The following is a 72,089-nucleotide window of genomic DNA, read 5'->3' on the forward strand; positions in this document are numbered from 1 at the left end:
GATACAGGAGCCCTGTACTCTTTTGCATATGGCCTCCCTAGCCACATGAAAAGGAAAACAGGGCTCCTGCATTTTTAACAGTTGCCTAGAAAAGGGGATTTCAGGAGGTGTCATTTGTATATATGGAGAACCTGGTGAAATTCCCTCTTTGTCACAACAGTTAAAGCTGCAGGAACCCTGCCGTCTTCACCAGATACAAAAGAGGCAAGGCTCCTGCAGCTTTAACTGTTGTGACGAAGAGGGAATTTCACCAGGTTCTCCATATATACAAATGACACCTGCTGAAATTCCCTTTTCTATGCAACTATTAAAAATACAGGAGCCCTGTACTCTTTTGCATATGGCCTCCCTAGCCACATGGAAAGGAAAACAGGGCTCCTGCATTTTTAACAGTTGCCTAGAAAAGGGAATTTCAGCAGGTGTCATTTGTATATATGGAGAACCTGGTGAAATTCCCTCTTTGTCACAACAGTTAAAGCTGCAGGAACCGTGCCGTCTTCACCAGATACAAAAGAGGCAAGGCTCCTGCAGCTTTAACTGTTGTGACAAAGAGGGAATTTCACCAGGTTCTCCATATATACAAATGACACCTGCTGAAATTCCCTTTTCTATGCAACTATTAAAAATACAGGAGCCCTGTACTCTTTTGCATATGGCCTCCCTAGCCACATGGAAAGGAAAACAGGGCTCCTGCATTTTTAACAGTTGCCTAGAAAAGGGAATTTCAGCAGGTGTCATTTGTATATATGGAGAACCTGGTGAAATTCCCTCTTTGTCACAACAGTTAAAGCTGCAGGAACCCTGCCGTCTTCACCAGATACAAAAGAGGCAAGGCTCCTGCAGCTTTAACTGTTGTGACGAAGAGGGAATTTCACCAGGTGCTACATGCATACAAATGACACCTGCTGAAATTCCCTTTTCTATGCAACTATTAAAGATACAGGAGCCCTGTACTCTTTTGCATATGGCCTCCCTAGCCACATGAAAAGGAAAACAGGGCTCCTGCATTTTTAACAGTTGCCTAGAAAAGGGGATTTCAGGAGGTGTCATTTGTATATATGGAGAACCTGGTGAAATTCCCTCTTTGTCACAACAGTTAAAGCTGCAGGAACCCTGCCGTCTTCACCAGATACAAAAGAGGCAAGGCTCCTGCAGCTTTAACTGTTGTGACGAAGAGGGAATTTCACCAGGTTCTCCATATATACAAATGACACCTGCTGAAATTCCCTTTTCTATGCAACTATTAAAAATACAGGAGCCCTGTACTCTTTTGCATATGGCCTCCCTAGCCACATGAAAAGGAAAACAGGGCTCCTGCATTTTTAACAGTTGCCTAGAAAAGGGGATTTCAGGAGGTGTCATTTGTATATATGGAGAACCTGGTGAAATTCCCTCTTTGTCACAACAGTTAAAGCTGCAGGAACCCTGCCGTCTTCACCAGATACAAAAGAGGCAAGGCTCCTGCAGCTTTAACTGTTGTGATGAAGAGGGAACTTCAGCAGGTGCTACATGCATACAAATGACACCTGCTGAAATTCCCTTTTCTATGCAACTATTAAAGATACAGGGAACCCCCCCACCCTGGGGGGGCCACCCTGGCCCCACCGCCGGCGCCGCAGGATCTACACCAGCGGTGGCGGGGCCAGGAAGCGAAGCTACCCCACCCCACCCGCGCCGCACACCAGCACTCACCATCTTCCTCCTTCCAGGTCTGTCGGGAAATGGAATTCCCTGCCGTAAACAGAGGTGACGCAATAGGCCTTTGCGACACTTCTGTTTACGTCAGAGAACTCCATTTCCCGACAGACCTAGAAGGAGGAAGAAGGTGAGTCCCTCCTCTCTCCCCCCCCACGGCTAGGGCCCCCTCCATTCCCCTCCCCATCGCACCGGCGTGGCCTACTCTCGCCCCGCCGCCACCGCTGGATCTAAGGCGCAGGCAGTGGTGGCGGGGCTTGAGAAGGCCCCAAACCCCTCCTGCGCAGGGCGGCCCGGCCTACCCTCATCTGCCGCCGCCCCCCCCCACACCCCCCCCCACTGAGGGTAGGCCGGGCCGCCATGCGCCGGAGGGGTTTGGGGCCTTCTCTGACCCAGCCGCCGCCGCCGCGGAGGCAGTGGCGGCGGGGCTTGAGAAGGCCCCAAACCCCTCCGGCGCAATGCGGCCCGGCCTACCCTCATCTACAGCCGCCGCCGCTGCCCCCCCCACACCCCCCCCACTGAGGGTAGGCCGGGCCGCCATGCGCCGGAGGGGTTTGGGGCCTTCTCTGACCCAGCCGCCGCCGCCGCGGAGGCAGTGGCGGCGGGGCTTGAGAAGGCCCCAAACCCCTCCGGCGCAATGCGGCCCGGCCTACCCTCATCTACAGCCGCCGCCGCCGCCCCCCCCCCACACTCCCCACTGAGGGTAGGCCGGGCCGCCATGCGCCGGAGCGGTTTGGGGCCTTCTCTGACCCAGCCGCCGCCGCCGCGGAGGCAGTGGCGGCGGGGCTAGAGAAGGCCCCAAACCCCTCCGGCGCAATGCGGCCCGGCCTACCCTCATCTACAGCCGCCGCCGCTGCCCCCCCCCACACACCCCCCACTGAGGGTAGGCCGGGCCGCCATGCGCCGGAGGGGTTTGGGGCCTTCTCTGACCCAGCCGCCGCCGCCGCGGAGGCAGTGGCGGCGGGGCTTGAGAAGGCCCCAAACCCCTCCGGCGCAATGCGGCCCGGCCTACCCTCATCTACAGCCGCCGCCGCCGCCCCCCCCCCCACACTCCCCACTGAGGGTAGGCCGGGCCGCCATGCGCCGGAGCGGTTTGGGGCCTTCTCTGACCCAGCCGCCGCCGCCGCGGAGGCAGTGGCGGCGGGGCTAGAGAAGGCCCCAAACCCCTCCGGCGCAATGCGGCCCGGCCTACCCTCATCTACAGCCGCCGCCGCTGCCCCCCCCCACACACCCCCCACTGAGGGTAGGCCGGGCCGCCATGCGCCGGAGGGGTTTGGGGCCTTCTCTGACCCAGCCGCCGCCGCCGCGGAGGCAGTGGCGGCGGGGCTTGAGAAGGCCCCAAACCCCTCCGGCGCAATGCGGCCCGGCCTACCCTCATCTACAGCCGCCGCCGCCGCCCCCCCCCCCCACACTCCCCACTGAGGGTAGGCCGGGCCGCCATGCGCCGGAGCGGTTTGGGGCCTTCTCTGACCCAGCCGCCGCCGCCGCGGAGGCAGTGGCGGCGGGGCTAGAGAAGGCCCCAAACCCCTCCGGCGCAGGGCGGCCCGGCCTACCCTCATCTGCCGCCGCCGCCCCACCCCCCACCCCCGCCGCCGCCCCACCCCCTCCACCGCCCCCCACCCCCACGCCGCGCCGGGAGAGAGGAGGGGCCGCCGCCGCCGCCCCCCCCCCCCCCACGCGCGCACGCCGGAGGAGAGCAGGGACTTACCTTGCTTTCTTCCTCGTGGCTGGGTCTGGCCGGAAATGTACTTCCCTGCCGGAAAAGGAAGTGACGTCACTTCCGGCAGGGAAGTACATTTCCGGCCAGACCAGCCACGAGGAAGAAAGCAAGGTAAGTCCCTGCTCTCCTCCGGCGTGCGCGCGTGGGGGGGGGGGGGGGCGGCGGCGGCGGCGGCTACCCTGGCCGGGAAGCGCCGCTGGTGAGTGTGTGTGTGTCTGTGTGTGTGTGATTGATTGATTGCCTAGCCTCCGGCCGCTGCCGCAGTTGGCAGCAGCGGAGACCAGGTAATCAATCACACACTCACGCACACACACACACACACACCAGCGGCGCGGTCCTTCTCTGCCCTCGCCGCTGCCGCAGTTCGAGCGGCGGCGAGCCTAGAGAAGGTCCCCCTGCACCCCCAACCCACCGACGCGGGCCCCCCTCCGCCAAGTCGGCTGCAGACCCGGGCCTGCAGCCGACGGACAAGGTGAAACCGGGGGGTGGGGGGCGACTTCCCCCCCCCCCGATTTCCCCCCTCCCGCTACGCCTGGGCCCGCTGCTGCACGAATGCAGCAGCGGCTCCAGGCAAGCTCCCCTCACCCCACTTACCTGACCGGTCGGGGATGAGCGCCGGCCGCGCTCTCCCTGCTCTCCGTCTCTCTCTGGGGATTCTGAAGCTCACGCGCATGCGTGAGCTTATCAGATTCCCCATTGAGAAACATGGGATTTTAAAAAATTAATTAAAAATTGATGGAACGGTCTTTTAAAAAAAGAAAGGCCATTCCATCAATCGGATGGATAGGGGAATTTAATCCTCGTTATAGATTGCTCCGGGAGGCTTCCCCTTTTGCGCTACAGCTGCGCAAAAAAAAAGTCGCCACCCCCCGAGCAAAACAAAGCAGATTGTGACGGACAGAGTTTCTCTCCCTTTTTCTCCTTTAAACTCCCACCCAGACCTCAATATTTCAGGAATCTCCCTGAAACGCGCAGGGAATGTAAAGCCAGCATTTCTTTCTGGCAGTACCCGCGTTTCAGAAAGATTCCTGAAATATTTTTCATTTTAGGACCCTAAATTCCCCTTCCCCCCCCGCTAAAAAATTATAATGGTAGAATGCTCAGATTACTGACGGGCCTTAACATACAGCAGCCACGACTGTGGCTGCTGTAATATAGGAGCTCTATTAAGCCATTCTGTTTCTGTGTACATTAAACACATGGGGAAAGGGAGCACTTTAGCCCCATGCCCCTCTTTGCACGTTTCTGTCAACTTCTACTTGTGGAGGTTGACTTTCTGAAAAGGAGAACCTCCTGTATCCAGGAGGTTTTTACTAGTGCTCTGCTGAAATTTCCACTATTATTTTTTTTAGACCATTCGCTGGAAGGGAAGGGTAAAACAAGTTCAGAGAAATTCTGTGTGGCAGAATGGTTTATTGCTTACCTGATGACAATCTGTTGAAGAATGGATGAGGCGCTGTGTGTGTGTGTGTGTGTGTGTAATCCTAACTAAGCCTTTTGAGGACCCCATCTGTGCAGAGCCAGTGGGGAGAGAGAAATGTAATTTCCCCAAGGCTGCTTATTTCCCCCCACTGTGTTTATGGCGGCCACCATTAATTCAGCGGAGGTGGGGGGAGGACAAAAAGCCATTAGAGTTGAGGAGGAAAGTATGCACTTTGCCCAGCCTTGCATTACGTTCCCTCACTGCCAATTGGGGCCTTGCATTAACCTTGCATCTAAGGCCCATTAGGCATGGCGGAAAGGCAAAGCATCCTTTCTGAGGCCTCAGGAAAGTTTGAAATTCCCTCAGCCATGCTAATTATTATTATTATTATTATTATTATTATTATTATTATTATTTATTTATTTATTTATATAGCACCATCAATGTACATGGTGCTGTACAGAATAAAACAGTAAATAGCAAGACCCTGCTGGCATTCTGGGGGAATTGCACACTTTCCAGAGGCCCCCAAAACTGTTCTTTGCCAAGCACTCACCTGGCCTGGCTTGGCGGAACAGGGATGGATGAGCAGGGCTCAACAAACTCATGGGGCGAGCCCCCTGGGAGTTCTCCATCCTGTAGCCATTAGCTTGGCAACTGTATGAACAGAATGCTGGACTAGATGGACCCATGGTCTGAACCAGGATGGCTCTTCTTATGTTCTTATGTATTCACATCTGAATAATAAGCAGGTGGCACCATACTGCTCAACGGACTGAAGTAGCCTAATTACAAGTATTTTAACTTATGCATGATATAGTGTATAAAATGGGAGAGAGGGAAAATATTTGATCTTGTTGTAGAGTCACCTAAAGAGAAATTCAACTGGATTTTTTGTCCTCAGGCAAAAATGTCTGATGAATTCCAAAGGAGGTTAAAAGAGGTTCGCTAAGATTAACAACATTAACGAGAGAGTCTTTGAATTAGTGAAATGCATCACACACCTCTGCTTTCTTCCAATCAATGTCAACAGAAGAGAACTGAGCATTCACAGGAGCATTCAAAGTGATTTAAAACCCAGTCCAGCATACATTTACTTGTAAGTAGATCTTATTGCCTTATTAAGTACATTTCTTTCCTTTCATTCTATTCTTTCCATTTCTAACCGCCAATATAAAAGTTCCAACTTTTCTTCATGCTTTACCCCACTAAAGTATGCTGAATATTTATAACTTTCTTTAATCACATATGGGATTCAGATATGCCAACAGTATGCAAATGGAGATTAATATAACCCTAAAAGTGCTCCCTTAACATCCAATTAACTCACTTTTACTTGCTTTTTTATCTTAGACTTTTAAAATGGCCCATTACTAAAACAAAACTATTTTGCCTTTCCAAAAACCCATATTTTGAAATAGCTGCTTCAAGATCTCACCGCCTACAATGAAAAACACATAATAGAGTCATATCTCTAAATTGAATAACACATACACACACATTATATGGACCCAGAGGTACCAATTATTTTCCCTTAACACCTAATAATGGACTTTCCCACTGGATGAATATTAACATGTTTTAAGAGGAAATTGCTTATAACTTAAGCATCAGTATGACCAGTGATTTTTCGTTTTTATCGTGGTTTGTTTGCTCTTTGTGGACCACCATCTCTACTCATGATATAGTTTCCACATGTAGCTCCTTGAACGCCTTCTGCATTAAAACTCAGTCACTTCTGAAAAGGGACATAGCTTAGTAATAAAGCACATGTTTCCCATACAGAAGGCCCTAGGTTTAGTTCCCATGTAGGACTGAGGAAGACCTTTGTCTGAAATCTTGCAGCTGAGGGTCAAATGACATACATTAAGTGAGGGATGGGTAAGAATTATGTTTCAGTTCAGTTTTGATGAAAAAATTACCAAAATTCTCCATATTCATAACCTGGAATGTAGGAGAAGCTGCAACTGTCAGATTTCTCCAACCAGGCCCTACAGATGTTTTGGACTTCAACTCCCATCAGCCCCAGCCAGTATGGCTAATAGTCAGGAGTCCTGGGAGTTGAAGTCCAAAACATCCAGAGGACACCAGGTCGGGGGAAGGCTGGCATAGCTCTTAAAAGTTTGGGTTTGAGTCTCTGTGTATTCAACCTCATAAGTGCTAAATTGGGGTTGTCACCTCTTTTTATTTTCCCTGACAAGCTTCTCGTCTTTAACAGTTATGTGGCAGGCAAGGACAACACAGTCCTCCCCAGGCTGGGAATAGCTGTACCTCCTGAATTTGGCTGGTTCAGATGGGTATGAATTTTGTTGCACTTTATTTTTGATAAGAATTTACCGAAATTGGTAATGACGTTGAAAGCCCTAAACAACTTGGGACCAAGATACTTGAGGGAACACCTCTTCCTATATCTCCTTGTATCTGCCTGCCTGAGACCCTTCTCCGTGCCCCACCAACGTGAGATATATGCTATGGTGGGACATGGGAGTGGGCTTTCTCTGTTGTGGCACCCCAGCTGTGGAATGCCCTCCCCCTGGAAGCCTGACTGTGCCAGGACTGGCTTTATTTCAACACCAGGTTAAGACATGGCTTTTTAATGAAGCCTTTGATGGCTAAATCCACCAGCCTGCACACTGTTTTGTTTTAACTGGATTTTACAGTTTTAAAATTTCATATTGGCTTTAACATATTAATGGTTTAATTTGTTTTAAAATCTCTTCACTGGCTGCCGATTAGTTTCTGGGTGAAGTATAAAGTGTTTGTTATCAACTTTAGAGCCCTACATGGTTTAGGTCCAGGCTACCTTCTCCCATGCAATCTGTCCCACACATTCAGGTCCTCTGGGAATAACTTCCTTCAGCCAGCCAAAACAAGGCTTACAGGTATTACCCAGAGCCTGCTGGAGGAGATTCATCAACTTAACAGTCTTTTAGCATTAAAGAAAATAAAAGAAAGCTATAAAGACTGATCTGTTCCAGCAAGCCTGTCCAGTGGAATTTTAGGATGCTTTTAGAATGCTTTCAGGATGTATTTTTAGGAAGTTTTAACAATGTACACTATATTTTTTATTTATTTATTTATTATTTATCACATTTCTATACTGCCCAATAGCCGAAGCTTTCTTTTAATCAATATTTTATGTATTTTATACTTATTGTTGTTCCTGCCTTGATCAGAATGGAGAGGCGGGTAAGAATTATTATTATTATTATTATTATTATTATTATTATTATTATTATCTTTTTTAATGTATGATTTTATCTGTATGCCACCCTGAGATCCTTGTGATATAGGGCGGGATACAAATGTTTTAATTAATAAATACAATTCACAAAGTTTGTATTCATGAGAGAAAGAGCATGAGAATTATTATTATTATTATTATTATTATTATTATTATTATTCAAATTTGGGAGAAAGTGTAACTGACAGATTTATTCAGTCCGATATCATCCCTTCACGGTGCTGCTTCTATGCAAACCACAGTTTAGGGCTGAGTGAGCTACAAGGACAATAAATGACTGAATCCCAACCTTCCTTTGACGATGGCACACTGAAGCCTTCAAATCTCTGTCGTGTCTAAACCAGGGGTTAGTGTGCAATATAAGCACCAAAGGATGTGCTCAACCTTTTCCCCATTCACTGCTCACCTCCACCGTTCATCTTACACTGTCCTCCCCTTACGAAGTGAAGTCATAGATCTACTGCCGTCACATATAGTTTGGCCCTAAGGTAAGATGAAAGGAGCCATTTAAGTACATAGTCAAAACTATTAAGTGGTTGAGAAAAGAGAGCTGACACTCTAAAGGAAAATTCCTTTGGCTGATCTTGTACGTGCATTTTAAAATACTTCAGCCATGAAGGAAGGTTCAAACTGACTGACTCAAGCGACTAATGTAGGTGTTGAAAGCTGGTGAGGGCATATTTTAATGATATTTAATGGAACAACTTTTATCGAAAAAGAAATACTCAGAAAAAAGAGAGAGAGAGAGTTCTGACTTAGAGAACCTGTGCAAATGATATTTGGGGGGGGGGAATAGAAATGGAGAAGTCATAATAATTTAAGCTTTTTTAAAGAATTGTGTTACAAAGGATTTATTTAATACTTGGGTAGTACCTGCTGCCTGATTCAGGAAGAAATAATCTTGCCTCAGGATGCCTCTTGCTTCCTTTACTTTAATGAAATGCCAAACGAGGAAGATGTGTGAAGAATGCTGGGAGCTACAAATATATTTCCAACTTCTAATAGAGAGCACACTTTTATTTTTAATCTTGTAAATATAGAGAGTCCTGGCATTCTGACAGCGAATTAAAAGTTTATTTTAGAGGAAGCCATTATAGGGTGTCTAATGATAGGGCAACCAAATGTATGGGATAGAACTGTGATATAAAGATGGGTTAGAGTGGAGTCGACAGGTGACTTTTGTTCCAATGTCCACTCATTGATGGAAAGGGGGGGGGCTTTTGAGTTTCCAAATTTGCATGAATTCACATTTGTGCAAATTCAGACTGGGACCGATTTGTGCTTGTGGAAATGTGCAAAAGCCTCCCAATTGCAATTTTTCACGCTTTATTATTATTATTATTATTTATTATTATTATTTATTTATATAGCACCATCAATGTACATGGTGCTGTACAGATTACAAAGTAAATAGCAAGACCCTGCTGCTTTAGCCTAAGGAGAAAGACACGTTTTCAGTCTTTCTTTCTTTTTTTTTCTTTTTTTAAAAAAAACATTCTTCTGTTACTGAATTTGTGCAGAAATCTGGAAATTTAGAAAAAAATGTATCTCCAGTCTGCGGAATCTGCCTGACTGCAGAATCCTTGGGTGAGATTCATAAAAATCCAAACTCATTTGATTCTGTTGTGGCTTTCTCAAACATCCCTAATAGAGCAGCAAAGGGTTGGTTGCTGCTTCCCCCTCTATGCTCAAATTCTGTCTTGGCCATTTGCTTCCACAACTGATCAGACTTGACCTTAGTGGTCATGATGTCACAGTGGCACTAAATGACTCCCTAAAATAAAAGAGCGTGGTGAACAACCCACTATAAAGTTTCTAGGGAGAGGTATGCCCAGTCAGAAGCTCACTCCTATGTGAGCTTTGGCTATGGGGCGGTATATAAATGTAACAAACAAATAAATAAAGCTAACAATTTCCCAACCAAATGTGGTATACCTGTCTCCTCTCTAAGCCAGGGATGGGGAACTGAAATTGGGTAGGGGGCTGGAAGATCACCCACCCAGCCCTCTGCGGGCCTGATGATGTCAGTTGGAATGGCCATTTCCACTACTATCAGGTGTGTGGCTCTACCCCTGACGTCAGTAAGTGGGGCCACACCTACTGACATCATTGTTCCATGGCCAAAGTGGGCCATGGCCAAAGTGCCAACTCACAGACCTGTCTTTGCTTGCCCTGCACCCCCATTGCAGAAGATATAGGCATGGGTGAAGTTACCCCAACCATGGTGCCTAATGGTGGTCCTGTCTTTGCCTGTCCCATGCTTTCCCTTATCATGACAGCTATTGATGTGCTAAGGAAATCCATGCTGTTCTCTCTGATCATTGCTTCATTCACCCCCACAACTGAGAGTGGGAGTGGCATATAGGCGAGGCCCCACTGTTACCTCTGATACATAATCTTCAATGATGGTGGGATTCTTTTCTTGCTAGTCCTGAAGGGGTGGAGTTTCAGAAGAGGCGCCATGGCCAAATTGATCCACAAAATAATAATAATAATAATAATAATAATAATAATAATAATAATAATAATAATAATAATCGGTCTGTTAGGTATCCTGGCCCCAAGTTATTTAGGGCTTTATAGGAGAATAGCATCCTTGTACATGGCTCAAAGAGCTTAATACAGACTACATGTTCTCCCCTATCCATTTTATCCTCACAGCTACTCTGTCTAATGTGATGCTGAGAGAAATTGGTTGGATTTGCATGATATAAGGGCGGTTAATAAGCCATGGAGGTCATATGCTGTTCAATTTACCTAATTCTCCTCACCAGGCGCAGCTTGTCCTGACATCTAAACCCAGTGAGGTTTGGTAGATGGGGTAGTTAACAAAACACCCATAATCCATGGTTGGTAAAAGGGTTGCCGGGTGTTTTTTCACCATCCCAGCTACCCACCCTTGCTGGGTTTGAATACCAAAAAGCCCACCCAGTGAGAGGATGGGGCTCCTGTATCTTTATTGTTGCATAGAAAAGGGAATTTCAGCAGGTGCCATTTGTATATATGGAGAACCTGGTGAAATTCCCTCTACATCACAACAGTTAAAGCTGCAGGAGCTATACTAGAGTGACCATTTTGAAAGAGGGCAGGGCACCTGCAGCTTTAACTGTTGTGATGAAGAGGAAATTTCACCAGGTTCCCCATATATACAAATGACACCTGCAGAAATTCCCTTTTCAATACAACTGTTAAAGATACAGGAGCCCTGTCCTCCTTTTCCTATGGTCACTCTAAATAAACCCACAATCATGAACACGAAATCAGTTTTCCAATGCCTTTGGATAACAATTCTGACCAACTCGAGTCACCTGAGCTGCAGCATTGGATGTGATTTCCTTACTCCTGCCACTCCTGTTTTATCAGCTAGCTTTATTCACAGCTCAGGGTCCTCTTTCTCCAGGGCATCATATTTGAGGCTGAACATCAAACAGAAGGGAAGGGAATACTTGCATTTGTGATGCACTGTTTGATTATACCCCTCTTCTCATACTTCATCTGTTGTATATCTCTTTAGAGTCTAAGCAGTTTTAAGAAGTGATTTATCTTCCTATTTGTTTCAACAGAGTCTCAAAACACAGCTAGACCAAACACTACATAAATCCATCAGGCTGCTCGACAGTTAAATAAAAACATTGTTCTTTTCCCCTTTCACTTATTATGCTGCCAAAGGAAATCATATTATTATTATTATTATTATTATTATTATTATTATTTCTATTCCGCCCCATAGCTGAAGCTCTCTGGGCGGTTTACATAAGTTTAAAACAATTAAAAACAATATACAGAATTTTAAACCACACACACACACACAAAACATACAACATATACAGAAACATATATCTAAAAACAATAATAAACAACTTTATAATCAACTATAAAAACAGATCCAGGATCAATGAAGCACATCACATATTGCTAAATGCCTGGGAAAAGAGAGAAGTTTTAACCTGGCACCGAAAAGATAGCAATGTTGGCATGTGGTGGGCTTTGTTGGGGAAAGCATTCCATAATTGCGGGGGGGGGGGCACCACAGAGAAGGCCACCACTGAGAAGGCCCCCTCCCTTGTTGCCATCCTCTGTGCTTCCCTCGGAGTAGGCACCTGGAGAAGGACCATTGTCCTAATGACTTTTCTTCAAGTTCTCATTTCGTCTTCCGAAGACTCCAGAACTAAGAAACAACAGGCACCTTTCATTTTACCATTAGATTTTAGCTCTCAGTGAATCTTCACACTTTGCAAGGGTTCGGTGCAGCTTTTCAGTGCGCTGACACACCTGACCAGAAGCTTTGCTGAACTAGTGAAAGGTAGTTCCGGCTAGCCCAAGAAATGGACATCCTTCTTTCCATGCAGTTGAGCATTCATATCAGTGGCTGAATAACTGGGCCCACAAAGTGAAGGCTTGGCAAGGCAATCTTGATTTAGTTTTTTAGTTTTTTTTTAATGCACAAAATGTTGAAGTTAACTAAACTTTTACATTAAAGAAGACGAAGGCAGGATCTACACTACTGCTTTAAAATGGTTTACAACAGTAGTGACAACTGTTGGCGTCCAGGACACACTCCATATACAGTTTTCAAACCATTTTCAAAGTATCATATCCTACTTGGTGTAGATCTGACCCAAATGTTCAGCTCTCTGTCAATTTTCTTTGTGAAGAACAGAATGTTCAAGGACGCATCACATATAAATGGGTCTTGTATCCCTTGGACAGAGGAGGAGGCAAACATTGAGGGCCTTCCTAGACAAGGGTTTAGCCCGGTGCAAGGCCCAGGCTCCCTGCTGTGCATGCAGATGATGCACAGGGGATCCTGGGGTCAGGCCGGGCTAAACCCTCCCTTGACCCGGGATAAGTGTGTGTGTGTGTGTGTGTGTGTGTGTGTGTGTGTGTGTTTAAATTGTATACTTTTAATGTTTACTATTTTTAAATGTTGTAAACCGCCCAGAGAGCTTCGGCTGTGGGGCAGTATATAAATGTAATTAAATAAATAAATAAATAAATAAATAACTGGATCTGCTTGTGGCCCAGTTTTTCTGCAGCCCGGGCTGAGCCTGGGGCTGCGGAAGGTCTAGCTAGTTCCGTAGCTTTTCCCAGCTGCTCGCTTACTCACGAGTAGCCAGGAGAAGCTGTGCCGTGCCCATCGGGCTGGGGGGGGAATCATGAGGAGGAGATGGGGGCCGGGGGGAAAGAGCAGACCTGGCGGGAGAGATGAGGGGGAAGAGTGGAGCCAGGGTGGGGAGATCACAGACGGGTGGGGGCAGAGGGGGCATCGGACACGCCGAGCGGGTGAGCAAGCGGGGGTGGACAGGCAAGCGGAGGGGTGGACAGGTGAGTGGGGGGGTGGACATGGTGAACGGGGGGTGGACAGGCGAGCGGGGGTGGACATGGCGAGCGGGGGTGGACATGGCGAGCGGGGAGTGGACAGGCGAGCGGGGGGTGGACAGGCGAGCAGGGGGATGGGCGAGCGAGCGGGGGGATGGGCGAGCGAGTGGGCGAGCGAGTGGGCGAGCAAGTGGGGGGCATCAGACATTGTGGGGGGAATCAGAGGCAGGGGGAGTGGGGAACCCTTTAAAAAAAAAGACCTACCTTTTTGTTGGTGTACTCCTGCACACATGGTCCCTTTAACTTCTTTTTAAAAATGTAGGATGCGACGGGGCTTTCCTTTCCCTGTCGGATCTGACGTCTGGATAGGCGCGACGGCCCTGCTAATTGTAGCACGGGCTCGCCACACCTGGAGGCCGGATTACTAGGTAGGTCTAGCAAGGCCCCGAGGGAAAAAGTGAGAAGCATGAGCAGCAACAACTCGATATGAGTTACATGTACTTATCGAGTGACCATGTGTCTAACTTTACAGAAGACAGTCCTCTATTAAAAGGCACCACATCTTTGAAGGATTGTCCAGTTCATATCTGGTTTAAAGAAGAATCATAAGACAGAAGAGCAAGGGCCTTGAAGTTGTCCATCAACAGTTAGCACCTGGATCTGATAGAGCAAGCATGCAGGTTGCTCTTTAGCACGTTCTTGAAATTTATTGCATTTCTCTTTTTAAGTTAAAGTAATTATTTCTAACTATTCATCTATGCATATACATGGGCATACACAATTTTTATGCAAATCTGTATTCATTATTTCTCCTGTTTCTGGGTGATGTCTATATGGTTGTCTTTCTTTTTCATTTCCATTGGAAGAAGGAGATAGAAGGTTAATCAAAAGGCTTCAGAGAAAAAGGTGTGTTTTGAGGAGAGATTTTAAGAAAAAAGGAAAGTGCTACATCAATATTTTGAGTTCTAGGTATAAAGGGCTACTTCTCTGAGGCAATTACCTGAAATATTGTGTGGAGCCTAATGTAAAATTGTTAGTGGTAATACCTGACCAATAACAATCATGGCGGCAATACTAAATTGACTGCTTAAATCTCATTGATTTCAATGGGATTGAAGCAGCCTAATTGTGTGCACAGAACCGTAGGCAAAGGGGTATCTGAGGGTTCTCTCTCTCCTTTGGGTCCTGTCACTACAAAAGCCCTGGCTACGGACTGACATTCTTCTCATTGTCTTCAAATCTTACAGTATAAGTTATGTAGGAACAGAAAATGCTTATTGTAATTGTTTTAAGTTCTGGCAATGTCAGTTACTAAGCATGGAAAATGCAGATTACTACCTAACTGAACATAATTTTTCATCATTGTCTGCTTAATGACGTTTGTGTTTTTCTTTTTTTTACTACAGTTATTATAGCATACTAAATGCATCAGAGTAAAAGATACCTCTAACTTCAGGAATTTGCATTCATTGGCAGAAAACTGATCTATCGGCAGCTCTGGGTTGTTGTTTTAAGTGAGCCTGCATAACATTTGCCAAGCCTACTGATTTTTCTTGTGCCTTCTACTGACTAATTCATCTTTTCTTGACGTGCTTTAATATTTAACAAAACTACATAAACATTGCATATTTATTAGCTAACTTGTCTCTTCTGGGGAAAACAGGTGCAGCATACTGAAGAACTGCATTCTTTATTAAATCCTGCTTTTCCTTTTCTTTCTTTTTTTTTTTAAAGGATAATTCAAATATCCTTGGGTTGACAAGCATTTGCATTTATCACTGAAATTCAATGGCTTGTGAGTAATTTTTCAAAAGGTCTTTGCTGCTACCTGTAAATATACTAGGATGCAGAACTAGGTTGAGGTTTTTTGTAGGGTTTTGGATGAGAAGAAGTTGTTCTAATTCTTTTTAGCCTCACTTTGACATGTTAGAGAAATACAACAAGCATATCAACATCAAACAGATACGGTTATAATATGATGGGACATCTAAGAGAAGAGTTGATATTTACAGCTACCCAGTCCCTTTAGTTTCATATTTTTGTGGATTGTCTGTATGAAAGACCCCAAATTACTGCTGCTTGTATACATGGGACAGCCTACATGTTGTATATGGTCAATTATTGGCAGGAGGGGATTACAGCATCACAAGAACATGAGAGGAGAGTTGTATCACTTAGAAGGCAATCCTATATACGTCTTCTCAAAGGCAAGTCCCATTAAGTTCAGTTATACTAAGACCCAGATATATATTTATGTAGTTGTATGTAGAATAGCAGCTTAGATATTATTGAAGTTACAGGCACTATCTAATAGTTGATACTAACATGGTCACATTCCAGATACCATACCTTATTGCCACAGTTCTGTTCCCTGGGGAGAAATTATAAGTGTCAATGCAGAGAAAAATGTGATATTCTCAGAATAGGAGTATTTCCAATCTCCGTTTAGAAACCATGTAACTATAAGCTTCTTGAACTGTGAAGTGGCCATCTTGAAAGTTCTACAATGTTCATAATTTGAGAGAGGATTTGTGTGAAATTGACACACACCCACACCATGGAAACTTATTATTTTCCATTTCTAGCTGAATCCAATATATTGAACAAGTCCTTCTCTTTATAATGAAATATTAACAGCTTTTACAAAATGCCAAAACATGAATCACAACCATTTTCCTCCACTGAAATGGTCTATATTAATTGTCAGTGGCTGCACTGCTGATGTACATTTCACAAGAGTCTTGTCTTAATGCTCCATTGAAAATCCATCCATTCCAGGTGATGTGTGCTGTACAGGTAATGCCTTCTATGTGCCACAAAAAAGGGGGATTAATTTTTGATACCAAGATGATCCTATCAAACAGGACATTTGTATTCATTGAATTAAGATACTTCATGTCTAAAACCCATCTTTAGAACAAGACTAATAGGTGTTCAATAGTAATTGAAATATAATGAAGCAAAACAGCTTGAGGATATTAATCACTGCTATATGCATCAGGAAAGTATGAGTTATAAAGATTTTTTAGGAAGTCATAACCATATGTCTGCAATTCAACTGAGTGCAGATGAAGGCAATGCAATTTGATTAGGCACCAGGATGATGATAGCATCAATTCTATCCAGCCTTTCTCAGTGCTCAGCGACATTATTTCTGTTGGGCTTTTCATCTCTACATATTAAGATTGAATGTTATGTTGGGCTGATTGGATGTAAAAAAAAATCCTTTCCCCCTGCCCCTAAATTCCCAAAGACTTGGGCTGGGTAACAACAATTGTGCAGGATTATTAGACCAACTTTAGTTTGAATAGTACAAATGCAAACAACTGCAACAATGAATAGACCTAACCCTAATTTCTACTCATAAGATAGGCACGTATATGCTCTCTTGTTTTCATGATTGGTGATAAGCCAGTCAGAGCCTACAATGTCTCCATTTGTTTAATTTCTCCTACCAAAGTTCAGATACTTTGGGATTGTTATGAGCATGAGGTTGTAAAAGCATCATGACCGTTTTTATTCCATGATTTGCATCACGATGAGTTCGGAAGTAATTGTAGTCTACGCCAGCAGCCATTTAATGCAGGAGTGTATTGCAGTCATCACTAATTGGCCACAACGTGCTCCAGCGGTGATCTTGGTTTCACCTGACTGCTTTTGTTGTGGTTTTCTTGACTGTTCCTCTTCTATTCCGAAGGACGTGTACGGTGTGCCCCTCCCCCATTGCAATGTAGTTGCTGTTTGTTGCAAGTTACAGTCTCAGTGAACAGTTCATCGCCTGTGAGGGGTGTGTCCATGGGTATCAGAGGTGTGTGGGAGTGGACCTGCCCACCATTTCTGACACATGTTTTGGATGGGTATTGAAGTGTTTCATTACCGAGTGGTTTTTTTTAAAAAATACAAACCATTGCTCTGCACGGGAGCGCATATTCGATGGAGTTCATAAGCCCCCATAGATTCCTGCCCATCTGTGCTTGTGCGCATGCCTCACAACTCAATGCTGGTGGGAGCGGTTGTAAATGTTATCTGCCTAGCACCACCCACTTCTACCAATATACATGCAGAAGAGGTGTAAGGGAGCACACGTGCTCCCGCAACGACACTCTTGTAATTGCAGTAAACATCACTCATGTGTGCCCCTGTGAGTGGCGATTGAGGAAGCGGGGAACATGCAGAAGCATCCTTATTCCGTAGCGAAAGGGCTGCAGGTGTAGATTAGCCTTAATTTGTTTGTTTTTAATCTAGCTATCAAAAAGTTGTCTTCCTGATTCCACTTGCTCTCAAGTATTACAAAGGTACTCCCAAAGCAGCAGACCATAAGTGATTGGTGCCCTGAGCAGTGTTAGCTTCTCTTGTTGACTTGCTGGATAGTGGATCCTATATCAGTAATGCTTAGCTTTCATTTATCATCCTTAGCAATGATGTTGTTGCAAAAAGCATACATTCTCCCACAAATATACTGAATCCAACCTAGGATGACTGCATCATCATCATTATTATTATTATTATTATTATTCCTCCATTTTTATACTGCCCAATATCTGAAGCTCTCTGGGCAGTACACCACATGCAGGAGTATTTTTGGCTAAGAAACAGACATAGATATTTTGTTATTGATTGGACAAAGGTCTTAGGGCCAAAGGTCTTACACCAAGGTCTTAGGGCCAAATTTTGGTGGTAAGTGGCTGCTTTTCTCTGATGCACTGGCTATGTTGTGCTCACATTGGCTTATGGTAGTGCAATAGATACTACTCTTGTGTGGGATTTTGGATATGGTTTTGTTCACATTGGCTTATACTAGTGCAATAGATATTATTGTTGTGCGATATTTTGGATATGTCCCACACTATGCTTAGAGACGAGGTCATGTAGCCTCAACTGCAAATATGTAGGTGGCAAAAAGATTAATTTCACAGTTGTGCAATATGCTATTGCTTTTATTGATCTTCTTCCTAATAATAATAATAATAATAATAATAATAATAATAATAATAATAATTTCATGGTATGGAGAAGGGTAAATAGGATCTGTGTGAGGGATAATATGCTTTGTATTACTCATTTTCACCTTCTGTCTCTGGCATCTCCAGTTCAAAGAATCTCAGCTAGCAGCCTGAGAAAGTCTTTGGGAAGTGCTACCAGCTGGAGGAAACAATAACGGGCTCGATAAATGAACAGTCTCACTTAGTACAAGCCAGCTTCACATATCCATAATGTGATCACAGCATTAGTAAATTAGTAAACACTCACAGTACTTGCCACAAGGAGTTAATAATTTGCACACTCACTAAGGGGAAAGAAAAGGAGACATAGGGTGCAATCCTATCCAGATAGTTGGCAGCCTCCAAAAATTGGAAGCTGCCAACCATCCTATGCAGGGTGGATGGAGCACAGAGGGGATCCTTCCCTCCATGCTCCTGCTGCCCTGCATTTCTGCCTAGACAGGGAGAGGGAAGATGTCTGGAGAGCTGATAATAGGAGAGGGAAGAGGTCTAGAGAGCCAATAGGAAGCTGGTCACCTCCACTCCCCACCCCTGGGACCAGGACTGCCTCCTTATTGCCCCCTCCCTCCATGCTCTTTTTCCAAGTGTGAAGATGTAGGGGCTGGGGTGGGGAGTGCAGTTTCTGGGAACCAAGGTCAGAGCCCTGGCTCTGACCTTGGTTCCCAGAAAATGAACAATCCTATGGCAATCTATACAGTGTATGGTGGCCATAGGATTGTGCCCTGAGTCTGGATGACACACAGGTAACAAGTGACATGCTACAAGAAAATATACGTTTGAGCTTTCTTCATTGTATTTGTGAATGAAGACCGTGGATAAGGTTTCATCAAGAACATCTTTGAGGAGTAAGAAAGGGATCACACTATGCAGGTGCTTGGACAAGTAGTTCCAAGCCTAAGAGACAGCAAGGCAGAATGGGCAGAGCCATCCAAAAAACTAGGAGGGTGTCAAGGTTCCTCCTTTACCATTTGGAGAACCTGAAGTGTTCTACAATGCATCAATTTGTAGGTTGCCTTTTATATCCTTGAATTAGATTTTCTACAGATTTTTTCCATTCTTGGCATACTCAAGTGTGACTCATGTCTATAAATCCTTTAGACACTATGCATTTTTTAAACAGGTGCCTTTTCATGCGCACATAAACTTATGTTTGAAGGAGCCATACTTTTTATTCTGTTAGCTGGTATAGGTCTGTCCTTGGCATCCTTAAAAGCCTTTATTTGATGAATACTAATTCATGTTTGGTATTCAACTTCTCTGTTAAATTCCTTTTCCTGGTTGCCTTCATGCCCTTTTAATTGCATATGTAAATAAGTAATGAAGAGTTTCATTTCAGCAGTTGCATGATTTATGTTGCACGTATTACTGTTACTAAATGAAAACAGCTGAAAATGAAAACAGTGTATTCCCCTGTTAAACCCTATGCTGGCTTTTAATAGATCTGTTTAATGCCACCGTCATCAACATCATCATCAACATCGTCACATAATTATGGGGAAAAAACAGTGATCCTGATACAGGTGGAAAGTAATTGTTTCAATGAGAAGAAAATCCAATTATTACTTTGATCAGACTGACACTCAACCAAAAAGAGGAAATGTGACATTAGATTTAGTTTAAGTAAGCAGTAAAGGCATGAGAGATCAAAGGGAAAATCCTGGGTGAAGTTATCTTGATTTAGACAAGTTTCAGTTAATTGGATAGGCAGGAGAGCAACCAAGGTGTTTGACTTTTAAATCACAGAATTGGGGGAGCTAATAAAGTTGGGGAAACTATGCTTTTGGATTTTAAAAAAATCTATACTAGGGCAATGTATTTTTAGGACCATCTCAAATGTCAAAAAATAGTGAGAAGGTTTTGAGAGAGAGAGAGAAAAGCTTAGGATGAGGTTAAAGCTGCAGAATCTGCAGTTGTAGTTGTCTGAAATGGAATCCTGCATGACAATTGTAGATGTAATAGGATTACCCCTATTGCTAACAGGTCTTGGGGTTGCAACAAGGCTGTTGGGATAAACAAGAGATCATGGTCCTCAAGTATCACATCCTCTGGCTGTCATTGGCTTTGGTGTGATGATGTAATGTCCCAGAGAGCTTTGCAAATGGGAAAACCTTTTATTTCAAGGTCCCTGTCCTATGTTTTGTTAAACTAGTGAGTGCTGTGGTTTATTTACAACACCTTGATGATGCAGATTGGTTGAGCATTCTTGGAGTCCCTCACCAGAAAAAGGACACTATTCATTATTGATCTGCAGTGAGCCTGCACAACTCAGGACCATAAAGGTAGTATAGCCTGCTAATAGTACTGTGGTTGAATGAAGTTTATACCTGGTGCTGGCATAATAGGGTTTTTTTTCCTTTTTGTTTTTTTTTAAGCCATTGACAACTTTATTTGCTTCAATAGTCAGGCACCAGCCAAATTATACAACATGACTGGCAGGCAGCAAATCTTTAAAAAGAAAAAAAGAAAAAAAGAAAAAGAAAACTAGCAAAGTATTCAACTAAATCAAAGCAAGCAGCTGTTTCTGTAAGATACACATTTAAACTGTCAATGTTATGCAGCTGAATAAACACAGTATGGGGGGGAACCCTCAAGTATTGCAATCAGCAACAAAAATGGTGATTTGGATAATATAATTCAATCATTAAAACATAAAGAGGGAAAGAGAATGAGTTATGCAACCACTTGCAGAAAATTTGCAGGGTAGAAAAATAATGCTCTGTCGCTAGTAAGAGATAAGGGACTCTTCAAAAAGTTGCTGCATTTCAAAGACAAAAGCATGTTGTGAAGGCAGTTGCTCAGTCCAGGTTTTCCCCCTGGGTGCATAACTCTAAACATGTTCATGCTTCGTGCTACATTGTGACCTAGCTTCTGTGACCTGGGCCTTGTTGTTAGGATCACAGTGGGGTGGCCACTTAGGAATTGGGGGGAAAAGGTCAAAAGAGGACATTGATCAGCATAAGTTTTGCATATGCTGATTTATATGTGTAGATGCAACTTTAGAAATCATTATGGTTATTTCAGTAGAAATACTATAATGTGGATGACTGTGACCAGGTAAACAGTGTGTCTTGCTCAGGCTTGTGTCCAGGTGATGTGGATGGGCCAACTCAAGGCCCACCTCTTCGTTTTGATGATGCTTGGATTGGACTTGGACTGGAGAGGCCTTCTAATAAACGGCACCTTTAAAATAGGAACATAAGAAGTGCCACTCTGGATCAGACCAATCCAGAGGATGTGATACTGGATCTATCTAGCCCAGCACTCTGCTCACACAGGGGCCAACCAGCTGTCGACCAGTGAACCACAAGCAGGACACATGCAACAGCACCCTCCAACCCATGTTCCCCAGCAACACACTTAGGCCTTAGCTAGACGTAAGGTTTATCCTGGGATTGTTCATGTAAATGACACACAGGATATCCCAGGAGCAGGCAGGAACAATCCTGGGATAAACCTTAGGTCTAGTTATTATTTATTATTATTATTATTATTATTTATTTATATAGCACCATCAAAGCCTTACTGTATCTGGCAGCACTTCAAGGAGAGGATTGTCATTTGTAAAACAGGCCACAAGGCCACCCTAGGCCATAGACATGTATTAAATCATGGTTTGTACTTGGATGGTCACATGAAAGCTTTATTTATTTATTTACTGTCTTTCTATACCATGCAATAGCCAAAGGTCTCTTTAACAAAAGTTAAACCTGGTTTATCCTGAAGTGCATCAATAGCAAAATGGATGCAAGACAGAGGAAGTAAGTGAATGACCATAGGCCTACAGCTTTTGAGAATTGGTTCTCTCAATGATATCCATATCAAAGAAGCAAATAAGAGTTAAAGCACTGAGTGTAGTTTCTTTTTACGTCTTATACAGGTATAGCTTTTCTGGCATCATTTGACATATGGCCATTCCAAAATGCAGTAAGAGCTGCTTCAAACATGCACTTATATCACTTTTCTCACCATGCAACAAGGCTAACTGAATGCGTGAATAGAAGTATCGCTTGTGAGGAAACTGCTATCAAAACCCATTTTCATTCCTTCAGATTCCCTCGAATGTTTGGCCTGAGTGTAGGGTGGGGCTCCCAAATTCTCTTGAATTTTTAGTTTAGGCAACATTTCATTGGCATTGATAGGTGGTATGGAAGTTCTCTTTGTGAAGTTTGGTGCCGCAGTCATCAATGAATGAATCTGCATGAGTGAACAAGCCCCAAGTGTATGTCCAAATAAACCTGATGGGCAATATGGCTGACGAGATGTGGTGATATCTAATCTGAATTGTGCCCTGTTCCTAGAAAACAGGAGTGGAGGAAGATTTAAAGTGCAGCATGGATGGACAATAGGAGAGCACCACTGAACCAGAGGGAAAGACCTTAACTCATTAGTAGAACATGTGGTTTGTGCAAAAGAAGTTCCAGATCCAATCTCCAGCATTTGCAGTTAAAAGGACCAGGTAGCTAGAGATGGAAAAGACCCTAAACCAGAATGCTTAGAAAGCTGTTGCCAACCAGAGGAGACAATGCTTCACCTGTGTTCCTAACTGTTCTCCCCAATCCCTGTTCCTGCTGCATACATTACATACACACACACACATACACACCACATATGTGTGTGTGTGTATCTCTATCTATCTATCTATCTATCTATCTATCTATCTATCTATCTATCTATCTCCTGGCAGCAGTTATTTCTGAAAGATACTCAAAATTAAAAATATGTATTTTTCTACTGGGAATGTATGGTACATGAACTTGCTTATACAAGTAAAGGTCTCAAATTAAGCAATTGGACCAATTGCTTGTTGAGAACACAACAAGGTGTAGTAACAACCAATGCAAATAACATTTAAAAATGTCTATGTGACAGGGATGGGTTGTATTTAAACTCCATTAAATACAGGCATGCCAATATTGCAGACACTGGGGGAGTCTACACCAGCCGTTTATTGCAGGATTGTATCACAGACGTCACTAACAGGGCACAAGACATTCACATGCTCCTGCGGTGATCTCGGTTCCACCTCTTAGTTATATTGGAATATTCCTGACTGCTTTTGTCATTTTTTTTTCCAGTTCGCTCGTGTCCATTCTAAAGAACATTTGTGGTGTGCCCCGCCAACATCCACCGATACACATATGGCAGTGCCATAACAGGGCACATCTGCTCTTGCAATGGCACACCTGTAATTGTGGTAAAGATCAATTGCATGTGCCCTGTGAATGGCGATTGTGGAAGGGGAATCATTTGGAAGCATCCCTCTTCCGTAGCAAAAGGGCTGCAGGTGTAGATTAGTCCACTGTCTCTAATGATAATATATAATTTACAATCTCAAGAATGTGAAAGGGTATAACACCTACCCTTCAAAATTGATTACAATTCAAAAATGTCTCTTTACAACGAATAATGGAAATAGTAAACAATAGTAAATTGACCACAACTCCGGAATCTAATGTCATTTCTGTGCTGCATCGGGAACATAAAACTCCTGTTTATTTTTCTTTGTGAACAATATGTACCCAGTATGTGGTCATGGATAATGTTCCATGTTCTCATTTCATTTATTTTCTTAAATTATGAGTAAGATCTGACCTGGAACATATTTGGATCATAGAAAATTATTTTCCTCTGAAATTACCTAGCTTCTGGCAAACAATAATTGTACTCCCTCCTCCACCTCCTCCTCCACCTCCTCCTCCTCCTCCTCCATCCTAAATATTATTTTCAAAGGTCTCAGACTCAGCATGTTAATTGAGAGTAATGTAGTCTGGCTACATATTGTGTATATAGAAAAATAAACAATAGTTTTATTCTCCTGTTGAAGCATAAAAATGGTTGACATCAGATTCTGGAGTTGTCATTAGTTTACTATTGCTTAGCCTTGTGTAGCCACACTGTAGTCCTTTGACTGGCTGGGGCATGCTGGGAGTTGTAGGTCTTTTCTTGTCAAAACATACATAAGATTGTGCCTTTATTCAGATTAAACTTGGTCATTTGTGATATGTCTCTGGGAATAAGTATTCTGGAATAGGTAATCCAGGCACTGTCTAAATTGCTAATCAGGTAATAAACTACAAGATACATGATCTTCAATTGGCATCAGTTCAGATTTTGTCCAATAAATTTAATAGCCAGACAAAGTATCAAAAGTATTAAATAACTGCATCAATGCTGGAAGAGATGACTGGAGTTCCAAGGAAAGCAATAAAAGATCATCAGCATGAAAAATATTTTTAAACTCTAAACTATCATGCACAAAGCCATGAATACTGCTATTTTGTCTGATGGAACAGTTTGGACCTAGATTTATCCTCATGGCCTAACCTAACATGGCCACCTTAATCACACTCAAACCTTGCTGGGAATCATCTACAGCCTCAACTTGGTGCCCTTCAGATGTTCTGGACTATAACTACTAGCATTCCTGACTATTGGCCTTGCTCACTGGGGATGATGGAAGATGCAGCCCAAAATATCTGGAGGACAGCAGGTTGGAAAGGCTGATCTAGGGTCTCTAGCCTCATCCAAAGTGTGGCAACTTATCAGAAAGGTTCTATGAGCCAGCCAATGCAGAACCTGGAATGAGTCCCATCTATAAGAAGAATAATGATCTACTGGGCTTCTATTTGTTTGTTTTTCTTAGACTTACCCCATATTTGAAGGACACAAAGTAAACTTGGGAAACATGCAATTTTTAAAAAGATGGGCTGATGCTTTGCCATAGTAGGCATCATGGCTGCAACTATAATAAATTCTAGCTAATCCATTCTTGAGAAGTTCATTTGCTGCTGTCACTCAGTAGTAATTGAACCATCGAAATGAATACCTAGCCTAACTGAGGAGTGAAAGATAACTATGCACCTCAGTCAACACTACCCAGATTACTGTGAGGATGTGTGAAGCCTTGAATATATATATATATATATATATATATATATATATATATATATATATCCATACTACTCTTTTTCCTTACCTTATTGTCCTGTATACACTTCAAGTTCATTTGCATGCTGAAGATTTGCTGACTGCTCTCACAGTTAATGGCCTAACGATTAAAAACAGAAGATGCTTTTACAGTCAGATGAATTAGAATAATTATTTCAATGGGTTTTGGGAGAGTGAATTTATTAAATTGGCCCTCTGCCCGTTAGACAGCTTCCAATGTCATAAGTGAAGACAAGTGCAGTGAGCATGGAGCAACTTGCATAAAAGCTCGTTCTGCTCTGAAGCATTGCAGAAGGCAAGGGCTTCTACTCTGGGTGCCCCCAAATTATTACAGTTTAATCAAAACAGTGTTCTTGGCCAGCAATGGAAAGGACAGTATAAATATGTGTATGTGTGTACATAGCTGGGACAAACTCTTTAAGAATCTTGCCTGTGATTCACAGAGGAGTTTGCAGCCACAAGTAGGTCGAATCAAAGCAACTGTTCTTTGATGGCAGCATGACCAGATGCAAAGGAAGATGAGATATCTTTACTCTCTGAAGCACTGCAAAAGAAGGAATTTCAGCTGGTGCAGTTTTCTTATCCCTGCATGACAAACTGCAATTCCCCACTTCTACACCAGGGGTTGTGCCTTCTTTTGCCCTTGGTCACCCTATGTGATAGTGGTCCTAAGTGGGGCTGTGCATGGACCCCTTCCCCTGATTTTTGCCTCAGATGCTGATTTAGACCTTCTGAATCTGCCCTGATTCACTTTGGCCTGATTTGAACCTGATCCGCCCCATTTTGCGTTGGGATCCAAAGCGAGATTCGGATGTCCAAAGTATTCGGATTGCCCGTTTTCCCATAGACTTGCATTGGAAAACAGAAACACATACAACTTCTAGGTTAAACACCTAGTTAAACCAAGTATAAGGCAACTTCCTAGGTCATACCATGAAAATGTGTTTAGTAGCTTTGTGTTTAGGACTAGGGCTGTGCATCACTTTCAATCTGAATCCCTAATCCAAGGCAAGGTGGGGTGATTTGGGGGGGGGACTTGTAACAGAGCCAAGGTTTGTCCCCAGCATCCCAAATAGCTCCAAGGCATGTCATCGTGCTCTGAGGCAGCTTGGCATGATTTGGCAATTTGGAGCAGTTTTACAAGCAATCCTCCTGTCCTCTCTGAGGTTGAGCAAGCTGTGTGCTGCTGTTGTGGCATTTATTAATATATTTACTTATTTATTATTGTGCTAAGCGCTTTCCCGCTGCTTTGTTTCCCTCTCCCCCGCGAGAGGTGCTTCAGAGAGGACATTTGATTCAGACATTAAGAAATTCCTTATAAATCACTAAATACAGTGATCTGGTCTAAAATTGGCATGCCTAAAGCCCTCTTTAAAAGCTGTCACAGTGCCAATTTTCATGTGTTTATCTTTAAAACTGGGGGAGCTGTAAGCATTTCTGTTAATACCAGTTACCCGAATACTGAATGGTTCTTTGACAGGTAATTTGACAAGGCAGAAAGAGGAAATCGAAGCAGAGAAACACCTCTACAGAGCTCCAGATCAAATTTTGAGGAAGATAAGATCCACTTTGCACACACCTCATTTTTATTGATTTTCTGTTTTAAAATGAACAATTTTGATAAATAAAATAGTAAAAGGAGAATCTTTTTTTAACCTTTTTTTTACTATTTTACTTTTTATGTTCGCTGCTCTGTAATCTATTTCATATATGGAACAGTATATAAATATTGCAAATAAAATTAATCAGCTAGAAATGCCAGGGAGTGAACCTGGAAGTATCAGTGTGCAAAGCTTGTCCTCTGCTACTAAGCTAAGATCCCTTGCAGGTATTTTATCATTGAGACATTTAAGGTAGATCAAAGAGTTTTCAATATTCAACTTCAGAGTCCATTCATGCACAGAATTTGCCTACCCCCCACCCCGAAGCAATTCCTCCTGGCTTTTCCTAGGTTAGTGGTTGTGAGGGGAAATGCAATTAATGAACAGGCTAGTAAACTGGTGTTACACAGATACAATCTATTGTGATTTCTGGGATAGCAGCAGCTCCAAGAAGTGCCAGCCCTATCACAGAAGTTGCTATAGCACGGACATGTGATGTCAGGAGGCCAAGAGTGGTGGGGACACAGGAACAACCTTGGGGAGAAAGTTCCACAATCTGAGAACAACAGCTGAAAATACTAGGTCCTTATCAGCTCTGTGTGGACTATCAGGTAAAGATGTATCAGAAATTCAGTTCAGTTCAGTTTTGATTCGGATCTGCTCAGTTTGTATCTTCCAGATCCATCAACATGGACTTGGGCACAATCGGCAGTTGAAGAACATACATTTCTGAGTTTGTGATGTGATTCATGGATCCAGAAAAAAAGCATACATACATTTGAAAAAAGTACACAGATATGCTTTAATCAATGGGAGAAGGAAGTGCACATTTCCAGAATGCACAGAATTGATTTGTACATTTGGAAAAATACACATGGATTCTTCTTGTGAAAAAAGCAACAACAGCAGTGGGGCTGTTCAGACAACATGCTAACCCATAGTTTGGCTTCCAACCCTTTTGCAGAAAATAGTGAGTATGTTTAAACCATGGTTTTCTAGCCATTTTGGTTAGGAATGGTTCACACATCACATTAGGGCCCTTTCTACACCTAAGGGTTATCCCAGGAAAATGGAGGGATCGTCTCTGCCTGCTCCTGGGGTTCCCTGTGTGGCTATCTTTCCGGCGCCAGGTTAAGACTTTCCTCTTTGCCCAGGCATGTGGCGGCACATGTTAATCACCCACATGTTTAGTTTTTTTTAACGGTTTTTAATGCTTTATGTGTGTATGTTCTGTGTTTTAGAATTTTAAATTTTGTATACTTGTTTTTATCTCAATTTTAGAATTTCTGTAAACCGCCCAGAGAGCCCTGACTATGGGAGCGGTATATAAGTGTAATAAAAAAATAAATAAAAATAATCCCAGTATATAGGGCTGGTGTAGACATGCCCTAAGTCATAATTTTCAGATCAAAACGTTTAACCACCATGGTGGCTTAGCATGTCATCTGAACAGGGCCACTAAAGCTCTTAATCTGATATGGCCTCGAGTCAGAATTAACTTTGAGATGGAATTCAGTAGAGCTGTGTGCAAATGAACTCTTGAAATTCTCCACCCTATTTGTGGGCAGAGAAATAGCAGAGACAGGACAATTTTACTGAATTTCTCCAGGGTGAAGCAAAATTCCCAGCAGCTTCTCACAGATAGGGATCACCATTTGCATGGGTTGTAGCCCAACTTCTTTCTATTCTCAAAAGGCTCTATGTGTTTGTGTGTGTGTGTGTGTGTGTGTGTGTGTGTGTGTGTGTGTGTTTGTATGAGTGTGCTATGATTACAAGTGGCCATTTTGCATCTTCTATGAAGTGCCATATTCCAGAGAGAGGGAAGATGGCTACCAACCACCCCCACCCCCAAATGGTGAAGAAAATTTGGAGAAAATTCTGCAAAGCAACCATTTATTTCTAGTGCATATTCTTATACTACTGCTATTTCCCTGAAAGTCCTTTAGCAGATTTAGGCAATGTTATGTCCAAGAGGTGGCACTAATGGTGAATTAAAATCTGTCCTCCATTTCATGAAAGTTTTGTTTCCCCATGAAAAAGGTTTCCATTTTTTCTGCTTCATTCTCTGGTTGCTTTACAATTTATGAGACGGGCAAGTCTCAGGAATCCCACATCATGTGAATTTGGGACAGTTTGGGCCTGTTGAGCTCTAATGCAAAATGGTGAAAACATCCCTCCAAGCAATGGTCATACATATGCAGGTGATTATAATTCATCCAAATGTAATTTTGCACCCGCAAGAGCTGCATTTGTATAATTACATGCACAATGTATTATTCATAGAAATTCTTGCTGCAAAACCTCTGAGCATAAATGTAAAATTTAGAGACATAGCCAAAGTGGCCACATTTGCACATTTGTCCCCAAAGGACTGCAAATACAACAACAATACAATGGGGAATTTTGTATGTGAATAAATAAATAAATAAATAAATGACTTGATTTGGGGAGTACAATACATTCATCAAGACAAATGTAAGATTTACTCGACACAAGGAACTCTGGATAGGCAAATTGCATGACCTTTGTGAATGATGACACACCTGTAAAATTCTCATCTCCGGATAATCAGAAAGCAATTCCAATTACTAAATTATTACTGTTCCGCTGTAATAATATTCACAGTGCAATGGGTTTGCTGTAATGATGTCAATAATTATGCATTGTTGCTGTTGCTGTTTGTTTGTTGTTTTATCACAGATGTCCTAGATTTAATAAGATGACATAAATCTGAAGGTTAATCTAAAACACTCAGCAAAGCTATTCTGGAGTTTAATATTCGTGCTTGATGCCCAGTCCTTTGAGGTGAAGGGAACATATGTACTGTATGTTCACTCCCCGAGATGAGAGAGTGTCTAATGCATGAATGACCTCTGATTAAAGTAGTGCAGCCCAGAGACTTTACATACAGGTAAAGAATGAAAAAAGGGTTACATTTGTGCCCAGATCCAGAAGAACAATGCAAGACATGTCTCACTGGGTTACTAGGACCACAATTTTACTTTACTTTAATATAACAAGAACTGCAACTAGTCTTGACTGTGCAAGATACTGATAATGAATGAGCTATCCTGTGCTTGTGCCTGCCTTAAGCTAGCATAAGCCTGACCTGGCACAGAGTTCATTTCTTCATTTATTAATTACCCTTTTAGACTGCCCAAGATACTCTCACCTTAATTACTACCTCCTTTCCATTTCACCCCACCTCTTCAGGAGGCCTTCCTAAATCGCTGTCCACCCAGGCCCTGTGGTTCAGACAGGTTAGCCCCAAAAGGGTTCATTTCCCCACCTCCCAGGTCCCACAGACCTGGAGGACAAGTTTCAGGAATTCCCCATCACCCTAAAGGTGCCTCAAAATTCTCATCTATGTTCTGACCTGCCTGTATTGCTTTCCTGTGCAGCCCTGCCATTGTGACCAAATTAGGCTGGTATTAGGAATGTCCATCTTGGGAAAAATCCAGCCCTTTTAGGGCCTGGCAGATTCCTATGATGCCTCTGACTCAGCTTGCCTTTGTGAGCTGAACCGGGGATTTCGTCTCAAAATGAGGGAATAGTCCCCCCTCCCTTCCATAAATGCATTTCCAGAAGGAAATTAAAAAAAAGGGATGCTAGCTGTGTGGCAGTGGTGCTCCCCTTTAATCTTCCTACCCCTGCTTCTGCACCATCATGTAAAGGCAAAAAATCCAGCAGCTGGCCCAACTCAAAGCGGGCCGAGTCGGATCAGCAGGCAAATGCTAGATCGAAGTCCACAGAGGGGGCTGAGCTGTTGAAAGCTCACTGAACTCCCCACCAAACGGATTCCTCTGACATACAAATGTATCTGAGAGTAAGGTCTTAGCTAGACCTACCTTTTGTTCTGGGACAGAGGAGGGGAAATCTCGCACTGGGATTAATGCGAGATCTCTCCCTCATTTACATGTAAGGCACGATGACCTCAGGAAGAGAGGCGTCACACCCTCCATTTTAATTTTCTTAAAGTGACAGCAGCGCATGAATGGTCATGCGCAAAGGTAAGTGTTTTTTTAAATTCAATTTCCCTGCTCCCCCCACTCTATCCCCGATGGGCGCAGCGCTCCGTGCATGGCTCCCGGTGAGTAATTGCGCGGAGTGAGGTCAAGCCGCAGAAATGGGCCACACGTTCCACGGTCTTGGGCTCAGCCCGGGACTGTGGAAAAAGCAGGCTCAATGGGGAGGGCTCTATCCCGAGGCAAGGGAGGGATGATCCCTCCCTGAGCCCAGGATCCCCTGTGCATCATGTGGATGCACAGGGATGATCCCGGGGTTCGCCTCAGGATATAGCCTTGTCTAACTAAGGCCTAAGTCTCACTGAACTTAGTTGAGCTTACATCTGAGTAGACATGCACTCTAACATACATATTTTTTTCATAGATCCCTGCCTTGCATGAATTGTCACACTCCCAAAGAAGAAGAGTGTAGGAAGTGAAGAAACCCGTTTCCCAGTGCAACATTGTTGAAGGGCAAATAATTCCTATTTGGCCCTTTAACAAACAGCTATTCCAACACTGCAATATGAGGGTGAGTGGTCCCCTGAGACATCTGCCAAAGGGGCTAGGGATGCTGCGAGTTTAAACAGTCTATTCAAGCTCCACTCTGGATAAAGGAGGCACCATAGCCTAGTGGTGGAGCACCTGCTTTGCGTACAGAAGGTCCCAAATTCAATCTCCGGCATCTCCAGGTAGGGTTGGAAAAAATCTTCCCTGAAACTCTGGATAGGAATGTTTTGGGTGCCCAGCTGGGTCCATGAGTCCAGCCCTGGACCCATCTTGTTGAGTTGCCGCCACCACCAGCCCATGCTTGTGGCATGCCAGGCAAGCACCCACCGAAGTTGTGGGGCTGCCCGCCCTCATCCTGAACCACCACTGTGCGCAACAATGGCTGCTCCGGAAGTTGCATGTTTTCAAAGTTGCGGACAATGGAGGCCGTAAAGGCCCCATTTACGCAACTTTAAAGGTGTGAATGTTCCGTCCATTCATAACCCTGCAGAGCTGCTGCCAGTCAATGTTGACAGTACTTGGCTAGATGAAGCAGTGGTCTGACTCAGCATATGACAGCTTGCTATGTTCCTATAGCATTCGGACATGGCATATATCTACTAAGGGAGATGAGAAGGAAAGCAAGGCCATTTCACGAACCCTGCTGAAAATCTCCTCCAGCCATTCCAGCAGACCTAGGGCTCATCTGCACCAAGCAGGGTATTCCACTATGAAAGTGGTATGAAAGCGGTATATAAAAGGCTGGAGCCACAGTGCTGCTTTATAGTGGTACTGCAGTGCACTGACAACTGTTGACACTTTCATACCACTTTTATAGTGTTATATACCGCTTGGTGTAAATGAGTCTTGAGTGGATGAAGACCTGAGAGGCCTCCCTCATAAAGATTCTCTTCCCTCAAAAGTTGCCACTAGCAACCATTCCAACAGGCTATACTGAGGTTGATGAGACGGAGACCAGGGCTATCCCACCAGCCCTGCTAAATACTTGGTGTATCGCTCTTCCCTCCCCACTCCTTTTTTTCCTTGGATGATGATGATGATGATGATGATGATGGCATGCCTGTGGGCAGGGACTGTCTTATTTGACTGATTATATGTAAGCTGCTCTGGGAGCCTTTTTTGGCTGAGAACTGGCATACAAATACTAATAACTAACAAAGAAATATCTGCATGCTAAGGGCTTACATGCCCCACCCCAATCTGGGGCCAGATGCAACGTCACCCCACTTTACTCCTTCAGCATTCACTGAACTAGCCTTAGTGATGGAGGACACCATCCCATCACTATTATTGAAAAAAGATTCACCTGTGCTTAGAATGGGATCAGGGTTATCTAGTTCTTTGCCCCAGGCAGCACAATGTCTTGGGTCAGCCCTGGGAAGCAAATTCCTCCCCCATACACCAATCATAACGTGTAATGCAAAGAGGCATGGGGAAGGGCCATAACTCAGTGGTAGAGCTGAGCATACAGAAGATCCCATGTTCAATCCCCAGTATCTCTAGGTAGGTGATACCAGGGAGAACTGTTGCTAATCGGTGTAGACAATATTGCTTGATGGATGAATGGTCTGTTTTGGATTAGGGAAGGTCCAAATGAATAAGACCTTGTCATGCTATTATTCACCATCCAAAGCAAGGTGGGAAAGATATTGCTCAAATGGGGCCTGTGCATGTAGTAGGTAGGGTTGCCATCTGGCCAGAAAGAATGCACGTGGAGTGGGGGAAATGGCTTGGCTTGCTCCTGAAGCTTTAACAGAGGTCTGATTTGCAGAAATCAGCACATAAAGCTTTTCATGGACTAAATAAGAAAATGTGCTAATTGCTGTAGATCAAACAGATGTTAAAGGGACCACTTCAGGGGTGGCTTCAGATCTTGGCAGCTGGCAGCTCTACACATACGGCCTTATAATGAAGGGGCCCCATCACATTACTTGAGGGATACAATGGCAGACAGGGGTGTGTGCCTGCCCCTCTTTCATGCAAAAGGACTAGCCAGATGGAGAAGTTCCTGAACTACAGCACGGGCATTGCAAGCGACAGAGCTACAGAATCAAAAATCCACTAATCTTCATAAAACCAAAGCTGACAGTTTGATTAATTTGTCCAAGCCGAGATCTGGAAAAGAGAATATTGACTGTTTTCTCCTCCCTGTCATGAAAGCTAAACCCCAAAATTGGCTCATATGTAAACCACTAAGTTACTTGGCAGAAAATGCACGGTATCAGCAAAACTGAAAAGAACATAGTTGCATTTGGGGAATTTCAAAAATGTTGCTTATCCAGCATCATCAGTTCAGCTGCCTCAAGGCTAGTTTAATTAGGCTACAATTCACATGCCAGCAAGTAGTTTTGTAATTACCTTCAAATGACCAAATCTTCTAAAACCTAGGGGGGATAAAGTATTCCCCCACAATAAAACATGGTGAAAATGAAATTGGCTGGGAGTTGTTGCCCGTGATGTTTCGAAAGGGGGGGGGGGGGACCAATGAAAACATAGAGCAATTGGTAGAAATATTTGAATAATCAATATCTTAACAGTGTTTAACTTATTTGCATACTGATAACCATGAGTACTGTTTCAAACTGTAAGCCATGTCTACATCAATGCAATACATTACCTGCCAAACGTTATGTGATCTTATCTGCTCTTTGATAATCTTTTTATTATTATTTCTCCATGCCCTCACTTTCAACCCTCTCAAGTGAATTTTAAGTAATTACTCGTTGATTTGCTGAGTTTCTAGAAGTAGAAGTTAGTTTAAATTAAAATTATTGTAACAATTGGGTCTGCCTTAGAAAAATAAGCTTACTTTTAAAATGAAGAACTCTTATTATATAAATATTTATTTTACCTAATTGAAATGTTACATCCAGCACCATCTAGGACTTATTTGCCAAAGCTCAATGTTCTGATTAGCACAAAGGCAGTATGCAAATTTGATTTAAAGAAAGTGAAACTTGCTTAGTTTAGCTCCAAAGTTTGGACCACAAATCATCAGAGGCACCCTTTTCTTCATCAATAATAACAACAACAACAACAACAACAACAACAACCTCTATGGGTCCTTATGCACTTCCACACTCCATGAGATCAGCACCTGCCAGGTTTAGCCTTATTAAGTAGAAACCTTTGCTTTAGGCTGCAGATTTCAGAAGGGATGCCTTTCCCCAGTCTCCATCTATATGACTTGAAAATGGGTGCCATTTTAACTAAGGCTGGGTGAATTTTCATCCCCATCAGAACTTCCTTCCCAACAAAGGTTGGGGGTGGATTCTGAGAGAATTGGGAAATGGGGAGATCTAGTGATTTCTGGGTGGGACAGAAGCACTTACATTTTAAGCATAAGGTATTCCAAGGGCTTCTTAATCCCCTCTGTCGTGCTATCATAGTTCAGCTCAACATCTACACATTTTGGAAATGGGACCCCAAATGCCTCTAAGAAGGTGCCACATTAGTATCATTTCCAGGGCATGATGTTGCATCATCTGGAAACAGATGGTTGACCCCATTTGTTAATATCAACTAAAAACAAAACTTAATAAAAATATTATAAAGTATTAAATGCAATGATCAAGAATCATTACATTACAGCCAACATGGAAGCCCTGTTCAGGAGTTATCCTGATCACGCTGAGAGCTCTACTTATATTCAAGTGATCATGAATATTGCCAGTTAAACACAGTTTATTTTGATTAAATATTTAAACCTGTAACTCAAGATATTACATTGCCAAAAAACTGTTTTTCTTTAAAACTAAAGGTATTGAAGGAGGAAAGGAACCTCTCGTGCAAGTACTTGAGTCACTACTGACTCCTAGAGGGACACCTGGTTTCGCTGCCGTTTTCTTGGCAGACTTTGTAGCGGGGTGGTTTGCCATTGCCTTCCCCAGTCACGGTTACGGTATTGAACATATATACAAAACAACATTGTTTTAAAGACAAAACCTCTTAAGAACGAAACAGTCCTTAGAAATTTATTTAAAAGTATAGCTCAAAAACCTTAGCAGAAACATAAAATATCTGAACTGTTAAATAAAAAAGAACATGCTATCAAAAAATGTTCAAAACTAAAACTGTAAATCATGTCTACATCACAACTACATAACACACCTTAATCGAAGACAAACCACCAATAAATAAAACAGCTCATTAAAGGTGGGAGCTACCACACATCAGTTCCAAAGCTTAAACTACAGTTGTGTGCAAATGGCATCTCAGTAATTCTCCATCCTATTTGTGAGCAGTGAAATTGCAGGGTCATGATGTATTTTTCTAGCAGGATAAGGAATTCTTCAACCCTTTCTTCAGGTAGGATTCACCAATGGCAGGGGTTGTAGCACAGTTTCATCAAGAGGTTTTTTGTGTGTGTGTGTGTTTTGTGGGTGTGTGTGTGTCGGTTTCTTGTGCTGCCATTGTGGGAAACTCAGGAGGCTACAGGTTGCCAGAGAAAGGATTGTATAATGGAAGACACTCTCACACACTCCTCAGTTACCTCATAAGTAAGGTAAGCATAAGAACATGATTACCCATGAGAAGATCTACCCAAAGAATATTTTCAGAAACAACTTATTTTCTATCAAATGGAACAAGAATGGTGAAAAAAAAGACGTAGAGGAATTTATTTATTTATTGCATTTTTATACCACCCAATAGCTGAAGCTCTCATGGAGCCAAAAATTGAAGTATTCTCAACAACGATCCAGCAATTCAAGGGGCATTCCAGTGATTCCTATTACAAGAGTCCTCCACAGTGCAGCCTTTTATGCCAACTTAAAGTAACTTCCCATGCAGTCAGATGCTGTCAATAAGGCAAAACCCTGGGAAGGGAAAATGTTGGCATCTGCAAAATTTAAACTAATTAGATGGGGTCTTGGGGGTTCATCAGATGAGTGTTTTATCACATTCTTCCTATTGCCCACTTGCAGATGTGTGCATACCCTTTAGACAACGAGGTCTGCCACCTGTTCCTTCTACTTATTGTTCCGCGGCAAAATAGAACCACTACCCCAAATCTGACTTTTTAAAAAACAAACAGAATGTGCTACAATCTCCTTCTGTGTGCAGGAAAAGTGGTGTGATAGAAATGGCCCCTGAATGGGTTAAGTGATCTTCGTTTACTTCCTCTTTCCTGTCAGGGAAGAAGAGGAAGTAATGAGGGACAGAAATGGGGGTGGAGAAGCAACGGTAAGGAAACATGATTTCCCCAGTGTGATGATGCTCTCGGATAGTGGTGAAAAGGATTGGAACTTGGCAAGTATGTTGAAAAAGCAGAGGAACAATGAATAAAACAAACAAAATTGTACATATATGTTCAAAACAAAGGGGAAGAATCTATTTACTCACTAGGAATAAGACTGTGTAGAGCAAGAATCCATTGCAACTCTCTTTTTATCAATAGTCTGGCCTACTGACGTAGCTTTTATATAGTTCAAAAGAACAGGTCATAAATAGCGCACTGGCACTCTACAAATGTGTCTCACCAGGGTAGCACCAGATCTGCAAATAAGAATATTGCTGATATGTTCTCCTATATGCCTATTTAAGACCCTCATGACTTGTCTGACCCACACAAAACTTAGCATGTAACCATTTAGTAATATACTCCACAGGGATACTACTGCAGGTACAGAAATGTTTTAATTTGTATACGCTGCAGTCAACTGGTTTTGAAAGAGTGCATCCTGTGTATGTCTTCACAATTGTGCATCTCAACACATTCTGAGAACATGTGGGTGCAAATGCCTGAACAGGGCTATGGAGTTGTTGCATTTAGAAGCACCCACACATCCACCATAATGTGAAGTTACAGACTAATATCTCAAAAGACTGAGTGCAAGGAGATTCCGTTCAAGCTCTGTCAACCAGAATGCCAAAACTGCTTCATCAGCCACCCCTGTTTTGAGTTGAACAAGATATCTACATATTTAACAGGAGCAGTACTAGACGGTTTACTCCCCATGACCAAACTGCTGTTGCAAGAAGCTGATGTTAGCACTAATCCGATAATTTTACACCATTCAGCTGAAGAACCCAAATTTCCAGATGATGAAGCTAAGGTGCAGTTTGCTGTGCTTTGCTGAAGCAAGATTGTGGATCTGCTTTAACCTTACCATTGAGTGAATAGTGTCATTTAAGAACCCAGGCTTGCCATGTAACTTATTTTTATTTTATTTTAAGACTTCCTAATCACGTTCCTATGGGAACACATACATCCAAGGTATTATTTATTTATTTATTTATTTATTTATTTATTTATTACATTTTTATACCGTCCAGTAGCCAAAGCTCTCTGGGTGGTTCACAAAAATTAAAACCATGAAGAGCATAAAAACAACCAACAAATTTAAAACACAAATACAAAATACAATATGAAAAGCACAACCAGAATAAAACCACACAGCAAAAAATAATATATGTTAAAATATGAGATTAAAACAGCAAAGTTTAAATTTAAGTTAAATGAGGTGTTAAAAATATTGAGAAAATAAAAAGGTCTTCAGCTGGCAACGGAAAGAAAACAATGTAGGTGCCAAGTGAACAATTAAAATACAAGGGCCTGAAGCCCAATGGCAGATTGAATGAATATGGTCCAAGATGAAATGTCCTGCACCTCCAGCTTAGGGACAGGTAGACATGCCATGTCCATCTCTTCAGGTTTCTGCCATTTTTCATTGCTGACTCCATTTAGTGCCATTTTTGTTTCTTTTGTTTTTGCTTTGCAGACTTCTTTTTTAAAAATGCACACTTTTCAAATTGTATGCATTTTTGTACACATCCAGCCATTAAGAATGCATGCATGTAAACATTTTTGTTTGCACATTTTTCAGAAGCGTGTATTTCATCAAATAGGAGGATTGTTGCTGTTTGTTTTCCCCCTCTCTCCACCTCGTCGAATTACCCTTGAAGAATGATTCAGTGTTTGGGTAACTGGTATTAACAGAAATGCTTACAGCTCCCTCATTTTTAAAGATAAGGAGATAAAACTTGGCACAGTGATGGCTCTTACGGAGGGCTTTAGCACCACCAAGGTTGAATCAGTTTGGTTCATGCTTTGATATTTTAGGAATTTTTAAATGGAAATAAACAAAATGCTTACATCTGCATACTTTTTATAGGTAAAGAGTTGAAACATGGCAAGGAGGGCTTTAGTTCCACCAAGTGTGAATTAGTTCAGTTTATTACTTAATGTTTTAGGATTTTTTTTTAATTCCCCACTCCAGCCTTCTCAAACCTGGTGCCCTCCAGATCTATTGGACGGACACCCACCCACCCACACCCACCCACGGGCACTGAAATAAAGAGCCTGCCAAGATTTCGCATTCACCAGCCAGCCCAGCAGCACTTTCACACTGTGGAAATGTCAATGATTGACTTCTATGAGTCCAAGCAGAAACCCCCTCCCTCCCCCCCCCCAGAATCAGCAGCCAGTTAGTGATTTTTTTACTTCCCCGAACATTGCAATTGGAGGAGAACACCACTGTGGCTATTCCTATTGGTTAGCTACAGAAGTCAATATCAAAGCTACCCCTCACTCCACTCAGTGTCTTTCAAATATGGAGATACACACACACAGACACATGGAGAGAGAGAGAGAGAGAGAGAGAGAGAGAGAGAGAGAGAGAGAGAGAGAGAGAGAGAGAGAGAGGTAAGTTTGGAGACTGTAGAAGCTCCCATTGAGCACATCTCCGCTCTGATATTAATAGATGGGTTTGGAAGCAGCCAAACTCTGCTCTGGAAGATCGAATGCTCTGCAGATGTTTGCAGTTACCAGATTATTCCGGGGCAAAGTGCACACCCCTACCATATGCTGCTTTAATACTGCTGTATCTGCTTGGTGTGGCTCCTGCCTTTTATTTACTGCTTTCATACTGCTTTCATAGTGCAATATCATGCTTGGTGTAGATTAGATCTGTGTGTAATCAGAACAGATTCCTCACACATCCCTACTCCAGCGAAAATGAACTCAGGTAGAAGGGCTGAGAATGTCCTCTGACTGAGACCATGAAGATCTACCGCTTTTTTTGTGTGTATGTGAACCGCCCAGAGAGCTCCGGCTATTGGGCGGTATAGAAATGTAATAAATAAATAAATAAATAAATAAAATAAAATAGACAAAAAATAGATAATACTGAGCTCAATTGATCAATGATTTGATAACACATGAGGCAGATTCTCATTTCTATGGTAAAAGAGAACAAACATGAGTTCAGCAGAGTCTGAAACAAGCAGCAGGGGGAAAATAAACACCCCACCATGCATTAAGATAAACTTACTAAATCAAAATTTAATGTAAATTACACTGAAATGCAGGGCCAGCCCTTCCAAACAGCAGAGTAAAGCAAAGTGCTTTAGGCAGCACAATGAGCGGAGGATAGATGAAAGCAGAAATTAGAGTTTCAGTGATGCAGGAAGATGCTTCAAAGTGCTTGCCATGGCCAGGGTTGTGTGTGCGCGTTTGTGTGGTGGGGAGAGTGGGACCATTGGGGCTCCAGGCCCAAGCATCTTGCAACAGCATTGAGTAAATATAATAGTTTTATCAGCACACCTGAATGCGAATGATGAGGCGACAGGCTAGGACTCTCACAGGATCCCATTCCATGTCACTACTGAGGCATTGTGTCATTTCAAATAAAGGACATTCATTAAGTTCTACAAAATGAAGTCCGGAAGATAGATTAGCTTCTGTGACCAGGGATCTTAGTCAGCATGGTGGCAATTGTAGCATGAATCATGGATGACATTGGACTTCCATTCTAATCAGAATCAGATCTGAGGAATCTGTGCTCATCCTTTCTTTCTCTTGTAGCAGCTTTCTACCCATGGTGGTTATAGAGAAGGACGTTAAAAGGTTATAGATCCCATCAATATCCAACCCTAGACCAAAACCTTGTGGGATGCAACAGTGGTTTTAAAAGATGTATACACTAGGCTCTGATCCGCTCCGCACCCGATCCGGTTTGAGTCCTCGGGCTCAGGTGAAGCCGCTGCTGGAACGTGACGGATCCAGGTAAGACCCTTCCCCCCTGCCCCCTTAACTGGCTCTGCTGCCTTTGCCGCACGGACTGCGGTGGCGGTGCCAGGTAAGGCCCCCTCCCTCCTCTCCCCTTACCAGTGCCCGCTGCGTTCCGGCAGTGGCTTCACCTGAAGCTGAGGCTCAAAGCAGAAGGGCAGGCCATAGTTGTGGCCTGGTCTTCCAGTTTGAGTCCTTGGGCTCAGGTGAAGCTGCTGCTGGAACACGACAGACTCAGGTAAGACCCTTCCCCCCTGCCCCCTTACATGGCTCTGCCACCGTCGCCACATGGACTGCGGCAGCGCCAGGCAAGCCCCCACTTACCTGTTTTTCAGAGCTCTGGATTGAGGCAAAGGATCTGCTTGGTCTCGATCCTCTTCGCCTTGATCCGCAGCCCCCCCAACCCGCTTTGTCTCTGCCTTTGTTGGAGGCGAATCAGGCCGCCTCGCTATTCCTTCTATGCTCCGAAGCGAAGCGCAGCCCTAGTATACACACTTGGTGTAGGGATAGTGAAAGTGTATCTGGAAGGCACACACTCTTTAAGAATGGGGTGAATAGGAAGTAGGTCTCCATATGTTTTGGCCTTCAACTCTCTCCATTCCTAACCACTGGCCATTCTGGCAGGGGCATCTGGAAATTCTGGAGATCTACTTTCTGCCCACTCCTGCCCTAAAAGAAAAGTATGACAAATAGGGATGCCTGTCACTGCAAAGTCTGGCCCCTTTAAGGCCCAAAGGATTCCCTCCCCGAGTTCAGCTTGCCTTTGTGAGCTGATCTGGGAGACTGTTCCTGTTGTTTTTATACTGTTGTTTTTATGTTTTTAACTTTTGTATACTTTTAATGTTTACTGTTTTAAACTTTTGAAAACTGCCCAGAGAGCTTCGGCTATGGGGTGGTATATAAATGTAACAAATAAATAAATAAATAAAATCCAGGAGCTTTTATGAACTTTCTATCCATACACAAGGGATAGATTTCAGAAAATCCAGAGATCCCTAGCACAGTTAATTAATTGTGCCTTAATTCAATACTGTAACAAAGACATAACGAAGAGCATGTTAATTAAAACCCATACACACACACAGCATAGCATATTCTCCCTCTTTTTTCTTAATCACATGACATGACGTTACCAGACTGTATGCTTTCCCATTCCAAGGCATTTCCATTCCTGCACTTTACAAGGAAGGGAAAAAAGGATACTTGACATGGGGTTGCCTTTTGGAGGCTGCTGCTTCATGCTGTTCATCCCATCGAAGTCCACTGCGAGTCCAATCTTTTCCTTATAGAAATAAAATCTAAGTAACAGTGATCTGTTCACAATCATTGTTTATTGCCTTTGCCTCCCCCTTTCTGCTCTTCCCACTGGTCCATTTGTTGCCACCCAGCTGTTGATGTTTCAACTGCAAGCTCCTTGGGGCAGATCCCTGCATTTTAGACTACAGTTAGTCCGGAAAGCATGAAATATAAAAGATGGAAATGATGCTGATAGTATTGTTAATAATTATAACAACAACTGCAGCAGCAGCAACAGCAACAGCAGCAGTGATAACAACAACAATAACTTTAGTAAAAGTCAGAGCAGAGTAGAGCCATATACATTTTGCTTACTGAGTCTAGGTAAGATGGTGCCTCCCCTATTCTGCATACAGAAGCCAAACAAACTGAGATTTGAATCTTACTTCAGCACTGACAATGGGACAGCATCCATCACCATAACCACAGGGCAGGCCGTGTAGTACACAGCTCTGTTCTCCAGCCACTTCATCCCCCATCATCTTCCACCTAAGGCAGCTGTCTAATGGTAGGGCGAACCCTGCAAAACATTTTACTATTTGGGTATGTAAGGACCAAACTAGACATGATGTTAGCAAACCACCCAGAGAGCTTCAGCTATGGGGCGGTATATAAATGCAATAAATAAATAAATCCTCACTCCCTGAAGTCATAGTGTATATTTTAAAAAGCTGGTAAAGTTATTTTGGCATCCAAGGCAAAGAATCCTAGAAGGGACTCTCCCCAAACCCAGGCAATAAAATACAATAGCAATGAATGAAATAACTCACAATTTCTTGGCCTTTCATGGCAAACTAAATCTGCTGCCATGGGGCGACTGTCTCACTTTGCCTAATGGTTGCACCAGCTCTGGCCTATCACAGACAGTGGGGCCCTAATTATATTAAATTCCACAAGCTCTGAAAATCATCTGAGAAGCTGAGGCATGTCCGCATAACATCGCTAATTCCATGACATTTGAACATTGCACGTTAGGCCGATGACATAAATATATAATACATACTTGGAGTTGGAAAGTGGTAATGGAAAACAGAAAAACCTTCACGTTCCCATATCAATAAATTAAGACAAGTTCAGAAACAAACTGATTTATTTATTGCCAGGGTGACCTTTTTACCCTCCTCCCACTCTTTTAATAAGAGAAACCCAGAGAGATCTGAACACAGTCGAATGTTTTCTATTTCTTCTTTCCTTGCATTGTGGTATTTTATTAATCACAATTCTCAGAGTATATTTTCTCTCTTTCTCTTTCTTTGATCAATTTTACACACGTTTTGCCTCACTTTCATTTGGATCAGATTTCTTACATATGTAGCCTTTGAGACTCAATGTCCACATGCTTAGTGACAGAATACACCCTGTAAGAACAATGAAAGTGACTCCTAGGCAAGTAGATGAGAAAAGGAGCTGATCCATACATATTAGTTTAGTATCTATGGATAAGGTAGGGCATCCTGGCCAGTCAAGTGACAGAATCCAAGCCATGTGGTTCAGGGTGGGTGGGGGGAACAACTCTGATTTTCCAGGAGCAAAAGCACAACTTAAATGCAATTTTCCCCAATGGAATCTTGATATGGCTCTTATACTTGCAGTCAGAAAACAAAAACCTTGTATATCACTACATCCTGATACGTATCAAGGGTGTCCGCTTATAAATCACCCCCCAAAAAGAAGAAAAATGTATCACTGACAAGAGGGAACACTTATTTGTATAAATTTTGCACACACTAATATATATATAAAGAGAGAGAGAGAGAGAGAGAGAGAGAGAGAGAGAGAGAGGTGCACTATTAGAAATAATAATTATAATTTAAATAAAAATACTGTACATCTCATGATAGTAGAGAAGACAGTGATCAGGTGTCTTGTGCAGTCTGTTGTCCAGGTGCTGCTGATGGGCAACCTGAAGGCCCAGCTCTTCCTCCTGATGGTTCCTTATCTTTAAACCAGATTTTGACCAGACAGCCCTTCCAGTAGAGGACATCTTCAAAATAAGGAATGGTCTTCAGTTAGCTCTTCAAATAGAGGACTAACCTCTGTAAAATAGGGCATTATGATCCTATTCTACTGAGCTATTAAGGAGGGGATTACAAACTTTTGAGCTTCCCTATTCATGATCTGATTCATACACCATGGCTCCCACCCACCCATTCCTGCTGAGCTAAACATTTATTGTAACATCTGAACTTGGAATTGTAGGTTGTTTGTGTTAAGTATATGAAAAGAAATACTTGCTTAGTCATTAAAATTGTGTGTGTATGGCTATCTCAGGGTTAAACAGAGAAAGTCTATCTGTGGGCAATTACCTTGAGATAGAGGCTGTTCTGGGAACCTTGCCAAGATTCTAAGTTAGCCTCATCACAGCTGTATGTAATGTAGATAAGAATTGTGTAAGATGTGTATATAGTTTCTCACTTGTGTAAAATGGAACTGATCACTGCTTACTGATCACTGCTCTATGATCACTGCTCTCTGTGTATGCCTCAGTGTGCTGATCTGAACTGAACTGCACAGAAGCCTGAAGGAAATAAACCAGCTCTGCTGTGTAAGACCTGTGTGATGTGTGTTTGTTTCTGAGCACAAACAGAGTTCCAGAGAGAGAAAAGTTCTGGCAATAACCCAACAAAGGTTATGGGCCCAGTCCAGTCCAGGAAGCCTACGCCAGCCTAACCCAGGCAGAAGAACCAGAACTTGGTGGGAATGGTGCAGTATCAGAACCAGAACCAGGAGTCTGCTAAAACAGAAAACTGTTGATGGAGGAAGACATCAAGCTAAAGCCAGTGCTGCAAAGTGAGGAAAAATCTCAGTCGGCTGACTCTGAGGAGGACTCTGAGCAGGAGGACGGTGAGATACAAATTCCTAAAGCAGAGGAAATGGCAGGAGCTAATATGTCTGGTTTGCATCAATTGTTAGAAAAGCTGAATGACTCTAACTATGCATTATGGTCTTACAAAATGCAAATGTATCTGATTCAGGCTGAACTGTGGTATGTAGTCACAGAGAATCCACCAGATAGAGCAGATCCACAGAATGCTAAATGGTTTAAGGACGATGCAAAAGCAATGGCAGTTATTGCATTAGCTGTGGAAGACTCTCAAATTTCCTTCATTCAGTTTTTGAATACATCAAAAGAGTGCTGGAATGCACTACAAGCTGTATATCAAAGAGAAACAGCGGGCAGTAAAATAATTCTAACCCGGAAGCTGTATGGAATGAAGCTGAAACCAGGGGAGTCTATGTCAAACCATTTGAAAAGCATGAGAGAAATCTTCAATCAACTCAGGGCACGAGGGATGGAGTTTACAACTATACACCAAGTCTATGTGATTTTGTCAAGTCTTGATTCATCGTACGACGCGGTTGTCACCATGATGGAAAGTCAAGAGGAGAAAAATTTAACCCTCGAGTATGTAGCTGGAAAACTACTGGAAACCTATGAAAGAAGACAAGCTTCAAAACAACAGAGCCTTAAACATCCTGTGGCTGAATTTCAACAAAGCCATAAATCTTCTGACGTGGTGGCTGCATTAAAGGCAAGGAAATGCTTTAATTGTGGTTCCACAGAACACTTAAGGCGGGATTGCAACAAGAAGAAGAAAAAGCTGTTGACAGCAAAGTGGAGAGAAGAAAACAACATGAATGAAGCTGAATCAACAAAGAAGTGTCTTCTAGCAAGAGTCAAAGAGACAATGAATCCTTGGTTTTTGGACTCTGGGGCTTCAATAAGTATGGCAAAAGACAAACTTTCATTTGTAACTTTGGAAACTTCTACTTCAAAGCAAAAGTGTGTTACCCTTGCAAATGGAACAAAAATCCAGATTTGTGGTGTGGGTAATGTATATTTTGATTGTCTGGGAGTTGAACTACAAAGTGTTTTATATGTACCAGAATTAGAAACAAACCTTCTAAGTGTGTTTCAGTTAACAGAAATGGGGTATGAGGTTTGTTTTACTGAAGAAAATTGTACTATAAAACAGGGAAACAAGGTGTGTGTGCAGGGAATAATGAAAGAATCTTTGTATGTGATTAATACTTGTACAGAAAATGAAGTTGTAGCCAGCAAAGTCACAACAAAAACAATAGCCAATTGCAAACCACACCAAGAGTGTATCCATTTAACTCATAAAAGGTTTGGTCATGCTAACTATAAAACAATTTCTAAGATTCCAGAATTGTGTGAAGGGGTGAAAATCAAACCATGTTTTAACTATGTAGAATGTAATGTATGCAGTGAAACCAAGTGTCATAAGTCAAACATTCCAAAACATAGTGAGAGAACAACAAAAAGAATTTTTGAATTAATACATGCAGATCTTGCAGGTCCTTTTGAGACAAGTCAAGGAGGAAACAGATTTTTCTTGTCTATTGTTGATGATTACAGTAGATTTGGATTTGTGTATGTGTTAAAACAGAAGAGTGAAACTTTTGGAAAGTTTAAAGCGTTTGTTAAGTGGAGTAAAAATAGATTTAAAGAACCTATAGCTAATCTAAGAACGGACCGGGGAGGTGAATTTCTTAGCAACCAATTTAAAAAATTCCTCAGTGATGAGGGTATACAACATGACCTTACTGCTCCATATTCACCATTTCAAAATGGAGTTGCAGAAAGGAAAAACAGAACCTTGCAGAACATGTTAAGAGCTCTATTGAAAGAGTCAGGATTGTCTAATCTGTTCTGGGCAGAAGCTTTGTCCACCTCAAATTATTTGTTAAACAGGCTTTACCACTCTGTACATGAAAAAACCCCATATGAAATGTTTTACAAAAGAAAACCTAGAGTGTCACATATAAGGGTTTTTGGAAGTAAATGTTTTGCTCATGTTCAGAAAGAAAACAGACCAGGAAAACTAGCTCAAAGAGGTTTGGAATGTAAACTGTTGGGATATGATACACAAACAAAAGGCTATCGTTTGTGGTCTCCATATCACAAAAGTGTAATTGTGAGCAGAGATGTAGTTTTTCATGAACAAATGCAGGAAACAAAACAGTATGTAAGTTTGCCTGTAGAACAAAAAGCTGTAGAAACAGAAGAAATTCCTGAACAATCTCAGCAAGAGAGGGAGGGGGAAGAAACTGTAAAGGAGGAAACTATGCCTGTAACTATGCCAAGACGATCAGAAAGGGAACGCAAAGCTCCAATTCGTTATTCAGATGAATACCAAAGCAAACAGGTTTCTCATAGAGCTTTACTAATAGCCTATGAACCTACTTCATTTGAGGAAATTCAGGAAATGGAACGTACAGAAGCTCAGGGCTGGCATGAAGCAATGTCAGAGGAAATCAGAGCAATGGAAAAAAATGAAACGTGGGAGCTAGTACCTTTACCTGAAGGTCGTAAAGCCATTACCTGTAAATGGGTATTCAAAGTAAAACAAAATGAGAAAGGACAGGTGGAACGTTCAATGGTAAAACACAAAGAGATGCTTTAAAGCTGGGTCTCAGATTGTAACACAATTTAAACAACATGCGCAAGAGGAGGACTGTTAAGTATATGAAAAGAAATACTTGCTTAGTCATTAAAATTGTGTGTGTATGGCTATCTCAGGGTTAAACAGAGAAAGTCTATCTGTGGGCAATTACCTTGAGATAGAGGCTGTTCTGGGAACCTTGCCAAGATTCTAAGTTAGCCTCATCACAGCTGTATGTAATGTAGATAAGAATTGTGTAAGATGTGTATATAGTTTCTCACTTGTGTAAAATGGAACTGATCACTGCTTACTGATCACTGCTCTATGATCACTGCTCTCTGTGTATGCCTCAGTGTGCTGATCTGAACTGAACTGCACAGAAGCCTGAAGGAAATAAACCAGCTCTGCTGTGTAAGACCTGTGTGATGTGTGTTTGTTTCTGAGCACAAACAGAGTTCCAGAGAGAGAAAAGTTCTGGCAATAACCCAACAGTTTGGGGAGCAACAACCCAGACTTGTAACCCAAGTACAAACTATGTCTTACAAGTTCTTTTCCCAACACTGTACCCTGGTTCAGACAACATAATAAAACAACACAGGGGTGCAGCATCCCTGGGTTAATTAGCTCCACCCAGCAGCAATAGGAGTAATTGAGTGGTGAAAACTATCAGATTTGGTTGCTCCCACTTCATTCTCAACAAACTGTGGGTTGTTTTGACTTGTGAATGAGGTTGGTGTCAGATACTGGGACATTTCTATTGCCTCAAGACTCTGGAATAAACTCCCTGGCTGAGGTGTGTAAACGGCTAGCATTGGTTGAGGATGTAAAAAGAATGCAAAAAATAGGCAGAATTCTACTAATGTCTTATTAATATGATACTATTACTGTTCTGTTTAGTGTTTTATTATTCTGTGGGATTTTATGGTTTATTCCTAGACATGACAGTTTTATGTTGTGAGCAGCCTTGAACAATGTGAGCAAGAAATAATATGTGTAAAATAAATGTAAATAAAATAAATTCTTTATGAGACGTTATTGCTATGCTACTATCACTTTTTAGGCCATGCTTACTCAGAAATCCAATTGATTTTGTACATGCTTAGGACGGCAGCTTTCATTTAATAAGTGGAGGAAAGCGGAATGTCGTCAAAGCTGTTTTCTGTTACTTAAGGGACCCACTTATAACAAATCTGAGCAGATCTATATATATTTTTATATATTCATTTTAAAAGCTGTATGCACAACATAGGTATACTATGCTTGTTTGGAGGATGGACAACCTTGAGGATACTTGACTTAAAAGTAAATACTATTGAAATCAATGTAACATGCTCTAAAAAAAAGGCTGTTCCATAGCCTCGCACCTGCATCCACAGGAATGTTGGCAGAACTGTCTTCATTCACAAATATGCACGTGTATGCAAAGCTCAGCAAACTACTGGGATCTTTTGCAGAGCTGTAGTATTTACTAGGGGTGTGCACGGACCCCCCGCTCCGCTTCACTTGCAGATCCGCCATTTTTCGGATCGGGCCGCTCCGCCCCCGCTCCGCCCACTTCCGCTCCGCTCCGCTCGGAACTCCGGATCCGGATCGGAGCTCCGTTTTTTCCCCCCATAGGCTTGCATTGAAAGCTAAAAAATTATACAACTTTTTTTCTGTTCAAGTTAGAAACCTCACGTTTGGCACCATGACACCTCATGGGGGTATACACACGCACACCAAGTTTCAAAGCAATCCCATCATCCCCTGATTTTTGGGGAATTTTTGAAAATCGGGCACCCCATTCACACCCCTTTCCATAGCTCCGTCAATTTGCACGTTAGAAACCTCAAACACGCCACCATGAAAGCTTATCCAGGGATACATACGCACGCCGAGACTCAAGGCAGTCCCATCATCCCCTGATTTTTGGGGAATTTATGAAAATCCAACACCCCTTTCCATAGCTCCGTCAATTTTGCACGTTAACAAAAAACCTCAAACTCACCACCATGACAGCTTATCCAGGGATACATACGCCGCACGCCAAGACTCAAGGCAGTCCCATCATCCCCTGTTTTTTGGCGGGGCTTAAACCTGCAAAATTTGGAACTTCCAAAACTCCAAGTGAGCGCAGGAAGGACTTCTCCCCTGAGTCAAAGCCACACACACACAACATCCCTGCGAGGTGGGCAGGGGAGGAGGGAGGGAAGGCAGGCAGGCATGCAGCTGGCATTTCTGGGGGCATAAGGAAGTGAGCCAAGGATAAGCCAGTAATGCATATAAAATGGAATAAATCAATCAATAAACAAAGGAGGGGTGGAATTAAAAGCAGCAGTGTTGCTCAATAAACAGCAAGAAGAATTTTTTTTAAAAGGCTATATCTGTCTTTTACCAGCAATAGGGGGACGTGCCCGGGGGAGGGGGAAGTAGCTGCCAGTTCAACTCAAGACAGCCATTGCTTCACCAACAGCTCTGAGCTTGAGAAGTAAACGCTCACTTCAACTCATAATAGGCATCGCTCCACCACTAAGAAGTAAACGCTCACTTCGACTCATGATAGGCATTGCTCCACCGTTTTACTCTCTTTGGAAGGCTCTAATGGCCTTCCAGTGCAGGAGAGAGTGGGGGCACGTCCACGATGAGATGCCCTAGGGGAGCTCATCCCCTTGCACCACATATTTTCAGTTGTTCCCCAAAGTTAGGGTGGGTAGCAGTGCTGTGTTTCTATCTCTTATTCTTGGCTTAGTATATGATTTCAGGTTGTGTTTGTGCATTTGGTGGGGCTACTGTGTTAAAAAACACTGGGAAAAGTCCGTTCAGATGAAGAAAGAGAAGTTTCCCAGAATCCCAAGTTACCCGTTTTGCCTATGCCCTCCTCTAACTTTGGGATCATGTGATCATGACCGGGAGCTGACTCTGCCCCTCAGCCCTTTGAAAAAGGCATTTTTCCCGCCAATTTTTTAAAAAATTCTAGAGCGTGACCCGCACGACGCAGAGAGGTGAGAGTAGTCTCAAAATGACCCCCATCCACGACTCTCTGTGCACAAGAATTTTCAGAATGATAGCTTAAAAACCAACCCAGTTATGCCCGAGTCTTTCCCGCAATGCAATCCTATGGGCGAAAAGCCGAAAACGCCGTTTGAGCCACGTGGTTGACCCGATTTTCAAAAAAAATATAGCACGCGACCTGCACGACGCAGAGAGGTGAGAGTGGTCTCAAAATGACCCCCATCCACGACTCTCTGAGCACAAGAATTTCCAGAACAATAGCTTCAAAAAGAACGTAGTTATCCGCGATTATTTGCCGCAATGCAATCCTATGGCGAAATGTTTTCAAGATGGCGATCGGAGCGCTCCGCGGAAAGAGAAGCGCTCCGAAAATGGCCGCTTCTCTTCGCCTTGCTTCTAGGGGTCCGCGGTCCGCTCCTACTCCGCCTCTGGGTAAGGCGGAGCAGGCCAATCCGCTACTGCTTCTACGCTCCTAATCGGAGCGGATCACACCCCTAGTATTTACACATAGTATCTACACAATTCAATTTGTGGTGTCAACCTTTAGTTGTGAACAGTTTGGGTCCAGGTTATCTGAAGGACCACCTAAACGCATGAACTTGCATATGCTTTTAGATCATGTTTAGAAATGCCACATGTGAGCATGCCCCCATTTGGAGCTCTGAATGGAGGGCAAATGCAAGCACATATCTGCAAAAAATGAACACATTTTTTTGAACACATGCTCAGTCTTGTTCCTGATTCCCAGTTCAATGTGTGCAAATTTCCTAATTTGTGCAAATTTCTTTATTTTATTTATTTATTTATTTATTACATTTCTATGCCGCCCAATAGCCGGAGCTCTCTGGGTGGTTCACAAAAATTAAAAACATTCAAAGTATAAAACAACAGTATAAAACCATAATATAAAATACAATATAAAAACTCAACCAGATAAAAACAGCAGCAATGCAAAACTACAAATTTAAAACACCAAGTTAAAATTTATTTATAGACTGTTAAAATGCTGGGAGAATAAAAAGGTCTTCACCTGGAGTCTAAAAGCATATAATGTAGGTGCCAAGCGAACCTCCTTAGGGAGCTCATTCCACAGCCGGGGTGCCACAGCAGAGAAGGCCCTCCTCCTGGTAGCCACCTGCCTCACTTCCTTCGGCAGGGGCTCGCGGAGAAGGACCCCTGAGGATGATCTTAGGGTTTGGGCAGGTACATATGGGAGGAGGCGTTCCTTCAGATAGCCTGGCCCCAAGCCGTTTAGGGCTTTAAATGTTAATAGCAGCACTTTAAATCGGGCCCGGACCTGGTAGATTGAATCTTCAGTAGATTGAATCAGCCCTGCTTTAGGCTATGGAGGAAATTGGCACAAATTTTGGAGATTTTTCACAAATCTCCCATTTAATCACTGCTTGATTTATGCAAATTTTCTATGAGAGGAGCAGCAAGACATAAGAACATAAGAAGAGCCATGCTGGATCAGACCTAGGGTTCATCTAGCCCAGCACTCTGTTCACCCAGTGGACAACGAGCTGTCTAACAGGTACCCACAAGCAAAACACAGTACAACAGCACCCTCCCACCCATATTCCCCAGCAACTGGTGTATATAGTCTTACTGCCTCTGATCCTGGAGGTAGCACACAGACATCAGGACTAGGAGACATTGATAGCCTTCTCCTGCAGGAGTTTATCCAGCCCCTTTTAAAGCCACCCAAATTGGTGGCCGTCACCACATTTTGAGGTAGTGAACTACACAGTTTAACTATGTGCTGTGAAAAGAAGTACTTCCTTTTATCTGTCCTGAATCTTTTCTAGATTAATTTTTGTGGTTTTGAAATGTATTGTTGGATTTCTGATTTTATGATCATATGGACACTGAATGAGGGAAAAGCAAGGTAAACATCTGTCTATCTCTCCCTCCCCCCCAATACTATTTTGTGCAAATTACAGGAAAAGCTCGCTGCTAAATGTGCACCTTCTATATACAAGCTGTTGTTTAACTTAAGGCATGATTACATTTAGAAACCTACTACTCTTGACCAAACTGCAATTCAGATTACTATTTTAAAAGGTTACAAACATGCTGTCCAAAGCAACTCAAAAAAATGTCAGCATCCAAATTTGTGTGTGTGCGTTAAGATTTCATTTATGGTATTGTTTAGCACCAGAAAGGCTGCAGTGCAATTAGTAAATGATTCATTCTGTACAGACTCCAACTATCTCCAGGACTAAAGTTTTCCACGGGAAGAAAAAAAAATGCAGCTTTGCTTCAGTCTACAACGTTTGTTGTCTCTAAAACAGAGAACTTCCTTAATTCAGCATTGAGTGGTAATGTGAAAATATTGATCCAAAATCAGCTGCTGACACCCTTATTTTGCTTAAGTTGTATATTTGCTGAACTGCAAGCACAGCATTGCAGCCTGGCCTATATGTTCCCTACCACACACACACACACACACACACACAATAATTTCAAACGTTTCATCTAAATGTCATTCTCTATCTGGTTGTGCTTCTTTGAGTTCTCCGGTAAGGGCTTCCAGTTCAGTAGTTATACTGATTTTTAAGGGAACTGCCACAAGGCATTTTTTCCTCTACTAAACTCATTTTAATTTCCCTATAAGCAAGCTAAGAAGATTAATAAATCTGAATTTCTCTGAAGAGTAATTCACATTGTCTCAGAGCAATCCCTCATTGTAATTCTCTTTATGGGAGAATCCCAATTTGCAGAACAACTCCTTAAAAGCTTTCCAATAATTGGGGTTAGAAGGAGCAGCCAAGTCCTTTGTCATCAACAAGTTCTGCTCAGTTTCATTTCAGATACCACAACATTAAAACCCCAACTCTGCTATGGTATAAAATAGTCACCATTCCAAGTGTTAAAAGAAAAGTTTTGCATGGCAGCCTCTCATTCCCTAAACAAAACTGGAGATATTCCTATGGGATCTGAGAGGGATTAAATTGGTAGTGCTGCACAGTCCCTGCTATTAAATGCAGGCAGTTTAATAGCTATCTTATTTTGCTTTTTAAATGGTGAAGACAAGTGCATGGCCACTCATGCCTGCCATTCACGGTTTGTTGGTGTCTTTGTTTTTTCTCAGAGAATTTATATTTGTGTTCTTTCCCCCCCCCATGATGCTCTCTGTGCAATTCAGGGCCAAAGATAAGAAGCTTTCGTTGTTGTTGCTAGCTGAAGTGGCAATTCAGAAAGCAGCATGAGGGTAAGCAAGTCAGAGTTATTGCAAGTTATATTTTCTTTTAAAAAAATCACCACCACTACTTCAATCACCTGCCACAGCTGGTTGGTTCAATTCACCCAGGAGCTTGTGAACGAGAGGTCTCTTGTCTGTAGCTTCAGAACCAATAGCTACAGACACCTACAGAGAGCTCTTCAGCCTCTCAATGCCATCCATTTGCTCACTCACTGGCCCTCTGATAGTGTCTGTGGCCTCAAACACCAGAGAGGAACAAGGAAGGCACAAGAAAAGTTGCCCTGAGTTCGTTAGAGATGCTTCTGGAGAGAACGTGAATGAGCAAGCAGCGGTGGTGGGCAACAGAGTTGATAGGACTGGAATAGGTTTCTCGCCATGGCTGCCTGCAGTAATCAGTCTGAAAGCTGATGCTATAGTCACCCAGAGTCTTCCAAACACAGAGTGGCTACTAGTTCACAGGCTGCTGTGTGACTTGGAGCATTGGATGGCTGGTGGAATTTGGCATGGTCTACCTATATATTATAAAATAGTTCCTGGACTGCATCACTGTAGATCACAGGAGGGAAATCACATAATTGAAAGCTCTCTTAAATAAAAATGCCCCAAATGCACACACAAAAAATGAAAAAAGTTGCTAGTGTATAGGGTGACCATATGAAAAGGAGGACAAGGCTCCTGTATCTTTAACAGTTGTATTGAACAGGGAATTTCAGCAGGTGTCATTTGTATATATGGGGAACCTGGTGAAATTTCCTCTTCATCACAGCAGTTAAAGCTGCAGGTGCCCTGCCCTCTTTTGAATCTGGTCACTCTAGTATAGCTCCTGCACCTTTAACAGTTGTGATGAAGATGGAATTTCACCAGGTTCTCCATATATACAAATGACCCTTGCTGAAATCCCCTTTTCTATGCAATTGTTAAAGATATAGGAGCCCTGTCCTTTTCTCATGGTCACCATACTAGGGTAGCCTTTTCCTTATCAGGAAAAGGCTTTTTCTTATCTATGTGTAGGGGGTCTTTTCATGGGGAACATTCAAATCAAACAAGGAGTCCCTAATTGCACTTGTTAGTATTAACATCCCAGATCTACATCAAGCAGGATAGAACAATTTGAAAACATTTTGGAAATATGTTGTGTTTCTTGGGCCCCAACAGTTGTCAAAACTGTTATAAACCATTTTAAAGCAGTAGTGTAGATCCTGCCCAGGAATAATTTACTCGATTGGGATTTTAAGGTAAAGAAAGATGCAGTAGCAGGAAGTTGTACTAGGGTTTTCACATCCTGGTATGAACCCAGCTTCACTGATTAAATGACAGACGTAAATGCTGGGGACAGAGATTCCAGTTCGCCAAAGAGTGTCAGTGAAGCTGAAGTGGCACTTCTGATTCCCAACTGAATATGTCCAGCCATATGCAGGGCAAATCCATTCTATATCGTATTTGTGACCCGCACATGGCCACTGTCCTATGACTGCCTCTCCCTTCTTTGCCTCCATAGGGTTCTCACGTATATGGCAGGAAAACCTGCAAAGTCAAGGCCATTTCTTGTTTTGTTTTTGGAACATGTATCTGAGCATGAAATGCCAGAGTTTTGAACTGATTACTGAATGGCTAGCTGATTAATTTACCAATTCATTCATTCAACTAAATTAAATTAGCATTTTACCAAAGCCTCAATGTATTTTCTGTATCAACATACTGAAGGAAGTGTAAATTTACAATTAAGTGTAAATGATGACTACCATTCATTATGACAATTTAGGACCACTTTCAATTTAGTATTTTCTATTCTTCCCCCCCCCCGCCTTTTTTTTGCAGTAACACCCTAGTCAAAATAGCCTGAAAAATCGAAACAGTTGTAGCTCTAACTCATAACCTTGCTGCTTAAAAATGAGTCTCACCAGTTAAAACTGGTCCTCACTCTACTGCAGCTTTGCTTTAATCAGATTAAAGATGGCAGGCTTTGCAGCCAAATAAAATACTTTTGTTCTCTGTCTATCATTAAGATGTTGTGTGAACAATATCTAATTGTGTCTGTGTGGAACATTAAGGACACAAATCGTAGACCCCCAACTTAAATGGGTTATTCAACTGGGCACAACTTCATTCATTTTGAATAGGATTGATGAAGGCACAAGATATGGATCCTGCCATTGGGCGGATTGGCTGCTACCCATTTTTTCTTCCTGGCCTGCTTAGCAGGAGCTTTGGTGGTGGATGGCAGGCTCAAAAGCCCACCATGGTGCAGACGGTTAACATGGACCCCCTTCCTGGGTGTGGCAAATGCACAGCCACAATGCTGTCCTGTTCTTGGTGCCACATCCCACAATGGGGAGCCCAATCTTGCTTCCCCCTCCCAAATCGATCCAGCCCAATATCTATCACACCCCACAGGGTTGTGACTTAAACAATACAATTCTACTGGGACAACCACACATATATAGATCAACTTATTTACAAACTCCTCTTGCAATGGGGTCAGCAAAAACCCTGCCTCCCCCTTCTTGTCAACTGGAGGGCAGGTAAAATTCCTTCCCAGCCCAATAACCAGTGACTACTACTTGTACCAGGTGTTAGTCAGTTGGGGAGCTGGCAATGGCCAGCAGCTGATCCCACTGGTTGGCTCCCCCACCCCCTGCCACCCATGGCCCCACTCTCACTAGCCAATCAGTCTCCATAGGGAGATGCTACTGCTGGTGCACAGGTGCCAGTTCCTGCTGGCTCTCTTCCTTTCACACTACCAGACCTGCACAGGTCGACTATGGCAGCTTCAGGATAATGAGGGAACTCAATATTTCTGTGCATTTCTTTTTGCTATGCTCCCCTTGAGAATGGAGGCCTGACTGCAGCTCACATATATTTTAAAGTGAAATGTAGCACGCACACACACACACACACAAAATAGATAAACATTGCTCTTTCCTGAGGACTGTATTTTGGAAAGCTGTAACTCTGGGGAGATTCATTGATTAGATTAATCAATTAAAACTCTTGCAGCAGTTTAAAAAGATGTGCTCAACTAACCTGACAGCTGGTGTTTCCCAGTCAGAATTGCTAACTGTATTCAGTGCAAATCGTTACAAAATAGGTGACAGGCACCAACTTGATTGAATCTGCATAAATTTGCATCAGTACTCAGTGAGAAGAGGCATTTCCTTCTCTATGCATTACAGCCGGCCATTATACCAACTGTGTAACATTAAGAATTGGTGCCTGAATTCTTGTTTTCCTTTTTCCTCCCTCTCCCCTTTTCCCCCTTTTGTGACATGTCTTTTTAGATTGTAAGCCTGAGGGCCTATTCTCAGTTGGTGATTATGCAAATGTATGCAGATTTAGTTAACTAATTTCGATAAATCTGACGTGGCTTATCATAAATCTCACATCTTAAATCAAGTGGCAGGCCTAATATTTTGTATTTATCAAGTATGAACTACTAAAAATTAATAAGAAGCAGCTCGAACTGTTGCTAGGATAGGATCCTAGGGCATGTCTACACCACAGGGTGTAGAGGGAGGGAGGGAGGGAGGGGAGGATGATCCCAGGCTTACCTGCTTCTGGGATCATCCCAGAGTGTCTACACGGAAGCGCGACACTCCAGTGAAAAAGTTTCTTTTTAAAAAAGCCACACCTCCACTCTCCCACCCCCAATGTCCCTGGACCCCCCCCCCCATCCTGGCTCCTTCCCTCTGCTGACCCCCACTACTTGCAGGGAGGAGGGAAGAAGCCGGGACGGGCGCCCATACCACCCGAGGTCCTCGGGATTGTCCTGGGACCACAGGAAAAAATGGGGAGAAAGTGTCTGCAGATATCCTGGGGAAATGGAGGGACAGTCCCTCCCTGCTCCCAGGAACCCCTGTGCATCATGTGGATGCACAGGGACGATTCCCATGAAAAAGACTGGTGTAAACATTCCCCTTGGGTCATCATGTTATGTAACCACAGTGCCATATGTTGTATTATGTTTAGGCAGTCTAGACAGTGCTCATCACTGGGATCAGTATAAACACTTAGAACTACTTACCAGGTGAATTGGATCAATCACCACATGAGTTTCCCTCTCAATACCAAGATTTGTAGCAGGGATATGGCTATGACGGTCTTGATTAGGGATAGACTGAACACTCTTTTTGCAATCCATGCCAGTTTCACAGGTATTCACTGATAAATCCATTTCATCCTATCTCCACATCAATAGGAGAATTTGAAAAGAAAAAAAGGGAGGGGACCTACATGGAAATACATTTTTTTAAATGTGTTTTGTTTTTTGTATGCACGCTAGCTTAAAATACAATTTTTTTGCATGTATGTTAATGTAAAATAGGAATTTTGGGGCTGTGAAAAATACAACAAAATCTGGAGAAAACAGAAGGATTTTAACCTAAAATATGCATTTTGGATTGGTTTTTCATTTTCTTTTTGGAACAGCAAACTATATTGCAAAATCTGGGGAAAACTGAACGATAACAGTCTTCCAATCTGCATGTTGCTCTGGGAAGTGCAAGTAAAGTTGATTCACTTTAAATGTGGGCCAAACGAACTCCTTGACCATCACTTGTCCTGATCTACACAGAATTGTTCTTAACATTATATTTAGGTCCTAGGAAGCTCACCACAGAGGTGATGAGTATAATGTTTCTCAACCAGCTCTCATACAATCCTGAAAGCATTAGGTCAGGAACAGCATCTTTTAGAGTAGCTTAAATTTTACCTACAGGCATGAACAGACCTTGGTGTCCATTGTAGAAGAACAATAAATCTCAACCAGCTGAATTTCGTTTAACTGATAAATCCAGGAGTTTTGTCTAATTACAATCTGAAACCTAATTTAAAATATGTTAAAGGCTAACTACCTTAATGAATGAAACTCATTGTAAAACAATGAATAATAAATTATGCAATTATGAAATATCTATGCATGTACACAAGGAAATTGATTTTAAAAAGGGGGAAGCAATCTAGTATAGTATACATATATGCTTGGCCTACAAGCTTGTTTGGCCACACAATAAAGTGTGTGTGTGTGTGTGTGTGTGTGTGTGTAAATATATAACATAATTATTCATTTCAGTGTTCTTTGTTAGGTTTAAGACTAGGGCTGTCACACAAATCCACAAGGAAACCAAATGAGTTTGGAATTTATCAGACCAACGGATTCCACAGAATTCTCCTCTGTTGGGTTGATTCCACAGACTTGCAGATTTTACTTTAGAAATTTTGCACACAAAAAACTCTCATAGAAAAATATGCAAAAAAAAAAAAAACCAACCCCAGCCAGCCAATATGCCAAAGCATGAAATGTGCATTCTAGGGGAATTTGCGCATTTGGGCAGAATCTGCAGTTTGGGGAAAAGTTACACATCTTTGCACAAATTTGGAAACAGAAAAAAAATCCTATTCCATTGATGGGTGGACAACAGAACGAAAGGCACCTTGCAAAGTATGAAACATAGACGAAACAGATTTTACTCAAACCATACATCCCTAGTTAAGACACTTCTTTTTTTAACTTGGTTTTGTAAATAATCACGGTTCATAATGCTGCTTTTTGTGTTTCTATTAAGGTTTTATCTGATTACTATTTTATTTTTATTTATTGTTCTGTACAGTGTCTTGATAGATTTCACAAAGCTGGTACTGAAATATCTTACAGAAATTAATAAATGCAGCAGAAGTATGAAGGGGATGCAGGTATATCACACATGAGTAGGCATCCTAATCAGTCAGGATTTCATAGAATCATAGTTTCAAAGAATAGTAGAATTGGAAGGGGCCTATAAGGCCATTGATTCCAACTCCCTACTCAGTGCAGGAATCCACCTTAAAGTATATCTGTCTAGCTGCCTTTTGAATGCCTCTAGAGTGGGAGAGCCCACGACCTTCCTAGGTAACTGGATCCATTGTCGTACTGCTCTAACAGTACGGAAGTTTCTCCTGATGTCCAGCCAGAATCTGGCTTCCTGTAACTTGACTCCATTATTCCATCTCCTGCACTCTGGGATGGTTGAGAAGAGATTCTGGCCCTCCTCTGTGTGACAACTTTTCAAGTACTTGAAAAGTGCCATCATGTCTCCCCTCCATCATCTCTTCTCATGGCGAAACATGTCCAGTTCTTTCAGTCTCTAATCACAGGGCTCTCACTCACCTGTAGGAATCTTACAAACTTACATCTGTATGTATGATATATGGCTTGCCCTGAAGATACAGTAGCAGCAGTGGGTATGATAACTGAATGTGTGTGTTTGTGTGAGTGTGTGTGTGTGTGTGTGTTAGGTGGGCAGTGTGCTCTTAGGAAACAAAACCTTGCTTATGACAGTTTCTCAAATTACCAAGTATGCTCATGGGCCCCCAAAATTTGCCTACTTCAATACATACCTATATGCTGATGCAGTGGGTCCAAGGATGAAGATGGAATGGTCACAGTTTCCAATCATACAAGTTTTATATAAAAAAGGAAAATCTAACTAAAAAAAATCACCTACAGTACAAGCGGAGGAAACTACATTAGTATGAGCATCAATGTCCTCAGGAATTTTTCTATAGACATTAACAAGTTGACCATTGTAAAGACAGCCTGTTCCTTTTCAGCAAACACAACATTTCAGCTGCTGGTTCAGTGCCTTATGAGAAAGAGAGAGAAAAAAGCAGATCCATGCTGAAATGCTAATCTTAGCCTAAGGCTGATTTCTTCTCTTTCTTTGTACTTCTTTCAATATATTATCCATTTAGTAAAATGATATTTCCTGTTTCTAGTGATAATATGCTGTCCCCATTCACCTGCATCTTCACCCAGGTGAAATCCCAGCATCTTCTTGTCTGATACAGTAATAAAAGAAGAGTGATACTAATCCTTTGAATTTTTTTAAACTTTATAATGATAGCATGCTGTAACAATAGCACAGAAAGGTCAACAACACAGTTAAATTCAAGTGCTGTGAAGGATCCTGGCTTCTTTCATGGTGGAAAAATGCTTCAAGGAATATTATTTTTAATACCTTGAAAGGCTACCAACTTAAAATAATTTTACTTATATCCATAGTGTTTTAAGGTCATAGTTCATAGGTGATGCAGATCAATAATTGATATACATTAAAATAAAATTTATTCTTATCTAAAGTTATTTTAATGGGGGGAGGCAATGAAATTTCCCCTCTCCCTAAAGATAGGCCTTTTTCACAACTGTTCTCTGAATATACTCCTCAGCCATCTAATAAGTAAGACTGCAATAATTAGAAAGAAAATACATGTGTACACTATGCAAAATACACTACAGTTTAACTGTTTCTAAAGCTTATGAGAAAAACAGTGTGACTAGGCCAAAGCCAATGTTGTAGGCCCAGAAGCACTTTGATAGGTTTCAAAATTGTACTTAAAAACTTACACTGGCCCAAACTAATTAAAAGAAGTGTTTGAAGCTTTCAACTTTATAGCAGGATGGACTCTTAGAAAAAAAGGGAAAGGAGCACTGTGTGTGTATTGGGGGTGGGAGGTTTTAAAAGGCATAGCTACCTCTTCCAAGGAGAGATCTGAAGACCAGGTGATCATGGATCCAGAGGAAAGCTGAAAGAGATCTCTCCTGAGTTCTACACCCTGCTCCTCCAGTGAGCAAAAAATGCAAACTGGCCTTGGGAAAAGATAGCCCCAAATACTCTCAAATCTGTAGGAACACATGTTCCAAAAGAGAAAAGAGAACTCTTCTTCTCTCAAAAGTGAGGCAAGAACCAGGCTGAGTCTGTTTCTCAGAAAGTTAGGCCTACTTATGAACTAAAGTTTCAAACCCATTCAGTTCCATAGCTTCCTTGTGGTAGGGTCTAAAACCAGGCTGCTTAGTGGTTAAAGCAAAACCCAACAATCATAAGGAATAACTAAAAGAATTCATATGAACAAAAAGGTAATGGAAGCATGAGCAAAAGTGTAGTACTTATTTTTAAAAAAATTGCCCTACTTTTTGCAGTGTATAAAGGGGCTTACAAAAAGTTGTTAATTGTAGGATTATTGTGCTGGAAAGGAGAGGAAATTCTTAATAATGTCTCATTCTCATCCTTCCAAGGTTCCAAACAGTTTTAATTAAAAAGGCTACAATCCCCCATACACTAACCTGGGAGTAAGACTATAACACTCAATGGAACTTACAATGGACTCCACCACTGGATTAATAGGTAAGGGGCTCAATAGTCCAAATTTCATGTATAAAAAAATTGCCACCGTATATTATCAGAACCATTTTGATTCAGAGAGGGTTTTTTTCTTCTTTTGTACTTTAAACTGCCCTCCTTCCCTCAATCTTTCACCAATCTTCTTGAAATGTTCAGGGTATGTAAAGCCAACGTTTCTTTCTGGCACATGTAAATTTCAGCAGGATTGGTGAAACATTTTCGTTTTTATGAATGTTAGAATACCCCAACCCAAAAAATTACTGCTTTATAATGATAGAATGCATAATCTACTGTCCGCTCTTAACTACAGGAACATGACAGTGTCCCAGTAAATGTATATGCTTCTTCCATGCCTCCATTGTAACATCTGAATGCCCAGAAAAGTCTATGGAACATTTTTATACTCCAAGCACATTGAGTCGTTTTGGGGTAGGTACCCCAATGACAAAATCAATAGATTAAGGGAATATTTTATGTCCCACGTTAGGGTTGTTTTTTTCAGAAAGAAAATGTGGTAAGAGGCTGAAATTTTGAGACAGAAAAAACAGCGTTGTGTGAGGACTATATCATAGATCTACTCCTGTGTAAATTCTGCAATGAAAAGTACATTGGGGTACCCCTTTAGGCCATCCCATTTTAGCAGGGTTAGGTACAAAACTCCCCATTAGACTCACTGATAGGCAGATATGTTTGAAGGTCAGTGATTTAAATTCTGAGGAATACTGTCCTTTAACTACAAACTGAGGGGTAGACAACTGAAATAGGCCACTGGAGGGGGTGAACAATGATTAAATTCACTTTGAGTCAGATAATGATGAGGTTTCAGCTACAAAAAGAAAACAAAAACAGGTCATTACAAAAAGACAGGCTGGCTTAGCTAGGGAAAAGTAGACAGTGGTATGAGGAACAGCATAAAAAGGGAACAGAATAAATGACATAAAAAGCCAAATTAGACTTGAAAGATCAAACAGCTTCAATTAGCCACAAAGAATGGGGGTAAATTCAAAAGCATTTAATGAGAGAGAAAAAGAGAAATGCCAAACAATATGCACTGACTAAAAGCTAATGTTATTATTGAGATGAAATTTATCATTAGCATGATAAGAAAGAACTGTAACATCATCCAAACACAGAATGATTATAAGAGGAAAGTGACTTCATGGTACTTTATAACTCCGTAAATCTCAGGGAATACTTTGTCAAAGACAGTAGCTACGACACTGAAAGTGATACTGCATGTAAGTTTGTGTTTGCATAGTTGATGTTTCAAACCCAACTTGCCCTTATAACATGTCTGGAATAAATTCCACCTAAAAGCCACTGCAGCAAGCAGCTACTAGAGTTACGGGTCCAACTACATGTTACATTAATTCTGTAGCAGAGGATATTTTCTTTTACTCTACAGTAACTGTGCTTTGCCCCAATGGTTCACATGACACACTTAAGCGGTTTCTACACCTGCCTTTCTCCCTGGGATCGTCCCGGGATCATCCCTGTGCATCCAAATGACACACAGTAGGCAGGGACATTCCCTCCATTTTCCTGGGATAATCCTTAGGTGTAGAAAGGGCCTTAGTCATGATTCACTGCATGCTAAGCCATAATGTTTAGCTCAAAATGCTTAATCATCATGGTTTAGCGTGTTGTCTAAACAGGGCCTATGAATTTGAAGATGGAATCTGGGGAAATTAATCGAGCTTGGGTTCAGCGATTCACATGTCTCTACCTTTCAAATATTAGCAAGAGAATTTGTCACTAAAGTATGGATATTTGGACCTCTTCTTTTGCCTTACCCCTTGCCCTATTGCTTCCACACCCTGCATTCCTGTCTCTACTCTGATGTTTGCATTTGTAACGTAGCTATTTACTCCTGGTTGGTATATTTTTGCATATATACTTTAATTAACTGAATGATGATGTATTACACCTTTGATTACAATTTGTATGTCTGGATATACATAAGTTTTTTAAAGTATTTTTGAAGTATATAAACTTGTAAAACGCCTCTAATTGTAAATATTATGATTCAAAGGACTTTTTTATTTTATTTTTTATTTATCTTTTAGATAACAGACCTGAGGAAGAGCGCAGTTTGCGTTCGAAACGTGTAGGCGGCACCTTGGCACTGTAAATAAACTTTTGTAAATATTCCGTTTTGAAGATTGCCTGGTTCTACCTTTGCCTTTGGCTTCTTTTTACTACTCCATGCACAGGGCGGCCAGATATCTTCTTTTAGGGAGGACAGTCCTCTATTTGAAGGGCTGCCAGAGAATCATCCTCTATTTGAAAGCATCTTCTATTCAAAGGACTGTCCTGTCTGATTTCAGTTAAAAGATGTAGAACAATAAGAATTGTTGCCTATCAACAGTTAGCACCTGAACAGCAGATTTAAACCAGCAGGCATGCAGATTACCTGGTCACAGTATTCTCCACTATAGTGAGATGTATGATATTTCTGTTTCAATTATAATAGTTTCTAAATTTGCACCTCTACATATAAATTAGGACTTGGAACTTTTCTGCAAATCAGGGTCTTATTTTGTCTTCTTTTTTGATGATTTATAAGTGGTGACCCTACCCTATCCTGCAGGCTCCTTAGTTTCTATTTAATCATCATCATCATCATCATCAAAGTTACTATAAATCATTCTCAATTGCCCATAAGTCCTACTGCTTGCTGATAAACTTATATCTTGGTTTTGCCACTTCAGCCTGCAGCTGGGAGTTCACATGTTTGACAGCTCCTCCATTCAAAACAATTCCCTCTAGAGGGAAAACTAGCACACCAGACAGAACCCTTAAAAACTTTTCTAGCCAGAAGATCTGAAGCAGCCATTAAGACTGAAGCTAATTCCTTGATGTTCATGCTGTATCGTCCATGACATACATTTCGAATAGCATGATCAAAAGGTTAGATATAACTGAAATGGATTATAGTTGCCTAGAATTCAATGGTTTGTGTCTTCACCTGCTCAAACTTTTATAGCAGATGTCAGCAAGCATTTGAGCCAGCATTCTTGATGAAGCTGTTTATTTTTCCTATGGTGCAAGTTACGGTGATATTTTCTGACAGACTGGGGGTGCAGGAACCACGTTATGATTAAAACTCTTGAGACACAGGAAGCAGACATGGTGATTGATTGCCTTTTCTCTATTTTGCAAAGAATCTTAATTTGAAGTAAGACTTGTCAGGGGTATAGAACTACCATAGGATTCAATACTTAATAGGGACAATATTAAAGCCATGACACTTTTATTAAGGCAATTTTTCCTTGGGGAAAAGAGAATGAACAATAAAATTAATGTGTGATTAGCACTAAAGGACATATAGGGTTGGATCTTGAGGTAAGTTGACCTAAGGACAATCATGAGAGGAAAGTTCCCCCTCTCCTCCTGCCCATTGCAGCTGCATGTGCCTTCATGAAAAGCCTCTCTGGTGCGTCACAGCTGGGGTAGGAAAGGTAGCTGGATGAGCAGGAAATTACTTCAAATCAAGCTTGAAACCTAATATATATTAACTTAACATCAATAAGTTCATGGAAATAAAGTTTCTCATTCCCTCCGTTGCCCCCCAAAAGTTATCCAGAAGATTAGAGGGACCCCTTGGAACAATGTGGATGTGGTGTAAAGGGGACAAAAATAATTTCTTCCATGAACTTCCTTAATTTATCTTAATATCTAAGTCATAGACAACAGATTTCCATCTGTTGGGTGTGATTAACCAAACAGGTAGGGCATGCTTTCAAAAGCTCATAGATGTTTTCTGAGAGCCAGTCAGTTGTACAATTGCATGTGAGCACTGTAGCACGTATGCACCTCAGCTCCATGTGTGAACTGAATCTGAATTGATGCAAGGAAAAACACAAGGCCAAGACAGGAAGTGGATAGTTCAAGCGTCACTGAAATTAACTTTTGAGACAAATGGGGACATGTAGCTTTCCAGAGGTTGTTGGACTGCAATTCCCATTGGCCCTAGCCAACATAGCCAATGGTAAGGGATTATGGGAGTGGCAGTCCAACAACCTCTGGGGGGCTGCAGGTCCCCTTCCATCCCTGATTATAAGTGGAGAACTCTTGGAGAACACTCTAGGATTCACAGCCCTTCCTTGTTGCTTTGTTTTTAGATAATGGTCCTGACTTGCCAAATATCATAGGGCAAATATATGCCCAACGTAGCAAACATTTCCAGAAGAAGGATTAGAAAGATATAATTACACTTTTTTTCTAGGGATCTATGGGGAATCCACTTTGCTGGATTTTTGTTTTGTTTTGTTGCAGACTTTCCTGATCTCAACCATCTGGAGACAGACCCAGGCATATTTTTCATCCCTCCATTTGTGCATTTCAAGACTTGTGATGTGTTCTGCATAACAGGAAAAATGCATCCAATTAAATGTGCACATTTGTAACATGTGCAAGCAAAATGCATATATGTAAAAATACATACAAATATACTTTACTCAATGGGTGGTTGCATACAATAATACAGGCAATTTGAAAGATGTGCACATCTTTAAAAATACAAAAATCATGTTTTTCTTTTTTTTTTTTTTTAAAAAAAAAGCTACTTCCACATAGAATAGATTTAGAGGGGGGAAAAAGAGGAAATTAGACTAGACAGATTTGCCATTTCAATATTTCTTCTGCTGCTCTCCATGGGTGATGCTCTCCATCACTGATCACTTACTCCATTTGAGATTGAGTGAAAATATAACCAGCTATTCTCAGAATATAATGTCCACAGAAACAAGAAGGTCTTTCCAAAGGATGCACAAATCATTAAAACCTGAGCCTATCAAGGTTCTCCAAATCCCATCACAAAGCTCGCTCTGACTCAAGTCCATGTATGCATTTCTCCAAATTTACATTTCAATTGTGCAATTTTTATATAAAAAGTGCATGTGTTTCCTATTAATTAAATTGAGTTTGTGTGCATTTTTCTAAAGTATGTATTTTTTATGCATTTTCCAAATGTACACTCCTCCCCCCACCCAAACACATTCTTTCAGTTCTACAAATTGCATTGCAAACTTGGCAATGTATAGACTTTGATCACAGTTAGTATTTGGATCTGCTTTCAGTTCTAGGAGTGTGAACTGGGTAAATTCTAGTTAAAAATGAACTTATACATTCCTAGTGTGAACATCACTACATACACAAAGAGGCTCTGTACATCAGAATTGTGGTCCCCTCGCTCATACTGAATGCACACCATTGTGCTTTCCCTTTAAATATCCTGTCATAACTCATATCATCCTGGTTCTGTGCTCACAATCACTTAGCTAAGTTAGTCCATGGCTAGACCAGGCGATATCCCAGTGATCACCCTGAGATATCCCTGTGCGTCCACATGACACTCAGGGGATCTCGGGGGCAGGGAGGGATGATCCCTTCATTGGCCCAGGATATCACCCTACCCTTTTAGCCCACTTTTTCCACGGTCTCGGGATGATCCCAAGAATGTGTGGCCGGGCATCACTGGTTGTCCCGGCTCCTTGCGAGTAACCACAAGGAGCTGGGAACTGGGTATGGGGCACGGAACTCCTTAGGAGCTCTGTGCCCATCAGAGGTGGGGTGGGGGGAGGGCGTGTTTTTTTTTTTAAAAAAAAACTCTACCCATTGTATTCGAGTGCTTGTGTGTTCCTTTTGCTTTTTTAAAAAATCCAAAATGGCAGCTGCGGTGTCGCGCACCACATGTAGACGAGGGCGATGATCTCGCGATCATAAAATTGCGAGATCGTCGCTCTCCAACGCCCTCGTCCAGCCATGGCCTTAGAATCAGATCTTGTCTCATAAATAGGCACTAAAAAGACAGAAAAGCCACCCGTTTACTTCCCAGGATGTGAGTAGAACAGGACAAGTAAAGTGATGTAGGTAATTAATCCATATGATGGGATCTTGAACATGTTGCTTCCCATCAGTCCAATTCCCTTTTTTCAAACATAGGTAAATGTTTTGCTTTTAAAGGAAACTACAGCTAGCTGTCCTTGGCTGCAAAGTGCTGGAGAGGTATGGATCATCCATAATTGTCTGCCACCAAAATATATTTCAGAGATTTTTTATTCCTGCTGCCCAGCAACACATCACTCTGTACAACATTAAACGTGCTATATAAACTCCATCTTCAGCAGCATAGTCTCTGCCTTGTTTCCCTGTGTACAGCTAAATCTTACCATACCCCACAATTTCCCTTGTTACTCTCCCCAAATACACCTTGTAGGCTTCATTCTGCTCTTACAATATGAATCTCAAAATGTGACAACACTAAGCTAGACAGAAGAAAAGCTTTTCAGTTTTATATGTTTATTCTCAAAATATAACACAAGAGTTCTTTAGTGGTAAATGTTACAATGAATGCCCAAAATTTAATGAATACCAACACTGACATGCAGCTGGTAATTGTACATGGATTTTGTGAATGCCTTGCCTGAAAATAGATACAGTACCTATTAAGTTTTTGAAATAGTGAAGTGAATGCTGGCAATCACATTTTGGTGACAGGCAGCATTTACCAATGTATCTCCTAGTTTTTTGTACATTCACAAAAACATTGACCTTTGAATGTCAACATTGACTGAAGTTTGGATATTTAGATCCAAATGTCTGAGAGTAAGCTCCCTGCTCAACTTACAAATGCATGCCAACCTCGGGGCTGGATTTTCCTGTGATGGCTATCCCTAGTGCAGCCCTGCTACTTCTATCTTGTCACTTAGTAGCTTTTGTGATGCTATTGACCCATGCTACCTGAAAAGTCTCTGGGCATGCCCAGACCAGGGGAGCAAGGGGGGAGGATTTTGTGGTATTCTGATCATGAGATCCTCTCCTTTGACCAAACGCGTGTGTGACATCCTGGGAGGAAGGAGGAATGTCGCCCCTGCCCCCCTTTTTTTTTACTGACAAATGAGTGCACGTGCACTCCAATGAAATAATATATCCAATCCCACTCCCCCTACCCCCGATAGGCACAGAGCACCTGAAGTGCTCCATGCCCCATGTCCAGTTCCCGCCTCCTCATGTTTACTCACAAGGAGGTGGGACGAAGCTGGGATGGGTACCCACACCTCCCGCAGTCTCAGGACGATCCTGAGACCATGGGAAGAATCAGGCTAAAAGCCATCCCATTTATCCTGGGAAATGAAGGGATCGTCCCTCCCTGCCCCTGGGATCCCCTGTGCGTCATGTGGACGCACAGGGATGATTCCAGAACGTTCCCCGGGATAAGGACTAGTGTAGACATGCCCTCTGTAGGAGGCTACAGTGGTTCAGGTCTAATCTTCAGGGTCAATTTCAGAAAGTAGCATTATGGGTTTTCTGCTTGACTCCATGGCTTTTGTGTTGTGGTGTTTTTCACTTTTCCATCTTGTCTCCCATGCTTTTAAACCTCTATATGAAGCTGCTGGGTGAGAAGATCAGGAGGGTCAGAGTGAAGTGCCATCAAGTATGCTGATGGCAATCAGTTCTATCACTCTATGGCCATTTGTATACCTGCCTTTCCCCCCAGTATTGTCCAGGGGTCATCCCTGTGCATCCAAATGACACACAGAGGATCCCGGTAGCAGGCAGGGATGACCCCTCCATTTGCCTGGGATAATCCTTAGGTCTAGCTAAGGCCTACGTCATCTGACTCAGGTGAAGTTGCTGCCTGGAATCAGTAACAGCCTGGATGTGGGCCAATGAACTTATGCTGAATCCTGAGCCGATGAGGGCATTGTAGGTCGATGGTTCTCATGTCCAGGAATTAGGTGTACATCCTGTTATATATGGGGTTGCATTCAGGTATGTGAATCTAGATCTAGCACTGTCACCTGAGGCTTAGAGCTCCATCACACCTACACCTTGCCCTGCTTTGCCTCATATTATCCCCCTTCGCTTGTATAGCGTGTGAAAACCTGAGGACTTACACCTGTGCGCTCTGACGTTTCAATCGTTCTTACACCTCTTCACCCGTTGATCTCCTTTGTACCTCCCCCTTCAGTTTATCGGTTGTTGGAACTTAGAGATCTCCCCCTCCATTGATCATGAATTTAGCTGGTCTTACTTCCTAGTAAACATGCATAGGAGCAAGCCGTTGGCAGAAGTTTTCATCAGTGCTTAAGAGCGCAAACCGATTCATGTTTAGTTGGGGGGTGGGGGGCGGGAACCTACAAGTTTTCAACAAAGTTGCAAGATTTTTTTCCTGCCTCAACTTCATAGGATCACGCCATAACTGCCTGCATGTTTAATCGGAAGGAAGTGCAGCTGATTAAGGCTGCAGTTCTTTTGCATGCTCATTGGGGAATAAGCCCATTGAACCCAATGGAGTATTATAATTATTATTATAATCATCATTTTTATTATTACTACTTTTGTGTAGGCCATGCATATGATTGCATTTGTTACAGTGCAATCCTACACTTGTCAATTCAGAAGCAACATTTCCCTGCTGTGGACTTCTTATGTACCGTTCTTCGTCCTTTTCCCTTTTTTCCTCTCCTTCCCCTCCATCCCCTGTTTGTGCATCCTTTCTATCCTTTTCCTCTTGTGGCAGCCCCCCTCCACTACTTGTGTACCATTGTTCATCCTTTTCCTCTCCTGCAACACAGTTTCATCAGCAATACCGTCCCTTGAGCGCAGACCCACAAAACATCATATTGAATACAGCTAAAAATACACGTTGAAGGTAGAACAGTGTCCTTTCAATTTACCGGAAGAACCAGACTTTACCCATGCCCAAAAAACAGTGCTAAGAGCAGGGGGGAGGTGAGATCAGGGCAGGGCAGGGACAACATCATGTGATTTATCAACATGCAATGCAGGGCAACAATGGGCTATAACGCTGGTGTGATGGAGCCCTTAGATGGGTTTGGTGTCACAGATTTCCTTTAAACAGCTTTGGTTGGTTTGGCAGTTATTACCATTCCTGGTCAGGGATATTCTGGCTACAATGTTCTATACTCTAGAAACCCTCCCCTCCCAGTTAGATTACTATAGTGCCATGTACATGGGAGTGCCCTTGAAGGCAACTATGGCCTAATCTACACCAACCAAGATATTGCACTATGAAAGCAGTATATAAAAGGCAGGAGCTACACCAAGCAGGATATAGTGGTATGAAAGCATTGTATGGTATGTGTCAATGGGCCCAAAAAGTTGTCAGTGCACTTCAATACCGCTATAAAGCAATAGTGTGGCTCCTGCCTTTTATATACTGTTTTCACAGTGCAATATCCTGCTTGGTGTAGATTTGGCTTTAGAAGCTTCAAATGGTACAAAATTTCAACTGGTACAGCCAGATGGGAACATATTACTTCACTTCTTTCCATTATCTGCTCTCCACTTCACATGAATTGTGACAAGATCCCCTGCTCCCCAAGTAGAACTAACCCCATGGTATTCCCTGCATGGACACTCCTATCTGACTAGTGCAACTGTGGCCTCCTGCATAATGGTAAAACCCTTTTAAGTTCAGGATAAATGCCAAGAGATTTGGCTTTTTTCCAGATGTCACCATGCCATATCACACATAAAGTATGAAATTCCCCTCTGTTCAAATGTGTTTACCATGAAGTGTGAAGAGCTTTGGATCTCTGCTATTGCCATGAGAGTTTGCAGGTAAGCTAGAAAGTAGAATGCAAATAAAAGAAATGCACATAAATTACTGCCTTCTTTTTTCTTTTTCTTGTTAGGTAAAGAAAGAATATGATGCTCAGCTACATAATGACAATTAACAGAATTCTAATAACAGATAAAACTGAACACTATCATCCTTGAGTTCGTTTATAGTATTTCACTTTATACATAACCATTGGAAGCCCTGGCTTGATTTTACCATGCCTCAATGAACATGTTTTAGTAGATTCCTTACCGATTCCTAAAGTCTCAAACTATTTAAGACTGAAACATCCGTAAGAAAAGACCTGAGTAAGTGTTTGTCTAGTATTGCTGTATTGAGCCAAGTCAGATTTGATTCCATATTTATGTAAAATAAAATCTATACAACTGATTGCCATTTTCCTGCCTAGTCCATTTCATTAAGATCGTATGACTATATTTAGCAGTCAACAATCTAATCCAAATGGACCTGCTTCACAAAACCACGATACAAGTAGTAGTCATCTATTCACTAGGGACCTTATATCCTGCACCCATAGCTGGGGTGAGATTTCAATCCAACAAAATTCTGGGGAAGACGGGCTCATCTACACCAAGCAGGATATTTCACTATGAAAGTGGTATATAAAAGGCAGGAGCCACACTACTGCTTTATAGCAGTACTGAAGTGCACTGACAATTGTTGGGGCCCGTTACACATACCATATACCGCTTTCATACCACTTTCATAGTGTTATATCCTGCTTGGTGTAGATGTGTCATGGGCCCCAACAGTTGTCAGTGCACTTCAGTACCACTATAAAGCAGTAGTGTAGATCCTGCAGTGCACTTCAATACCGCTATAAAGCAGTAGTGTGGCTCCTGTCTTTTATATACCGCTTTCAAAGTGGAATATCCTGCTTGTTGTAGATGTGCCCTGCGTGTTTAAATGCTGGCTGATGCTAGTTCAAATTTCAGTATGAATGGAG

The sequence above is a fragment of the Elgaria multicarinata genome, chromosome 5, assembly GCF_023053635.1.
Source record: "Elgaria multicarinata webbii isolate HBS135686 ecotype San Diego chromosome 5, rElgMul1.1.pri, whole genome shotgun sequence".
Taxonomy (NCBI): domain Eukaryota; kingdom Metazoa; phylum Chordata; class Lepidosauria; order Squamata; family Anguidae; genus Elgaria; species Elgaria multicarinata.